We start from the raw sequence: 72,089 nt of genomic DNA, 5'->3' as shown, positions 1-72,089 counted from the left end.
GCATAGGAAGTATGCTTAGGAAGAAAGATTTAAGTAACCCAGGTTGGAGAACCTATAAGAGGCTGTGAGTTGGCACAGTGAACTGTACAGAGGGAGAAGAGTAAGATAATCAGCCATGGACAGAACCTTGTGGTACAACTGTCATTAATGGTTGGTGCCAGAGGTGAAGGCAGTAGGAGATCATGTCAGCCCTTATTTATCTGTCACCCCCTGCTGAACCCTGTTTAGAGCTGCGAGCGGAGGTGGAGATCATCGAGCAGATGAGCAGTAGCAGCGGCAGTAGCTCCTCGGACTCAGCCAGCTCCTCAGGCAGTGGAGATGACAGCTCGAGCAGCGAGGGGGAGCAGGAGCCTGCCCACCAGCACACATCACCTAACCGCAACTCAGCTACCAATGGCATCGACAGGTCACAGGGCAGCAACCAGCTGATGAGCACGCTCAGTGAGTACTGGGAGGCCAATCACCTTGTCTTGAGCATAGCTAACAGCAGAAATTATGGCACTGACTGCAACAGTACTCATCAAGTAAACGGATAACCTCACTGTATTGTCCAAAATAGGAAGACTCTTAAGAATGAATGCAGCTTTATGTGATGTAATACTTGCTTGGCATTACAAATGGCTTGGTAGTAAAATCCTGGTGATGGATGGGTGTCCTGTCCCACAGGCTTTAATGACCATGCTTTTGTTAGTTTTATTAGAAGGAATGCTTTCTATGCTTATACAATACAGTCTGCAAGTAATGAGCAAAATAAAGAAGGTACTTCTAAAGTGCCAATATTTTTACTTGTTTCACAACTTAATAACTGTATGTACACTATCAACAGATTTCTAATACAAGAAATACCTTGTTCACAAATAACAATGTTTTAAAGGAACTTGTTTACACCATGTATATCTCAAAAATTATTTTGGATTTACAAGTGAAATATAAGTTGATTACCCTTTTCCACATTGTTTTTTGTGTTGGGGAGTTATGCCATTTTGCTTTTTTTATTTATTTTGTTTTAAGAAAGACTAAATTTCTTTTTGCACTGGGCCACAACTTTCTTCTGAATCTTGGGTAACTGCTTTCAACCCATGGTACATGGAGGTTGTCCTTCCCATTGAGTTTTATTTTATGTTTAACTTGTTTCCTCAGGAAATGACCTTCAGCTGAGTGAATCAGGGAGTGACAGTGATGATGACTGAGTCCAGGACACTCCCTCACACATCCTTTTTTGGCAGTGATCATAAACAGAGATCAACCCTCCCTGATTTTACCATATTTTAAATATCGCTGGAAAGCTGCCCAACGTTGAGGTGTTTAGATTGTATTTTTTTAGCTGTATATTTTGTATTGTATCAGTTCAGTCCTTATCATATGAACATGTGCACAATTATAGAATTCACAGATTCTGTGTTTAGAGCCAGCTATTGGATCAGTCTGAGTTAATTAGCAGTATATTTTAATTAACAAGGTGAGTTTATCATATTCAGTTTCCCCTGTTCACCTACAATTCAGAATAAATGGCTAGGTTTCATGTAATATATTTCACAAAGTCTGTTATTTGATTGAGTTTAGTTGTATCAAAGCGCTTACATAGTTTACACCTTATGTGTGTATTTTTGAATTATATTTTACCCCAAAGGGTTTTATCACTTTTATCAAAGCAGTGCTGCCTGGCATGACGACTAAAACCATAGTGTGTGACAAAGAATATGTTTAACTGACAGTTATTTGATGTCCAACACAGTAGTGACCACGCTATTATACACTTTATCCTTATATTGGTCTGTGAACATCAAACAATGACAGCACCAACTTCCTGTCTGTTTTCTCTATAGTTCAAATTCATACCAACACAGTAGTCTAACAGGGGTTAAAGCCTAAAATTAAGAGCAGAAGCATTCTTTAAGTAATGGTTAACCCTTAGCTATGGCTTTTGAATATTTGCATACTGATTTTCCTTGTATGACATATAGCTTTCAATCGAATACGTGTATCCGTATCATTTGTTACTGTGTTTATATCAAGTCATCTTTCACCATTTCAATTCTACATGCTGTCTACAGTAGAAGTTTTATATAGTTCCAAATACTGGAGGAGCACCAAAGCAACTAATAAAGATCATACCATTTAAAATGTTGAATACATAGTTAATGATATATATATATATATATATATATATACAGACACCCAGACAGTATAGCAGACCTGGGTCTTGTCTGGTGTATTGTAACCAATGAAATACTCTCAAAAAGTCATATTGGCAGGCTCAGTTACACCAGAGAAGATCAATAGAGCACAGAAAAGTATTTATATTCAAAGCAAATACGTATTTGACCCAGGTCTGCAGTATAGTGCATAACATGCTGGCTTTAAAGTCTTGAATGGTAAGGCAGCACAGGGCATTACATGTTTCAGCAACAAACCTGTCTATAATATATTCCCCTTAATCTCGGATTGTATCATATCTGCTACCTCCAGGTCCCCAACCATAGTTTTGTAACAATATTTATTTTGGTGTTTTAATTGCTCATTTGGAATGTTTAAGTGTCTGGTTGTGTTTTCATGCATTCGATGTGCATTAAATGTTGCCAATCTGTTAAATTTTCAGTTTGTGATGGTTTATTTGATCTGTTTGCTTATTATACCTCAACCAAAGCAGATGTGGACCTAATTACTTTACCTCAGGGGCACCTTATTTGTTTGCTTGTGAAATGTTGTTGACTTCACTTTCCCGTGGAATGTATGGAAATATAGTTCTGTTGTTCCTACATTGCGCAGTGAAGGAGTGAACCTGAGAAGAAGGTTCAACTCTGCCCCCTGGCCAGTCAGCCATAATTCATCAACCATGTGATATTTGAAGCAGTTGCAGACAGGGGGAGGTCTGCTAACTGGTGGGCTGTTTGCGAACAGTTCATACTGAGGCCTTGCACACACTAATGTATGATGCACCACATCTTTTTGTTCATCTCTTGTTCGAAACGTGTTGTTTTGTTCTGTTCGAACAGTTGTTTTTTTTTTAATATACTGGCAGCTCATTTGCTGAGGTGGAGAAATACTATGAACCCACTGAGTCCTTTACAAGGACAACAGCAAAAAAAAAAGCTACCTGGAAATGTGTGTATATACAGTATGTGTGTGTGTATATACAGTATATATATATATATATGGGTGACAAAGTAAAGGACAAAGCAACATAAAGTGTCAAGGGTGTTGGGCCCCTCGAGCCATCAGAACAGCTTCAATGCACTTTGGCATGGACAAGTCTGTCTTAACGCATCGGCCCAAAATGACCCATAGGTGTTCATCTGGGTTGAGATCTGGTGACTGCGAAGGCCATAGCTTATGATTCACATCATTTTCATACTCAAACTATTCAGTGACCCCTTGTGCCATGTGGATAGGGGCATTGTCATCCTGGAAGTGACCAGTCCCATCAGGATAGAAATATTTCATCATAAGATAAAGATGATTGCTCAGAATAACTTTGTATTGATTTGCAGTGACCATGCTAGGAAAATGTCCCCCACAGTGTAACAGAGCCACTGGACCCCCTCACTGTAGGGGTCAAGCATTTAGACCTGTACCATTCTCTTGGTGTACACCACACATGCACTCGCCCACTTGTCGAGAATGTGGTGAAGGATGATTCATCTGACCATATCAGTTTTTTTCCACATCTCTAGACCAGTGCCTATGGTTTTTTGCACCACTGAACTCTCAAATGTGCATTCATCTTTGTAATGAAGGGTTTATGCACTGCAACCCTACTATAATTTCCCTCTCTATGTAGTTGTCAGTGGACTGTTGTCTGATCAAGTCCTGCATTGACACACTCAGTCACCTGAAGAAGAGTTACTGTTTTGTTTTTCCTCAAATATCACACTAATGCATGAGTATCACGTTCATTGAATGTGCCCTTTCGACCACAATTTCAACCCTATTTACTGATGTCTCCCATAGATCAGAATGCAGATGTGACTTCAGTCACTGTTTCTATTGAAACACTAGCCAGTTGAGCAATCTTTGTGACTGACATCCATGTCCGAATAATGAACCCTCTTTCAAAGTTACTTAGATCTTTCTTCTTGCCATCTTGATCCAGAATCAAGGTCAGCTGGGCCTGCTCAGCATTTGTATACATGCCACAAAGCATGATAAGATGTGAATTGCTTAATTGTATCATGCAGTGTGTATCAACTATATGAAAGCATCTGCATCCACAAATTTATTCAGGTTTTTCCTTGTATATACAGTGATAATGTTTGGGACAAAGCCATTTTTGTTTTCTTTATTTACCTGTGTACTCCATAATTCTCATTCTAATCGAACAATTCATATTTGGTTAAAGTGCAGATTCTCCTCTGTTTTTCAGGTTTTATCAAAGGGTCTTTTAGTACATTTTGGTTTCACCATGTAGAAATAATGGCACTTTTTATGGATGTAAACCCATAATGGGTTCGACATCTTTTTACTAGATGTTGGAGCATTGCTGCAGGCATTTGCTTTCATTCAGCCAGGATAGTATTAGTGATGTCAGGCACTGATTGGGTGATTAGTTGGCTTTCCAATTGATCCCAAATGTGTTGGATGAGGTTGAGGTCGGGGCTGTGTGCAAGCCAGTCAAGTCCTTCCACACCATTCTCAAAAGAAAAAAAACATTTCTATATGGACCTCATTGTGTGCCCAAGGGCATTGTCATGCTGAAATATTAAAGGGCTTTCCCCAAACTGTTGGGGATGCACAGGATCATCCAGAATGTCACTGAATGCTGTGGCATTGAAATTTGCCTTCACTGGAAGTTAGGGGCCTAGCCAAAACTATGAAAAACAGCCTCAGACCAAAGGGTGTCCAGATACTTTTGGTCATATAGTGTATATGGAGTAATATGCTCATTAGGACCATTTTCTCCCATTTTGTTTACTCAAATTTCTGAACAGTGTAGTGTGCGTGTATGCATGGACATATGTGTTCCCTAATAGGCTGCTTATATGGATTTTATTGTGTCAAATATGAGATTATAATTGAATATTAATATTGATGTGTGATCATAATGTAGGCTAATGTCTTGCCCACCATGCATGCGCTCACATTCACAGAGAATTGTGAATAGCCTGATGTAGACCAAATTTACAAAGATTAATCACACATTGCTGTCATTAAATGCTCACTCTCTAGCCTACCCTCTCAGTTTCTATCAGCCTATAACGGCTTACATTGGTCTCAAAACAAGCATCGGCTACATTGTTTGAATATAATGCATAAGCTACATGTCATAGCAGAGAATTTACAACATCAATAAACGTTAAAAAGTAAGCTGGGACAACTTGTCACCAGCTTGTGACAGTCGCACCCATTCATGGGCTGTGCTTTGGCTGGTTGTTTAGCCTTTCGTCATCACGTTAGATGACGTTACGTTCAAAATCAGTGTGCGTGTGTTGTTGCCCAGAGTAGGATACTCGGGCGAAAATAAGAGCTGAGGCAGACCGCTGCCCCGTACGCCGCGTGATAGCAACTCATTCCCAAATTCAACATGCTGACGGGGTGTTAGCTTTTATGATTGGTCGTTGGCTTTACATTTGAGATTACAGAGGGCACGAGAAACGTATCACTTTAAGTCGCTGTTCCGGATCTCTCTGTTCTCAGGTAGTCTACATAAAACAGCTGACAAAAGATGGAATTCAAACATCTAGTTGATATAGCCCAGGAATGGTCTTCCGGGAACCCGTTTGATCTTATAGCAACAGAGGAGACAAATGAGAGGCGGTTGGATTTCTATGCAGAACCGGGACTGTCATTTTATGTCGTGTGTCCAGACATGAATGGTGCTGACAATTTTGTAAGTATAACTAGGTATCTCTCTCTCTCTCTCTCTCTCTCTCTCTCTCTCTCTCTCTCTCTCTCTCTCTCTCGGTGTAATTCCTCTTGAACTAATAAAGCAGTGCACTTGTCATTATATAATCTGGTATAGACGAAGTTTGTTGCATTATGCTTGCTGCTAAACTTCAAATGTGAAGCTTTAGAGCACTGTTTACTGACTTTTGTCCTTGCGGAAATGTTTACTTTTCGGGCATTGCTCACGGGCCGAGTAACGCTAAAAGGAGTGAAATGTAGACCGTATGGCCTTGAGAGGGAGAATGAATAATATGTACAGCAAACGACCCTGGAAAGGGACATACGTGTACTACTGTATACTTTTACAATACCATCCTATATAATAATAATAATAATAATAGTAATAATAATAACAATAATTATTGTAATTATTATAAAACACAAATAATATCAATAACAATAATAATTATAATAATAATAATTTGTCAAAGTAATATGTAACTACATTTATTCAAGCACAAAGTCATGTATCAACATAGCATTACAAACAAACACAAACACTGAGAACTGGAGCAAACATGTCATGCACGTGATGATTACGGCAGTGTCTACTTTTGTTTGCAGTTAATCACTTAAGTTTATTGCTGCTGATGCCTGCAGGAACATTGCCTGCCTTTTCAGCAATCGTCTGCTTAGTTTTATGCGAATCGAGCCAAGAATACACATACAGAAACACGCTGGTAGGATTTTTTCAGTATGTGTATGTAATGGACAACAATTCAACAATGAACAGTGGCTTAAAAGCAGTAAGGAGACCAGGTCAAAACCTAGTATATGGCTGGACCGGTCGACCAATAGTGTAACTTCATGACTCGGCCGACCAATGGTGTAACTTCATCACTCAGTCACTCAATCACAGACATTCGCGTTTGTAGAGCTGGCCCCGCTGTTACGGTCCAGCCAAAAACAGTAGCTGTCTTGACCATATCACTGAGCACCACGACTGACAATCTCTTTGACGTATGAATGCAAACAGTTGACCAGTCATTTACAAAATTATGCATTTCATGATAGGCAAGGACAAATCTGATGAAGTTACCCAAGTAAACATTCACTGTCTGCTCTTCAAGTGGTGTTCTGTTTCTGTGTAAATTAATAGAAATTCAGTTTATATAATTATTATTAATAATAATAATAACTTTATTTATTGAGCTCTTATCATAAATGTATATAACACAAAGTGTGGTAAAGAGGTAAAACATTCAGTGTTAATATACTACAGAGGTTATTGAGTTGAGATTCTTTACAATTCAACAATGTAATTTAAACATTCACAGGCACATATTTTTGTGTAAAATATTGGCAACTCAACAACATTTTTATGGTTGCATTGTTCATTTGGACTACTGGTTACAGGAGGCAAAGGGTTATCAAGTGTAGAATGTAATTATGAGGGCTCGCAGCCTGAAGGATTAGTCAGGTTTGAGTCTATTTTACAAATGGGGATATGGATCATGGCCTCACAGTACATAAAGTTATAGAAAAGACATTTCAGCTTTAGCTGGACATCAGGTGATTCATCATTTCTCTTAGTAAATTATTCTTCTCCAGCCATGTTTTCATCTAGCAAACCAATACCACATACAATATTTCCATCAGACCTCAAGTGTTATGCACCACAGGGTCCTGTTGCATGGAGCAGACCAGTGTTGATATTAGCTCAAGGGGCATTGGATTAACCCAGGTCAGTTTATCAAACCCCCAGTCTCCCAAAAAGAAAACTAAATTTGAATTTTTGGCCAAAATCTTTCTAAAATGAGATCAGATTAATATTTCAACATACCTTTCCAATGTTATGATAATTTAATAATCATTTTCATGGTTGTGGATGAATATGGCTCTGTGAATTAAAACATAAATAATATTAGTCCTATACAAGAAGCCAATACTGATATCTCTAGAGCTCTGTCCCTCCAGTTTCTTTTCCATTTGTTTTGAGCTTATGCATTAAAGTCAGCAGCATTGCAAGTTGGAAATCATTCTGCTCATTACCACAGATTAGATAATGACTTATTTTGTTTCAATTAGGGGTACAACTTGTCAACACGGATTTGGTTCAGTTCATGGTATTGGTATCACAGTTTTGTTTCCATTAAGCTTCCAGCTGTGTTATGTATCTGCTATCTACAAAATAGTAAATTTGTCAACCCTATTCATGCCAATACTGCTGCTGGTGACTCTTTTATCTGGGAGTCAGTCTGTGAGAATACTGGCCAATCTGTAGGCCATCACTAATTGTTCAGTTAATTACCTGGGAGAAAAGAAAACCAGAACTGGATTTGGATTCCAGGGCTGGATTTGTGTATCTATGCTCTATTTTTTTATGATGTACCGTTAAAATGGTAACAAATGCGGCTACGACGGTAGCTGATTTAATCAAAGTGGCTGTTGCTACAATGGAGGCTGGCACCCCATTGACCAGAGATAATTCATTTAATGAGGTCTGTGTAATGAGGCACAGCAGCACTGCCACATGTCGACAATATGACCTTTACCACTGCAGGGTGTAGCTTAGACCCCAGTATCATTTTCTTACGGACAACCATGCCACACCCGCAGATCACTTCTGGACTACGATTGGAGAGTTGATTACATTTCATTTTGGCATGGAAATGCAGTTCAATAAATACAATGATGAGAATTGCTTTGAAATATGTCACGTTCCGTGCGGCATCCAGTGGTCGCACAGCGAATTGCAGTGGGTTTGTCAGTGTCATTTACAAGTGTGTATTACATTTAATTATGGCATAAAAAGTGCTCACTGAAGTTGAAAAGTAATGGCTGGCCACTGTGCAGTCCAGTAAATACAAGAACAATGATTGCAAACAATACAATACGTGTTTTGTTTTAGGACAGCCTGCTAATCGCATTTTGCAAAGAAAGCCGACCTGAAAATGCACAGTTCAAAAAACTACTGCTTAACATGTTGAATATCTTCATTGGATGTGGGGAAATTGATGCATTTTCTGGTGCACCATAAGAGCTTATCCAGCACTATGGTCAGCACAGGACAAAATGCAGATTGTGATATCCCAGCTGTGGCGGCAATTGTCAATTGAAATGATCCAGGTGTGAGATAGTGTTGTTTATGAAAAGTGGATGTAGGCTTGGGGTAACAGCAGAACTGGAGAGCAGCGGTTAGAATTCTGGATTCAATACCTGAAGGCTGCATAATCAAATCTTTGAGGGAACGCTGTCACTGGAAGTTCATCCAAGTTGAACTATGTCAGTATTCAGTTTAGGCAGTGGGCAGTGTATTAAATCTAATTTAATAAGCTTTGGTTTGGTTGTTCATGGTCTGATTTTGCTGTATGCTGATTGGTCCGTATCCTTCTCAGCATGTGTGGAGTGAGAGTGAGGACTGTTTGCCCTTCCTGCAACTGGCCCAGGACTACATCTTCTCCTGTGGGAAGAAAACCCTGTTGGAGATCCTGAACAAGGTGTTCAGATCCTTCAGGCCAGTGAGTACCACACATTCCGTCAATTTAGATCAGCAATTCAGTGGAGTTGTATTCATTTATTTATTTTTTCCACGGGGGTGGGGGGTGGGGGGGGTTGTTGTGAAAGTTATATTTAGTGTTGGATGTCCAGATCATGTTGATTGAAGCTTCTTTATTTATTTTATCTTTCTCCTAGCCCATACAAGAATTTCCGTGGCTTGTATGCCATATATATTGCCTAGGAAGAGACCATAGCTTCTGAGCCTTATCCATTACACTGATTCACCTTCTATTCTCAGCTCCTGGGTCTTCCTGACACTGATGATGACACCTTCACAGATCACCATGCAGACATGGAGGAGGAGCCTGAGGCTGAACACCAACAGATGGGTGTCAGCCAGCAGTAACACCCCCATCCCCCTGGCCCCCATTTCTCTGCAGGACAATCCTCCATATATGCCACTCCCCTATGCCTGCGTACACCCTCACACAGGACTGCCTGCTTGAACTGCGTCCACATAGAACTTGTAACTCAATTACTTTCTCCAGCCTTACAGCTCCTTAAATACACACCAACCTTGTGGATCATGGGACAGTCATTAGATTGACACCTTTTTCATTTGCCGGTTTTCAAACATTGTACCAGGAGTTATTAATTGTAAGGGGTTTTATATAATGCCAGGGTGCTACTTGTTCTGATTTCATTTTGTCTTAAATGGTCAATAAGTATGACACTGACAGAACTGGATTGGTGCTTTCCCTGCTTAAGTTGATCATTGATTGGTTTGCTGAGTTTCTGTAAACAGCTGAGTTCCAGACAAAAGAGAATGGGAGAGATAAAAATTTCATAAACCCAATATGGTTATAGAAAGAGATGGCAGGAGGGAGAGGCAGAAATGTCTGGGGGAGGGGGAGAGGGAGGGGGAGGGTTGGGGGTGGGGATAAGTGTCTCCTCATAACACCCTCATCCTGAGTATGTGGATATGTACACGAGTAAGATTTATGGTCAAATGGGGACCTTGACTGTGGCTGTACAATACTGTGCACTGCCACAGTAAAGTAAAGCAAATGGTCCAGTACATTATATGTTGCTTATATTTAGTGGGAAATTGATCAGAAATTTTAGTACTGAATATCCATGTGTCAGTGCTTTAAGTAACTGGAGAGAAATCTGCGTGTATGTACATTCAATTGACAGAATCGGGAAAGGTTTGATGTGAACTCAGTGTAGAGTGATGTACAAGTATTTGAACTGAGCCTCAGTCTGTGTAATGTACCTTAAATGTAGATGTTCTGAACCCTTTTGTATTCCTGGGGGAAAGGGGACATGTTTGATAATGTCACACAAACAGCATATATGATTCCCTCAGTGTACGCGCCTTCAATTAATGAGAAAACAGGTAAAAGAATGCAAAACAATGTCTAAATCTAGGGTTTACCAAGTACCACAGAGATTCTTCTGGACAGCTGAGCCATTTCTGACAACACTGTTTAGGCAAAGTGAAAACTATTGCATAAAAACAGGGAACAAACACTCCGCAAAGAGATGCACACATTCATAACTAAAAGGAAATGTCCACAAGGAAAGTAGAACTAAAAATGTACAGAAACATTAAAAATCTCTTTTTTGTGTTCCTGTTTTGTGTTACTTTCCTTTAATAAGGCTGAGGCCTTTGTTTGTAAATTCAGTGGAACAATGCAGTATGGAATAGCTGGCCTTCTGTCTCCCTTTTTGAAGTAGCTCTGAATGTTTTTATGATTTTCTCCCAATTCGATTTGCTCAAATTTGGAATTTCTTACATACTTTTCTGCTTAAACAAATTTTTAAACTAACGATTCACTTGGCCTCTTAATTTTGTACAAATAGTTTATTTTCAGTGACCAGGTGTCTACATTTCAGCATCTAGGACTGCTGATTTCAGCTGAAGGACTATCTACTAGCCTGTAATAAAGTGAACTCTCGTTTGCCACAGTACATTTACAGACATTGACAGCATTAGTTGCCGGAGAGCTGATATGATTAGAGTTATTTCAATTAATATGGAATATCTGTTCTTTGTAACATGTATATCTGTTTCTGACATAATGTGATACTAAGAGGGTAGATTGTCCCTCATTAGAGATTAAACATGTTTTATTAACACTAATTAAGACCTTGTGATACTTCATGAATTTTAATTATCACCATCCTCACCATTTGAGAATAAAATATAACGCAAATATTTGTTCAGTTTTAACCCAAGTAATTTGAATGAATTAGCAAAATAGCTTCCTGTCCGTGTGGTGCTTTGTACACGTGAGACTGTTAAGTATCAACTGAATTTGGCTAAACTTTTATCTTAAACAGATCTGACTGATGATTTGATTTAGTTTCCAGCATACTTGTATACTAATGCTCGAATAATGGGTCTGGTCTCTTGATTGTTAATAGTGCAGAAGTCCACCCAGGATGCTTAAGTGGGATGTAAAATAATTAGAGAATTAAAGTGTATGTTTTTATTTTGTTATTTTTTTGGTTTTTGGTTTTCTACTCCAAATTGTAAACTTGGATTTAAAAATACATATTGAAAGAATAACATTCATAACTCTTTTTGTGAAGGTTTTTGGAAGATTTTTTAACTTAAATATTTTCTACATACATCAACAATATTTATTTATTGTGACAATGTCAGTGGTGGAAAGTCCAGGGGTCAGAAAGTAAAAGTGTTTCTTCCACTCATGAACTCAGCTAGCTGAATTCACTAATTAGTTCTTCCTCGTGGCTGAGGAAGAACTAATTAATTCAGAAGGTGCATTTAATCCTCTGCTTACATTTCTCTTTTAGATCACAAAATAATTAATTGAATGAATTGACTGAAGATCATATGATTAGTTAATTACTTGAATCAGGTTGCGTCCTGCTGGGTTAAAATAAAAACCTGCATTCACATTGGCCCTTTTTGGTTAGGATTGGACACCGCTGGTATACTACATTCTTTTAGGCTAATCTTATAGTGGCCCACAGGGGGCAGTGTTGTAATATTTTCAAATGAGCCAGGAAACAAATGCTGTAGGGATAGAAAAGGAATGGGCCTTTGATCTATTTACGAGACTATTCATTGAAATAACCCATAGTAACCCATTTTACTGATAAATTACTTTAAATGATGAACTAAGAATTAAGTATGCATAGTTGCATGGTTTGAAGTAAAAACCAAGACATCATCTTCCATCGCCGCAGTCCCAGATTAAATTGCCAAATGGAATGGCCAAAATGTTCCACTAAATAATCACAATTTATATTCATATCCTTGAAGACAGGCAACTTTATTTTGTTGAGTGTGAATTGGTGTATGTGGTTTTGTGTGTGTGTGTGTGTGTGTGGGCCTGAGCAGTCTAAAAACATGATTCAACTAAATCTCAATTCTCATTCTTGGAGGATCAATTTTATAGCCCTAACACAATTAAATGGTGCAAGCATTTCCTGCCGGCAATCAAAGATTGAGGTGTGGTTCTAGGCATAAAAATATGTGTGCTTCATTAGCCTGTCCATGAACCTTCTGCAGATGCTAGCTTATATACATGCTTGTTGAATATTTTATCTAAAATGGCTTATAATACAGCTGGACACTTCACAAAATGATGAGACTGTGTTTGTGGGATGTCTGATGGTCTTGTCATTGAACATTTTTATATTCATCATATAAATTATAGGTTTTAATTTCATGATGATCTTAAATTCCATATGCAATGATTTGGGTTATGTTCTGCAAATATAAATTTATGATGCTTTTTCAAATGTTCTTCAACATGGTTTATTATTTTTTGGAATCATGAAATTAGGCTTGTTGAAGCGACATCTTAATGTAATGAATGCAAATTAAGGGAAGGTCAAAGGTGAGAGGGAATCACCCATTCGGCATGCTTTTAGTGCAAGTTAGAAATTCAGCTGAAGCTTCATACAGTGCACTTAGAGAATTAGAAATCATCAACTTAAATTACCACCAAAAAAAGAAAAATGTATTAACCGAGGAAGGGAAATTGAAATCAATCTGAATAAAAATAAAAGCATAGGCAAAATACATAATTATTTATGGAGTAATATTCTGAGATGTCTCTTTTTGAATTTATGGTTTAGGATATTGATTTTTATGTGATCCTGACCATGACGGTTAGACAGAGTGAGAAAAAAATGTATTATTACTTTATTGTGTATGGAATTTGAAGCTCTCAAATTTGAAGAAATAACAACCTAGGTATTGTACTATTCCCAGTGTGTTGTTAATGGATGAATCACTTCTTTCTCCTGTCATTTTTTTTGTTAATCCTCAATGTAAAAAATGAAGATAAAAGAATGAGATTTTTATTTAGTTTAAAGCACAAAGAAATAGCTTCCATTCACCCCTTAAAAGAAAAGTTAGTATTGTGGTATTGGTAAAAAAAAATGCAGTAGCCATTTCTACGTGTGGTTTTATTAAAAGAATGCTGTTGATGCTTAAAACACAGTCACACGTGTTGTCTTTAGTTAGTACAAGTATGACACGTCAGAAAGCTCTGTAATAAGATGAAATCACCCTCTTCTTTTACTCTGTCTCAGTATCACTGAGTTCCTTTGTTCCTCAATGAAACTATTTTGCCAGCCGTTTTCAGAATCCTATTTATATCATTCAAGGAATTTCCTTCACAATAGGCTGAGGGAATGTGTGGCCGGCTGACTGTGTGGAATGTAGCATTGAAACAGTTAGCCCATTGCTTAGCCCATGATGACCAAACTCAGAAGCCCTCATGCTGTCTCCTCAAAGAACTCTTGTCGGCTGTACTGACAAATATACTCCACAAACCTGCAAACTTACTTAGCCTGATATTGATGATTACTCTCCTGGATAATATGTACAAGGAGCTTCAGGCCAGTCATTGGTTCTCTGCTTTCTACAAATATGGCTTTATATGGACTGACAGTTAAATACCTGGCACATATCCAGCTAAGTAATTTACTTTGACTGCAATGATGCACCCTGTGGTCTGAATCAAATACTGATCATGAAGACTGTCTGTCAGCTCCAATGGTGGAGCACAATTAGCCGTAGCCTCGTCGTGGAAGGAAGTGTTTCAGTTTGCAGGGTATTTCCATTCTTGTAACTCAATAGCAGTTCTTCTAGCTGATCTGGTGCCAGCAATCTGCCTCCATCAGCAACCCTAGTTACACTGCCCTCTGCTGCTGCACCTGGACAGCTCATAGTATAGATAGTGGAAAATAAATCATCCAAATTGGGGGATTAAAGAAAAACATGAAATATTTTTTTTTTTTTATAAAGGGCATTGCAACCATTTTCAAAGGGTAATTCTCAAAGATTCTGAGTGTATTCATGTTGGAAGTTACTAGGAACTTAGGTTTGCCTATTTGCATGGCAATACCCTCTCAGACTGTAGAGGAGTGTTAATCGGGCTGATCAGACAACCTGGTGTTTTCAACCCAGCATTACTACCCCTCTTGATAGGGGGAAGTCTATGATTAATTACCCTGTCCCTGAACCCACTGGTTGGCAGTGTGTAAGCTTCCGCATCTGTAAGCAGTCGCTGTTCAGCCAGGAAATGAGCCATCCACTGATCAGTGGTGCATGTGGAAAGAGACATCCGCCTGTTCAGCCTTCCTCTCAGTACACCTGACAGTGTCATCAATAAAAATCCTCACCCCTACCATACTCAAAATGCAGAAATACTGTTCTAGTACTAGGTTGAGCCTCATGGCCCAGGATCAAATTCACAGTTTCTCCCATTTCAGCTAATGAGTCTCTGTGTTTGTAGCTAACAACTTCTGTGACAGTTGCCATTATTGTCCAGTTGCTCAGTTTGGTAGAGCAGCCTGAACTTGGCAGTGTCTGGCTTGAGCCATTCTTCCATTTTGTCACAATGGAATTAACAGTACTACTCGTAAGCCTTCCACTTTGTACACCTTACACAATGTCATACGATGGCCACTGAATTTAAAATACCTCACACAATTCTAAAAATAAATAAATAAAATAAAATGCTGCAATACTGTTCTAGTGCATGGATGAGCTTCTCCAGCTTTTTGCGTCCTAGTTCATCTTGAAGTTCCTCTGGTAGTTCCTTAATGGCAGCATGGCTGATCTGCTGGGGTGGGTTTCCCCATTCATTGGATTTTATGATTAATCTCTGTTTACGAGGCATTTAAGCAACGAACGTTCTCTCGTTGAGTGGATTTCCAAGACGCAGTTAGACGGACTGTTAAGAGGAATTTAAAGAGCTTCTTTGCAAAGCGAGTTCTCGATACAGCATGAGTAGTTGATAAACCGATCTCATAAGTTTGTATGTGACTCGTTTGTAGCCAATCAAAACTGAAAAATGAAGTGCTCGAAATGTGAGAATAGGCTACATTATCATTTACCATTACTATAACCATTTTGATTCCGAGTGTGTTTTTAAACGAAATACATCATTAAAGTATTAAAAGAAAAGATTCCACAAATAATAGGTAAATAATTGCCTACCCCTGGCTTCATTTGTGAAGTGGTATAATGGATTAAAGTTGACCCTGTTTGCAGCATTTGTTCTCACGATTTTTCTCTACCTTTGGTTCAGGCACAGGAGTTAGGTACCGAAGTGCAGCCATGACAATTTAGCCTATTCTCCACAATACAGGAGTGTATTATTTATACAATTACAGGTGCAGCAAATTGTTTTATTAATGAAACGTAATTTGATTATCATTAGTTTATTAATTTCAATTGCATTTAAATGGATTCAAAATAATAAAGTTATCAATGTGACAGTTGTGTTCAATTTAATTTAATACACTGTAATTCAAAATCATATTCAAATACAGTTTTCATTTTAAGGGTATGTATTTTATATATTTATGATATTTACACTGGGTATGCATGAAAAATAATAGACTATGAAGCTGCTGCACTTTTTCGGCAATTGTTGGCTGTGATTTTGAACATGCTTCGAAAGCGCATGCGTGTTGTGTGCGCTGCAGAAAGGTTCTTTGCTGCGAACGAGTGATCTGGACGGCTCCTAACTTTGTTACGAATGTGTTTGGGAAAGCCACGTTATTTTAAGAATGATCGTAAGTGGCATTTAAAGAGGTTCTTCGCGTTAAGAGGCATACGGGAAACCCACCGCAGATCTGCTGTTTCAATTGTGAGAGCTCAGTGGTATTTTTTCTGAATTTCTGCAATTGCACACAAGGGAATTAATAATCAAAGGTGGACCATCTTAATGTATTCAGTGTGTTATCTTCAGAAAATGAAAAAAAACCTGACCCAATTTGTGAATGCAAACGCGTATCAGTAATGTTTCTATTTTTAATATAATTCTAAAGACACCTTTTTTTAACGTACAGAGATTTACTTATATAGGGGTAGAAAAATCCTATTTAAATACATTTTAATTTGACTTGCAACACATTAAAAACAGAAATACTGAATGGGCATAAGGACATACATTTTGTGTGAAAGAAGGTCGTGAAACCGGATTACGTATGTCAATAAAGGCTGTTCAATATATAGTTACTGTCAAGTAAATATTTTCCACTTAGACAATTCTTTCGGTGTCCTTTAGTGTTGCCTTGATCACTGTCAACTGCTGTGTACAGGTTAACAGTGCATTCAGTCAGATGGCAATTATTGGCAATAAACAATGAGATATTGTTACATTCACAGTGTTTAAAATGCAGGGCACAGCTCTACTTTTTTGTGATATTTGTAAAACAAGTTCCCCTTCTAGGATGTACATATTATATTTATGTTAGGGGAAGGTTAATATATTGTTCAGTGTATGCCTGTCTGTTGTATAAACTGCCTGTGTGTGTGTGTGTGTGTGTGTGTGCATGCATTTGTGCCGGCCTGCGTCTGTACGTTCGTGTGGTAGCATTCTTTCTGTTGGCTGCAATACAAACATACTCTTACAAGAAATAAAGTAATTCTGTTTCTGGGTCACATGATATCAATAAAGAACAAAATTACAAGAGGAAATACACAACACAAAAGGCAAACAACAACAAAATTCAATTGGGTCAGCAAGTCAGGACTGCTGGGTGAAATTCCCAGGCCCAGGACAAAATTGTATCATTATATTATTCTTGAGCCGTGGACAATAATATTTACCACAAGTTCACAGAGCATTGGCCCCCCTCCCTCCTCCAGGGCCGGGGAAAACGTACCCGATTGTCCACCCTGACAGCAGCCCTGCAACAAGTACTTGCAAGTACAATTTCTGCAAAACACTAATATAAAGGGCTGTACTTGGGGTCAACTGTTCAAAGTAACAGGGAGTGCGGAAGAGAGTGCAGGCAGGGTGGGGTAGGTGGAGAAGAGTGTCAGGAATGATTTGCGACAGAAGGGTACCAGCAAGAGTGAAAGGGAAGGTTTACAAGAGGGTAGTGAGACCAGCTATGTTGTATGGTTTGGAGACGGTGGCACTGACGAAAAGACAGGAGGCGAAGCTGGAGGTGGCAGAGTTGAAGATGCTAAGATTTTTGTTGGAAGCAACAAGGATGGACAGGATTAGGAATGAATATATTAGAGCGACAGCTCAGGTTAGACGGTTTAGAGACAAAGTGAAAGAAACAAGATTGAGATGGTTTGGATATGTGCGGAGGAGAGATGCTGGGTATATTGGGAGAAGGATACTGAAGATGGAGCTGCCAGGCAAAAGGAAAAGAGAAAGGCCAAAGAAGAGGTTTATGGATATGGTGAGGGAGGACTTGCAGGAGGTTGGTGCGACAGAGGAAGATGCAGAGGACAGGAAGAGATGGAAACGGATGATCCGCTGTAGCGACCCCTAATGGGAACAGCCAAAAGAAGAAGAAGACTAATATAAAGGGCTGTGTCAATGGAAGATGCACCCGCACTCTGGATTTTGTCATCAAATGTTGAAGGAAGGAGCTGTGGGTTACAAGGTGCAATTATCTTTGCTCAGTTATGAAGGCAGGAATCAGCCCACATTCAAGACTTGAGGAGGAAAACATCTGTAAAAATATACTGCTTTGAAACTGTTAATTTAAACTGTTACGCCTACTTAAGGGAAACTTAGGTTGAACAAACCTGTTACAAACCCATATATCACTTTTATTTAGTTTGGAATGTGTTAGCAACAGATAAAGTATTATGGAAATATGAATAAGATATAGACTCTTTTTAGCTGTTCCATTAAAAATAAAGATTTGCTAAATTTGCTTACATCTCTATCTGTGAGTTTGTTTTGTAGCCCCTCTTTCACATTTTATTCCTAATGGCGTATCTTATAAACAGGATCACGCATGAAAATTCCCTGGTTGTGACAGAATGGTAAAATACTATAGCTGATTTATCAAATTGCATGGGATGAAGTCGGATCATTACAAAATAAATAGTTAAAAAGTGAAACTGCGAAAATGAGTGCTGAAAGTGAAAATATTTTCACTCATGGCTGGTGCTGACATAACATGTAGTAGGCTACCTTCAGTTCAGCTGTCTCGCGCACGGCTTGCGTTGCCCAACAAATCGACCTTGAAACGTGCGACACTGTACAGCAGTGGTTATCAAAGGAGGAGCGACTGCCTCAAGCAGCCTAATCTACAGTTTTTTTCTGAATTGACTGCATGCAGTAGCCTACCGATTCCCTCAAGAAAACGCAATAACTATGGTAGCGCAGACTGAGGTTGCCTTGATTGTGCTTATGTGTGACTGTCCTTAAGCACTGTTTTATTGTCGAATGTTGCTGGGATTATGCCCTGCTGGTGCTTACGTCACCTGACGCACAAAGAGGGAGGGCAGTCCCTCAGACTCCACACTCGGCGAGCAGACAGGATTGCAACACGTACGCTGTCTCACTCCTTTCTCGTCAATTTCTGCTCTGCTACTTTGTGTCATATTGCCCACTATCTTCATTTGTAACTGCTTTTCTGTCAAGAGTAGCGCAAGGAGGAAGCGTGAGGAGTGTGCTTGTTTACTTTTCCATTATAAAGAGGCATGGCGGAGAATACAGTACAAAGAAAACAACAGCGAAAGCAAATTAAGCCGAAACAAGCGGCGGATACCAGAAAAGCTAACAATTGGAGTACATCAGCAAGTATTGCTTGTGGAATATCGACTGGACATGTTCTGAGCACTTTAAAAAAGTTTTTTATTTAATTTAGTTTAATTTCTTTTTGTCACATGGAGTGCACTGGCAGTCTTCGCTACTAAACTTATTTTACATTGTTGTTAGTTCGCTTTTATGTTGTTAGTACTTTCATAACATGATGATTGGGATTTAAATAACTATAAGTAGTTTTTCTTTGCCATCTTATTGCAAGGACCTATTTTTGTAATTTTAAAAATCATTTTAATTGCCATAAAACCACCTCAATTGCCACACCGGTTATCAGTCTTAAATAAATAAAGGAAATCTGTGGACATATTGGCATAGGGCTGCAAACATGGGGGCAAAACAGAGCAGCCCAGCTGCTAATGGTCGAACCAGGGCTTACTCGGGCTCGGATCTGCCGTCGAGCACCTCCACTAGTAACGGCAATGGCAGAACTGCAGCAATGGCAATGAGATTCCACGCATATGGTGCCTCAGCTCATTGGGCCTCGGGAGCCACATCGACTGCGGCTCAGCATGTTGGCCCCAGGGCAAGATCGGTGGGGGGTAGTGGAGGTGGATCAGAAATCAGGCCTCAGTCGGGTATCAACATCCCCAATAATAGTGGGGCTTACAGCTCCCATGGGTCCGGCAGCAGTACCCCAGAAGAACCCGCTGGAGACATGGACAGGTCACGTGGAGGTCAGGGGGCTCCCCGGCTCTTGATTGGTTCACTCCCAGCACACCTTTCACCTCATCTCTTTGGAGGTAAGAAATGTCGATATAAAAAGAGAATTTAAATAATTTAAGATTAAGAGAGAAACTTATATATTTGCCAACACCAACTGTTTATAGCCATTTTATTATAGGCACATTTCATATTCATAAGTCGGTTGGAGTATCATCAAGGGACGGAGTGTGGCACAGTGGGTAAGGAACTGCGCTTGTAACCGAAAGGTCGCAGGTTCGATTCCCGGGTAAGGACACTGCCGTTGTACCCTTGAGCAAGGTACTTAACCTGCATTGCTTCAGTATATATCCAGCTGTATAAATGGATACAATGTAAAGTGCTATGTAAAAAGTTGTGTAAGTCGCTCTGGATAAGAGCGTCTGCTAAATGCCTGTAATGTAATGTAATGTAATGGTCTGACAACGACTAGTTTAAAAGATCAACAGATGCAGTAACAGGCTACTGATTCAATTACATAAATATATATTCTTCCTTCGGGACACTGCAGTAAACTGTAACATTCAGTAGTTGTAAAAGTCAGAACGCCAGGTATTAATCATAAGTGTATGTTCGTTGTAACGAGATTCTAAACTAGTAAATTTTATGAACCAATGCGAGAATGCATTATATTACCTGCAGTAGGCATATTCTTTCTCTCTGACAGACAATCACTTAGCAAAGAAAAAGATCACCGCGATACAGATAGGAATGACACAACATTCGAATTACAGATACAAGGTTGTGCCTTCTAGGGGGCAAGAGTGCGGTAGGGTGCCATATAAAACATATTTCTGGAATAGCATTACATATCAGGCTATGACGTAGACTAATAAAACTAGAGATTAAAGATGGACTTTAAATTAAGCCATCATATTAGTTCTCATCCTCGGGAACTACATTCCGTCAGTGCTGATAAAATAATCTATGCCGCAGACCGATTCAGTTAAACGATTCATCCGAGGTAAAGCGGTTTCGTTAGGTAGTGGTGATAAAATCTGCCTATTTATCCTAATTCTAAAATGTGACCAGCAAACCTAGATCTCCCCGATTATGCATCAGGAAGCGTTGTTTGTTTCCACTGGGTCGTCTTTCGTAGTGGGATTAGTTTTGTCTAGGTATTTACAAGATTACATTCTTTAAAAAGGAGAAGAAAACATTGTGCATTGCCTTAATTTTACATGCTTTTCCTTGCTTTCCTTGTACTTGTATCATCTATGACTGTACATTGCTTTGGAATATGGCTTTTGTGAAATAAAAAATAAAGGATTAAACAAAATTCTTGGAAATTCAATTTCACTAAAGTAACAGTTTCATAAGAAATAGAGCAATTACTTACGTGACTATTATGAATTATTTTCTTTTCTTTTAATTTGCCATATTTTCCACTTTTTACACGTCCTAAAACAACATGGACTGATTTTTATACTTATCTCAAGAAATCATAAATCACTAAATAAGGAGGCAAAGTTAAAATGTAATTATTCTGAAGCAATACTTTCAATGTTGCACTGTTTTCAGGGGTTTGCAAACAACTGTAAGGGGAACAGAGACTTTGAGTCATAGAGCCAAGGTTCTATAGCACCACTTCTCTAGCTGTTCCTGCTCCAGTATACTGTGTATTCTGTCCAGCCTTTGAACCCGATAGCCCTCCCACTGCCTGAAGCTGTACTTCAGTCTTGTTTTGTGCAGCTGCTGTGGCATTAATGACATTAAACCTGCCATTCAGCCAGAGAAAGTACAGGTTGCTGAACACAGAAACTTCAGTAGCGATCTCTGTCAATGAACACAGTGTGTTGTGTTTTTGAACTTTTGTCTGGCATGGCTATTAAAAGAGAAAATCCACCCAGCCCTTTTATGCTTTTATGGCAATGGGTTGTCTTCAGTGGATTGCCTTCATTGCCTTTAAATTAAGTTTTGTCTTCCACGTCTTCTGTTCATAGATGAACAAGCCATCCATGGCTTACTATTGCAGCTATATGTTTGTCAATGTCAAAAGTAAAAAATAAGAAAAAACAATTAAAAAACCATACATTTTCACTGGCACACAATTACAGATTTCTGATGCTTAATGAAAAAATTGAAATTAGGATTTACAGAGTCTATGATATCCCCCAGAGTGTTTGTCTATTTAACACTACTTACTGCTTGTCCTCATTTTGCAAAAAAAGTCACTCCTAACCTTGTTTTGGCATGATCAGTGACATGTTAATGATGCTGGGGAAACTTACTTCCCTGCTTGTACTTTTAAGTTGTAAGATTTCTGTGTTTCTGAAAAAGCTTGTGAAGTGTGCACTGTGTTAATGTCATGTTCGTTATGTTTGTCATGATGAGTGATTGTGCAGTCAAAGGCAAAGTATTATAAGTGAAAGTAGTGTTCGTCTTTCCACTGAATTTTTACAGTCTTTCTGTGTCTGAGGTTTTTAAAAACCTGACAGGAATAAGGATACTGGTTTGATAATTCACTTGACTGAAGCTCATGAAAGTGTAAATTATCTACTTCTCTAGTCTTTCTTTTTTTTTACACACATGGTTGACCAGGTATTTTTTCACATCTTGTCCCTCAGAAGGAACATTTCTGGCACTGATTTAACAGGGCACATTCAAATTTCAAGCCACCCCCCCCCCCCCCCCAGTTCACCTTAGGTCTTATGTGGGCAAAACAGCTGCTTGCATGTCACTAAACCCGCAACCTGGTGCTGGATGAGACATTGTCATCTTGGCTGGCTGAAACTCTTCCTCCCTGGGCAGCACTAGCCCCAGTTAAATGTTGCCCCACTGGGCTGCTGGCCACAGTTGGCACTGTTACAGACCAAATTCAGTGTCATACCTTGGGCTCATCCATGTGCTGTAATGGTGCTTATTAGGATGAGCCACCAGGCACCCACCGAAAAAATATTGCAGTTGCCTCATGCCACCATTGTATCACACCTGCTCTTCTAATGTGTCCCAGTAGGCCCGAGAGAAGAGAAGGCAGTGTTGTCTGCATTACAGTTAAACACAGGGCTGGGCAATTCTGGTCCTGGAGGGCTGGTGTGTGTGCAGGTTTTCGTTTCCACTAATTACACTGGCTAAATGAGTTGTTTGGCTACATACAGCAACATTAGTTCACTCATAGATTAGATCACAGTAAAATGTCTTATATAGGGACATGTAGGGAGGACTTCTGCTGTCATTCATACACTGATCAAGAAATGTAGCTACAATGTCAGATGGTGTAAATGGTTGGGCTAATTATGTAATTTAGGCCAGAAGTTGGCTTGAAAACCAGAAATGCATACGACCCTCGTTAACCACCTCTGGATTAACAGGACTGTAGTGAAAACAGTCGTCCCCACCCCCCCACCCCCAACTCCCATCTCCCATGACCCCCACACGTGCCTCACAATGAGATTGCCTGTGTAGGGTCTGAGGCAGTGTGCCACCACAATAGTCTTGTGTCACCCCTACCCCTCCATACTGCAGACAAAAAAGTAAATGTTTCCTGCTTTGGAGCCTGATGTCATTGACTCCCAATAAAGAAATCCTGTTATTGGTTCATTATTACAAGAGATCCTTTTTTTAAAGATGGGTGGGGGAAGGAGGAGATGTCAATCTACTATCCAGCATTGAAATATAGGTGAAATTGTGCCACAAGCCTCTCTCTGTCTCTGTCTCTGCTCTCTCTCTCTCTCTCTCTCTCTCTCTCACACACACACACGCACACACACATACATACTCTCACACAAACACACACACACACACACACACACACACCTACCTGTGTTTTAGTCATTGCCTCTACACCAGACTCTTTCTCCTTTTTGTTGCCTGAAACCATTCAGATATGGAATGAAGAAGACAAAAGGTCTGCAGCCAACACTGTATTGCAATTTGTCTGTCCTTAGGTCTAAAAAAATTCTTTCACAGATGGCCATTGTCTTTGGTGGTTTTGAAGTCTTGGCTGTAAATAATGTGATATTTCATTTGAAAGGCTGTGAGTAGTGCAAATTGTTTGACTGGCGGAAAGTCTACTGAGATTTTCTGTCTCAGAAGGTCCTTGATGGAATCCTCCAGGATTTTTGTAAGCAAAATTGTGCAAATTGTAAGCAGACTCCGAGATACCTAGCAGTTGTGGGCCTTTATGGTCTACTGTGGATTTTGTAAAATTACAGGCCAGAAGTTGCTTATTGCCTCAGTAGTAAGATCTCCTATGATTTAATGGTTAATTTAGATGCTTAGAGTACATTCACAAATCAGTAAGGCAAGAACTGATCCAGCTTTTTGCATCAGTTTCATATGTATACAGTGCAGTCCATACATATTTTGGACAGTGACACTATTTTTTTGTTCTGGCTCTATACTTCACTACATTGGATTTGAAATGAAACAATGAATATGTGTTTAAAATACAAAATGACAACTTTAATTGGAGGTTATTAGGATCTATATCCAGTATAGGAATTGTAGCCCTTTTTATACGTAGTCCCCCCATTTTACAGGACAAGAAGTAACTGGACAAATTAACGTAATCTTAAACTCGCCATGTTTAGTACTTGGTTGCAAATCCTGCACTGCAGCCATTTTCAGCCATTGAAACCATGAGCAGTTCCTTTCTTTCTCCACAAATCATTCTGTTCTTGAGGCATGCCAGTGGTTTGCATCTTGCTACGCTGGTGTAATCTTCTCATTATTTTAGTCCTTGACATGTCCGTGTCTACATCCTGCAGAGTGTTCATATTCTGTTCAACTGTTGACGAGGGGATTTTGTTCACAATTGAAAGTCTTTTTCAGTCATTCACTACAGTGGTCTTCTGTGGTCTACCAGGTTGTTTGCCATTCCTGAACTCGCCAGTGTGTTCTTGCATCTTAACAATGTACCAAGCAGTTTATTTTGACGCACCCAATGTTTTAGCTACTGTTGTGTGAAAAAGTATTTGCCACATATATATATATATATATATATTATTGGATATTTGTCACACTGAATGGTTTCAGATCTTCAGACAAAATGTAATATTAGACAATGGTAACCTGAGTAACATTTTTTTAAATTATTTCATTTATTTATTGAAAAAGTAATCAAACATCCATATCACCCATATTCCCCCTTAAACCTAACTGGTTGAACCACCTTTAGCAGAAAAAACTAAAACCAAACACTTCCCTTAATTTGATGTCAATCTTTCTCATTGCTGTGAATGAATTTTAGCCCACTCATCATTGCAGAACTGCTTTAATTCAGACAGATTGGTAGGTTTGCGAGAATTAACTGTTTATGAACTGATAATTTGGTCTGCTTTTTCCACCCCATGATGGTCTGCTTTATTGGCATTGACTTTTGAGCCCCCAAATTTTTGGGACTATGTATAAAAAAGGGCTGCATTTCATACATGGTTCACCCAATATGGATGGATATCAAACCTTGAAGCAGATGGGCTACAGCAGCAGAAGACCAAGCAGGGTTCTAGTCCTGTCAGCTCTAAGAACAGGAAGATGAGGCGACAGTGGGATAAGTGAAGATAGGAAAAACATCGCCTAGTCTGACAAATCTAAATTTCTGCTGTGAAATGCAGATAGTAGGGTCAGAATTTGGCATAAACCACATGAATCCATTCTGCTTTGTGTCAACGGTGCAGGCTGGTGGTAGTAGTGTAATGGTGTGGGGAATGTTTTCATGGCACACATTAGACCCCTTAATACCAACTGAACATCACTGAATGTCATTGCATACTAAAGCATTGTTGCTGATGATGTGCGTCAATTTATGGCTACAGTCTACTCTATTTCAAATGGGTACTTCCAGCAGGATAATGTTTAATGACACAAACGCACATCATCTCAAGCTTGTTCCACAAATATTTCAGTGACTTTACTTCCATGGCCTGCACAGTCCCCAGATTTCAATCCAGTTGAGTGCCTTTGAGAGCTAGAATTTAAGGTGGAATGGGAAGTTTGCAGCATGAATGTGTGACTGAAACATGCAGGAATGGCGCAATGTTACCTTGCTGAGTACATGCTGCAAAGAATTTGGGCTGTTCTGGAAGGAAAAGGGGTCCTACCCGGTGCTAGATAGGTGCATCTAATAAAGTGACCACTGATTGTATGAAACCACAAGTTATCGTAATGTACTAGTATATGTTCATATTATTTTTGCATTTGTTTTTACAATAATACAGTAATAATCATACACTGGTAGTGTCCTATTAATTTGTATTGTTTTGTGACTGTTGAGATGTTTCTGTTGTTTTTTAAAACAAAGATGACTGTGTGCAGTAACAGATGATCCTCATTCTTGTTTACATTATATTCTTGAGTTACAGCCAAGACTGAAAATGAAAGAAATGTCCATCGTTGTATTACCTTTTTATGATTCATTGAGCAACTGGGGCACCAAATCCAATCTATTTTCTCCTCATATTTTCATCATTAGTTTGCCCATTGTAACATTGGGGAGGGAGGACATTGCTTTTAATGAACACAGGAGAGACCTGTGCATGTACGGAAATTTTGAGGCTGCATTTGTGCTGCAGTGATTACTGGTCCATAACATTCAAAGCTACTGTAGAAGTCTGTTAATGCCTTTCTTTATGCTTTTAAAAAATCTAAAAGTTTAAAGTAAAAAAAGCATTGCAGTACTGATGGACAAGGCATGAAAAATGTCAGCTGTTGATTGGATGGAGTTGATTTCTGGGAACAGCATACTGTACATGACTGGTTCATGTTACTTTTGTGAATTTTTGTGCTGTACATGACAGAGCACAAAATTTCACAATTCACAAAAGTTACATGAGCCAACCCAAGAGGATTCCTCTCCCTTTGTGGGCCTTGGATTGCGCGAACTTTTATCTTTAAAATGGCAGGGTAGATGGAGCTTTGTGCGATTCCCTCACTTGGTTTATTTATAAATTGGTCCATGAATGTAAAATGTGCTACCGTGTTCCAGTGTAATTTTCTATAGAACTTTTATGTGTGAAAGTGTGAACCAGCTGACTCAAGCCATTCTGGCAAGGCTATCTTGACACAGGAGACTCCTGGAAAGTGCTACAGACACACATAGCCACATAGTTATGATGAAATGGGGGGGGGGGGGGCAGGTGTCTGAGGCATAGCCAGTGCGGATAGTGACGACTCCATGGTGACACAACACTTATATCTAATCTATAGAGACATATTTAGTCATGTCTTACAGAAGCCTAATTTCCCTGTTGATGTGGTGAAACCATGCCCTTTTCCACCCCCACACCATTAGCTATGGGTGAGATGTCTGGTTTTATTGTGGGAGACTAAAACAGCTCTCATTAGATGTGTCTTTTTTAATTAATGAAGGCTTGCAGGTGTTGTCCCCTCTAACATTTGTTACAATCTCCTACCCTCCATTGCTTGAACTAGAAAATGGATAGGTGTTGGAACAAGAATAGGTACCAGTGTATGGACAAGAGGTAGAGCAGGAACAGAAATAGGAACCAGAGGAGCAATAAGAGGTGAAACTGGGACCCTAACCAGGCCAGGTATAGGACCTGGAAGAGGAATAGGAATGAGAGCAAACACAGGATGTTGAATACAGACAGAAGCTAGAATAAGAGACAGCTACTGGAACCAAAAGCAAAATAGGAATATGGTCTCTAGAAGACACAGGTGGAGCTGAGCAGGAACAGAAGCTGGAGGTAAAGCAGGGACATGTCAATACTAGCTCACTGCAATAGTGTATCAGCAGCACGGTGGCCCTATCTGCTGCTTCAGCAGTTCAAGCTCTGCTCCGTAATGGATTTCCCCCCCTCCCCTTATACCCACACACCAAATCTGGCTGGCTTCCATCTCTTCTCAAAGGATTTTCTATTTAGTCACTCCTTGTCACCATGGACTATCTGCAGAACAAGGTCATTTGGTTCGTGAAGGAAGGAGGGAAAGCACAACAGGAAATGGGACTCCTTGATAATGGAGAATAAATGGATTTCTAGATCTATTTGTGTATGTTGGGATTTCCTGTTAGTGGAGATGGTACTGGTTCCAGAATATTGTGCATATGTGTGTGCACATGTATGTGCGTAAGTTTATGTATGTTTGGGTTGTTCTCTTATTTTGCATTTCTTTTAGATAAGTGCAGTAGCTGTTATGATATCTATGTAGTGACACAAAATGCAGTTGCCCAGGAGTAATTTTAGAGGTGGAACAGGAAGGTTGAAAGGTGTGGTAGGTAGGGTTTTCACCTGTTGCTCCTATAGCGGTTATTCAATATGGTTATTCATTCATCTTGTTGAGTAGTACGCATTGTCACAAGAACAATGACAAGCCAAACATTGACAGCTGTAGCTGTGTGCAAATTAGTCCTTTGTGTATATTTGACAGGTGGTCTAACAAACTCCCCTGACTTTGAGACAACTTTATTGTTTTGGAATAGATTTGCACACAAATGGCTTCCTTTTGACTAGATTTATTAGATGTGACAAATTACTAAAATCAGTTATTATTTATTGCACAAATTTCAAGACATGAATAATTTCATACAATCTGGCATATTCTCCAGTGCATCATAATTTAAAACTCCTGTTGGTGCACAAAGATTATAATTTTCTGGTGTGATTAAGAGCACTGACCTTTTCCAGATGAAACATTAAACTAAGGTCTCAAACTTGTACCTTCCATCACCCATGTTGATTTTGTAAAGGGTATGAGTTAAACCCTCATTGTTAAAGTGATTGTAAAGGGGCTGAAAACAGTTAAAATAACCATTATTATCACAGATGATATATCCACTGCTCATCCACCAAATATATATTCAAAGTGATGTCCATAACTATAATAACACACATTTCAATTCAGACATAAAATCCATCCAATCTCAGGATTGTGTGGGCGTGGTTGGGACCACTGAAAATGTATCACCCACAAGTAAACAAACACGCATGGCTAGTGTGGCTGCATATATCTATTACGAATGGCAGAGGGCTTCACGGCTGCAAGCACAATGAAATGGACAGTGACAAAACATTAATTCAGATCGCTAAAAATGGCTAGCTAGCATTATAGCTTCCAGACATAACAGATTTACCGAACATGGAGCTAGAAATTCTACTAACGCCATCAGCAGTAACCACCCTGTAATTTCACTTCAGTCAGTTAAACATGGCACTCATATCAGCCTGTCATCAAATGCTGACAAACTATGGTGTTGATGACCGTCCTCAGATCCGTGCTTCCCTAGCCTAAACTTCTGTGCCTGCCTGCCAGAACTAGGCTAGCTAGCCAGATAAAGCAGGTCAGGTTGTCCATAAAAATCTGATGAAAATATGTACAGACACAGCTACATCAAACATGTGGGCTACAATAGGATCCACTTAATTGGATGATGGATTATTGCATAATTAGAGTATATGCACAGAATTGCCAAATCCCAAACCAATTCCCATTCATTCCATTGTAAAGAGATTACATATTTGCAGAAACCATTATAAACAATAAGCCATATTTTTGATGGTTGCATCGAATTGTGTCCAATTACATTGCATAATGATTTATAAATATACGTTGCCCATTTTTAATGTTCGATTGAGCAACAACTAAACCTTTTCACCATGTCTGCATACTTTATACATTTAGTGGCAGCTACAGTATGATTTGGTGTTTGGAGGAGCAGACTATTTGTGCTAATTTGCAGGTGTGCCTATATATATACTGGGCTCCTCCATCTAATCGACTCCCCTTAGCTGGATAATCACATAAAATTCCCTGACAAATGGGTTTTGCAATAAAGCAGATCCTGCTGTATTACAACAGCATCAAATAAGTCAGCGAATATATTAGGCCCACCAGATTCAGTAAATCTGCAGTCCAGGCTATAGCTATAATTTGCTTTAGCCGTGCCGATGAGTTCGCAAAATTTGTTAAATTTTCTAAAAACCGAAGGAAAAAAGCATTTACGCCTTAACGAGTGCTTGTATATTACTGTGTAATGTTACAGTTGACTACGCAATGCTACAGTGAAGAAACCATTCTTGCTGTGCGTGTGATGCTCTCAGTCATTGTAAACTTCAAATGAAAGAAGCCATTCACCATTGAAAAAGCTTATACTGTCCTACTGTCTACTGGATAAAAGAGTTATCAGTCAAACCAGAATGGACTGAAAAGAATTACTATGTCTTAAAAAGCAAGTGGAGTTTTCACGTGGCTGGTGGATTATTAATAAAATAATTATACTACAATTCAACTAATTTCACTTCATGATTATCCATGGATATGTTATTTGTTAGGTGCCTGCACATAGGTTGCAGATTGTTAGTGTTTAATATGGAACATAAGTACAGAATACAAACACCCTGTTGCAGGTAAGCATCCCCTAATATAGTCACCACAGTCGCATATTAGCATACTGCTACCTAAAAGGCAACAGAGCAATCTGTGGAATTACACAGGCTCATGCTGTGTGACTCATCAGGTGAAGGGGCTGTTCTATTGTGTAGACGTGACACATGTAGATTCTCCCATATACAGGGAAAGAGTAGGCCAGTCAGCCTAGAATTCTGTGGTCAATCTTGTAGAGCTGTGGATCTTCCTGTGCCTTATAATGAAGAGAAAGTGCTTTCTGTATCATACATCACATGCACAATTCTATAACTGTCTTCATGCTGTATTTTGAGTATGTTTGAACTGACATTCTACTGTAATGATTGCATGCTTGTTTCATGAACACAGTATCAGATGACCCGTGTGAATAGCACCAGCTGTGGGACAGATTACCTTCTGAAATCAAGAATGAGAAAAATCAGAATCATAAGGCTTGCTTTGATGAATCTGTCTTTGGTTTATAGATGGTCAGGGAACTGTCGTTTTTTAATGGATGAGACACATTCCCTCTTTTTGTGAAGGTGCTCTTCTCCCTGTCGGGCTGCCTCTTTAATAGTTTTGCCAAGACGATTTTAATCCTTTTTATGCCAAGCACTTTTTGCATAGATTAACCAGAAAAAGTGGGAAGAATGTAGGATGTTCACCAAAAGACTTCTCCAACCTGCTGTGCAGGTGCTTTATGCCAGGAATGTGCTGAAGAGTATTAACAATCACTGTATGCCTGATGTTTGAATATGAGTCTGATCAGCTAGTGAAAGTCAGGTAAGAGTAAATTGTCAGATATGATTTAAATTTGCTTAGAGGACACCTTCATTCTGGCTCACTGTACATAGCTTGCATTTTTTCTTATTGTACATTTATGCCAGGGGTTCTCAAACATTGAGCCCCCAGCCTACATTTTCAGTGACCTTGCTACTCTGTATTAAAATGCACCGTAATAAAATATGGAATTTAATTGTTTTCAACTGTATCTACTGCCATGCATATAGTGAGATTAGTGTTTAATTGGACAGTAGTGTATTGCTGTATAAAGTGCAGAGGCATCATGCAGACAAAAATATGAGGGAGGCTCATGGAAAAAAATCTATAGAGCGAGAGATCTGGGGGTTCTCCCCCAGAAATTTTTGAAATAATGATGAAATTTCCTGAAATTTGACGTGAATACTGCGTAATTAAAATACCTCTTTGGGATTTATTTTAAAATTGATCAGTTTTGGTATCTCAGTACTTCCTTGCATTATGTTAAGCTAATGGATGTTTACATGGCTGTGCTAATTTGTAATATTCTGCTGCTTTTGCATTCTTACTCATTCACTGTTTGTAACGCATTCTACTCAGTGCTCTTCTGTTCAAATTTCTGCCTCTCTTCTTTTCTCTTCTTTTATTCCTCTCTTCCTCTCCACTATTCAGTTCCCTTGAAAATTATGATTTCCTGTAATTTGGCAAAATATTGTAGACTGAGAATTTGTCTAATCAGAAACATCCGTAAATGTCAGAATCAGGTCATTTCTGGTAATGGCATTTCATTCTGCAGCCAAGGTATTGAGACACCAAGTTACAGGTAATTGCAATTCTTATGCTAACAGTGACTCAAGTCAAGTAATATAAGACCTGAGGTCTACCAATACCCATAATTCTCTGTGGCTCTGTTTAATTTCATAGTTGGACGGCTGTGTGTTCTACATTCTGCATGATTCTGGGATGAAGCATTTTTCCATTATGAGTCTGTGGAATTTCCCCCCTACAGCCACAGCCCCTGCATTATTGGTGGGGCCTGCCTGTCCACTTGACGCAAACACTGCCTCTGTGATTACCGAGCGTAGACCCCTTCTGTCTGTTTACCTGGCCTGGGGCACTGTCCCAGCTGTAGTTAATGAGTTCTTGTCCTTCCCTGAACCCGACACTGGGACCTAACATGCCAAACTCTTCTTCTGTGCCAGACTATGAAGACCACATTCAAATGCATTGTCATACCTGCAGGCAATATTCATATCAACATGTGCAGTTCATGAAGTAAAGGAAATGGCATTGTAAATTTAACTTAATCCGTTTTGTTTGAAGTCCTACAAATCCTTAAGTCCCAGTGTGGTTTGCTCATTGGAATGTTTTTGACATGTGTAGTTTGACTTTCTTGAAGAATGATGCCTGTTTAATTGGGGCTGCTCAGTGTCTCTGACAAAACGCTTTGTCAGTGTTTTCATTTGCTGGCTTCATTCCCATGTCCCTATCCATGCTTGTCATCCGTGGTGCTTTAGAGCACTTCTTCATTTTAAGAGGCAAGTGGATGTCCCTCACACTTTTCTCCTTTCTGTTCCAAAGGAAAAGAACATGAAAATGATGTACTGTTTTCACAGTAAAGTCATGTATTCCTCTTTTTATGTGACTGAAATCACAAAACCTGAACGTAAGATCCAAACAGTTCTAACTTCAAATTGTTTTCAAATCTTTAGCTGCATAGGAGTTTATCTGTCAGTTTGCTTTGTAGATTTAGGTATTATGTTTGCCATGATGCATTGAAATATAGCCTTGTCTTCTTACTATTCCGTGTTATGAAGTATTTCAGTGGACCATGTTTTGTTGCCTTTGGTCTTACATAAGTTGACTTATTAAGTTGATTATAAGGAGCCCTGTTTAATGAGTTGATCAGAATGTGTATGTGTGCTTGCCAGTCTGAGCCTGCTCTTCCTTCCATCCTGCTTGTTTAACTGAATATGCCTTGAGTTAATCTGACATCCTGATTTTTACCTGTAGTCCATGTTCAGTTGTCAGGCATCAGGCTGTCACAGCTGTTTTTGAGGCACATGATGTCCGGCTCATACAGAATTATTATTTTTTTCGTTGCGGAAGTTTCTTCATTGTAATTGGTGGATGTCTCCCTTCTCATGTGTGCACATCCTGCACACAGCTCTTCCTGGGCATGCTGTGCTTCTCCCAGTGAGGTCTTTGTGTATGCTGGCCTGTGTTTCTGCTCACTGTCAGGCTTCATAAAGGCAATTGCCTGAACAGGCACATTAGACACAGAACAGAGGTCAACCTTGTTAGGGGCATTATTGACCACAAATTGAATTATGTCCTCCATAGAAGAGAATGATAACCCTGCAGTCCTGCAGATCAACTACCAGATCTTCAATGGGAAATAACAGGGTGTATGTTGGCTGAGCAAGAATGTTTGAATTGACAAAATCATTTTTTTATTTTCTCAATGTAGTACAGAAATCAACATTTTTCTGGGTTTGTATCAATGTTCCTTCGTATTATTTAACAATTTTAGAAAATACTGGGACTGATTTATGAAATATTATAAGTTGTGTGCTATTATAAATTGTGTGTTTTTTAACAAATGAGGCAAAATCTGCAAAATACTCAAAAAACTTGTAATTGGCTTGCTATAGTTGAGTGAATAGGCCCTATACATTCAAACACCTTACTTTTGAAACTGTGAAGCACTAAACTTGATGGTAATAGCAGCACTGTACAATGCACAAGGCCTGCCTGTGCTTGATCGACATCCACTCAGTTTCTGTCACCTCCCTTGGAGGAGTTCTACTTCACTGACTGTGTGCCTGGTAGTGGAATGAAAAGCAGTGGGTGGCAGAATGCACTTCTGTGGAAAGGGCTTTCTTGCCCAAATATTCTCAGGGTGTACAGGTGATAATAGGGTCTTAGGAATAGAAATGTGTCATAAAAAAATTGTGATACCTGCAGGTAATATTTATGTCAACATGTGCAGTTCATGAAGTAAAGGAAACAGCATTGTAAATTTAACTTATTTAGTTTTGTTTAAAGTCCTACAGATCTTTAAGTCCCAGTGTGGTCTGCTAGCTGGAATGTTTTTGACATGTATAAATGGAATTTCTTGAAGAAAGTGTTCTCTGTTTGGATAAAATGGCTCTCAAAAAAGATAAAATAATAATTTAAAAAATTAGTTTTTACTTGAATTCATTTTGTCTAATATTACATTTTGAAACCATTCAGTGTGACAAATACGCAGTAATAGAAGAAATCAGGAAATACTTTTTCACAGCAGTGTACAGTGATTTCCTGACCTCACAGGAACTCACATGGGGATGATATTGCTGCTCAGGAACAATCAAACAGTCTGTGTCCCTGCTTACAAGGAATCCCCAGAATTTTATGGGTACTCTTGGGGGTGTGTTCAATCACGAAGACCAATCACATTCCCGTTTACTATCAATCTGCTTAGCATTAACAAATGCGATTTCCCTCCAGTTGCCAGTAGAGTTTTTGGTCTCACTCTACCAAGAGAGAGACCTCAATTTCATCCAGGCTATTTAAGAGGGTGACCTGAACACATCAGAAAAACCCCCGTGGGATCACCTGGCTGGGTGTGGTCTCATTGGCACGCCCCTGCTGGCAGAGATTTCTCTCTATTTGCAGCTGGCACAGCCCTGTGTACAGAAAACTTGTGAAATTAAAGGAGACCAAGAACTCCCTGAACTTAAAAGTAATTCTAGTTCTGTCACAAATCTGTCCACAGAAGCTCTCTGTCTAGGTGGTGATGGGTGGTCCCTTTGTAGAGTCCTGATCTCATAAGCTGTGTTTGGCAATACTTAACGTTATTCACTGGGTCTCTTCGTGAGGTGCATTGACGGAGGTGTAGGGAGGAAGGAGGACTGAACACTGAGTCCACTCCTGTCATCATCACTTTCACTTGTCAACTTGTCAAGAAGGGGCTTGTTATTACACCTCCGGCCTGAAAAAGCAGATTTTATTTATGCTTGTCGTCCTGCTTGTCCTGGAGGGGCAGTGGCAGGGGATATGAATTATACATGTGTCCACGGGCCCTTCCCCAGATTAGATTTTTCATCAATAGGATGAACCTTCAGATGTCACATTGATTTAACCCCCCTCCTCACCCCCTCCTCCAAGCCAATCTGTACACCAGCAATCCTGCACCAGAGGCCTTGCTATATATGGTCCCTACTGTGAGACGGGAAGGTCAAAAGTCATATAGTGAGTGCATGTACAGAACTTGTTTGTGCTGTGTAAACAGTTAATTGAGTAAAAAATAAAATATGACATTATATCACAAAATTACTGTTGTCTTTCTTTTCCTACACTTAGCGGGTGTCGGCATCAAGGCCAATTTGTGTTGCTTGGTATATACAGTAGATGTAGTAGCATGTAAAACTGGATATTTCCCCTGGAAGCAGGATATTCCCTGTACTTTCAATGCTGCCCTGTCCTCAGTCTTGCATCATTTGCCATTTAAATGAGAAGTAAAATCCATTTTCCTTATGTAAAAAAAAATATATATTTAGTCTAGAAATTTCAGACATAAACAGTGCCTGGCTTTGTTTTTATATGTAACTAGCATTTTAATTATTCACCATGAGCTTGCTTTACATTTTACCGTTGTACAAATGTTTTGAGTTGAAACGGGGTAATCATGCAATCATCTAGTGCGACTCACTGGATAGCTAGATTGGTACATTAATGGTGGGATTGGTTTTACTGTACAAAAGTACATGTACTCTACTTCCTTATGTGATACAAGCAAAGTCCAATCACAATTACTTTGTAAATCTATGCCTTGTGCCCTGTGCTCCACTGTAATTGGCAGTGTAGTGTGTTGTGTGTTCTAGATCATTTTCTGTCATTGAGTATTGAGATATACTTTTGGTATCGTCACTTTTATGGACCATTGTTTGGTACCATAAGAGTGTGAAGTTTTTAATAGATTCAATTAAGTATATTGTTTTTGCCAAAAAATCTATATTTTTCTAATTAATATATTTACTTTATTCAGTTCAAAATTGTGTATATGACATGAACAAAGAGAATAGTACTGCGTGCGACAAAAATGAAAGACCTGCCAAAGGTCACTGATAATTCTGTTGTAATGTTTGTTAATTGAGCAAATGAAATGTGAATATTTTGATATCGTTAATTCTCATTGTGACAAAGCAGGTCACTACTTTGTCAGGCTGAATAATTTAAAGCCATCTGAGAGAAAGAGTATCTTTAAAAGGGCATTTATTCAAAAGAATTACAAGAGACTTGCATGTTTTCCATAGAAGAGACCTCAACCCTACAAAATGGCCCCCTTCCTGCTCATCACACACCTGCTTTAAAGACATGTTAATTATAATCACCAGCAGGTGTGCAACTAGCCTTAATCAGTCACACGTTTAGACCAGCAGCAGTTTAAGGTAGACTGAAGTAATGTGTTAATTGCTGAATTAATCATTGTTCTCCCAAATCAGCTGAAACAACTGTTTACAAAAGAGTTATTAATTAATCCTCTTCAGATACAGTTGGGCTTCAAAATCCATTATCAATTATCAAAAGCATTATACAAATAGCTAAAAATGCAGTGAATTGGTTATGAAAATGAAAAGACCTCACATTAAGTGTTTTGAACATAATGAAACCTGGAAATCTGTAGCAATCATTATTTTATCTGTCTGATAATCCATGCATTGTCTCACTCAGTATAAAATAAATGTAACTTTTGAGCTTGATTATAACAGATATTTCTAGATAACATTAAAACATTTTAAACAAATTTCTAGTGAAGAGGCCTTCATCTTCACACTCATGCTGTTACGTTCATATATACATATTAAAAAAGCTTTGGGTTTAGCAGCATGCACATTAGATGCTGGCAAAATTGAGCAATGTGCCCTGCCCTTCCTCAGTTGCTATATATTCATATAAAGAAAAGTACATGCTGAGCAGTAACGGTGACTAGAGAGAAAGAGGTACAAGGCAAAAGCTGCAGAAAAGCTGAATTGGCAGGGGTGTGCAGCCATAGGTGCCGGGGGGTGCCATTTATGAATCATCTCCCAATTTTATTTAGTTACTTATTTATTAGTTTTACCCAAAAAGAATAAGAATTTGATTTTTTAAACAGATGCTCATAAAATATTCATCTGTGACTTAACTTGACAAAATAAATGTTTTTAAAATGTATGTGCTAGCCGCTTTGGGGGGCATGCACTGCCATGTCAGCAGAACCTGTCAGGGGTTACTCTCTCCTTTTTGCTAGTGTGGGCACTAGTAACTGAATGGATTATCCTGTGAATGTCCTTCACTGTTAGGCAGGTCTTGCCGACATGTAGAGAAAACGCAATCGAAGCAGCTATCGTCGCTGGCCTTATGTAGTCGGGTTTCATTACAAACATGAAGACGGCCTATTAGCCAGCCGGGCCAGGCTAAAATAATAAAGGTTGGCTTTACGTCATCTGTTGGCCAATTACTGATCATGTGTGAGGTGGAAACCAGGTTTTACCTCTTCTGTACCCGTCTATATGTATGTTCTATTTATATTCTGTATGCAGATGTTACAACCATGACACATGCAGATAGACTTGCTGTTATGTTGCTTTGCAATGTCTGTGACAAGCAATACAAAACCTATGCTAATTTGAAACCAGAAGATAAATGATCAAAATAGGTGTATTTAAAACATGATGAAACTACAACTCCAAATCAAATCCCGCTCAGTTAATTAAAACCATTGTTGTGAATTAATGTGCATGGTCACATTAATTGGTCTTGTGCATGGTCACATTTTTACCATGCATTTTAATTTAAAATTGAAACATTTATTAGTGTAATTAAAATGTCTTTTCTTTGCTCTGTGCCAATCAGTGCTTGCCCAAGAATTTGCCACTTGCCTTTTTGGTCTCAAAATGGACCCCCCAGGCTGGAGAATAGACCAACTGAGCAATTATGCAGTCCATATGGATCGCAGGCTGTCATTGGCTACACAGGCCATATAGACCCATGTTTTCTTCCCCTCTCTTGGCAAGTTGTATGGTCCTTAGGAGGTTTGGAAGGAATGAGAACACTATCCTTTCAAATAGCTTACCAAATGACTAAATTAATGATGTTCGATGATAGATGTCCTCATAGCGAAAAATATGCATTTTGTATACAATTATTATGATAATTGTAATTATCACTGTATTTCCCAGCTTAATCATTGGTGCATCAAACGAAAGCCCAGAAACTGATGCATTTTTTTTCATTTTTATACAGGAAAATGATTTTCATGTCTGATTCATGAGAAAGGGTTGGGGATGTTGCATTTCCACATTTAAGAGTCCAACAACAGTGACTACTGTTGTATTGTCTATTTCAGATCTTCACTATCAGATTGGTGGGACCTTACTTGTCAAGTGAGGTCAGAACAATCTGATGACAATAACAGGCCATTCAGTTCATCAAGTCAGTTTTGTCCACAATATAGACAGTATCCAGTACTCTATCAAGCCTGTTCTTGAACACCCACAGGGCCACTGCTTTGCAGTAATAATGCATTTGCGTGGAAGTAAGTTTTTATGGGACAGTACATGGGATTCTACACAGTTGGTTGTAATTAAATGCAGGGGATAATGTGTTAGGTATTAGGAGATGAACCGACTGACCTTTTGACCTTTAGCTTCAGAGAAGGAACTGAAAGATATGTGTATCTGCAGCACAGGCTTTGGCTATGTATTTTTAACATGCAAACATTTAACAATGCAGCCTTTTCTTGTCTGACTATATTGAGATGAGGTTAGCTGGCCACCTGAACCCCCATTCCCCCACCCACACACAAAAAACATGGATGCACTATAACAAAAAATGAATAAAAAAATAAATCATTCATTATACAAAGTGCAGTCAAACTTTTGTCTGTGTAGACTTTGAGCTTTGCCTGAGGTGGAGAAGCGCAAGTTATGTGTGTGTGTGCGTGTGTGCGCGTGTGTGTATAAAGCGGTGTCAAAAGCTGTCCTAGGCTTCACATACACTTATTCATTTTGCCCTTTGTTACCATGACCTAAATCACTCATGCATGTGATGGACTGAGTGCTGTGTTTCAACCCAGTCACTACTTCAGCTCTTATCTGGCACAGCTCAGTCTGGTCTCTGGTGTAGAGTCCAGCATGGAGGAAAAGAATGGAACTGGTCACCCTCAGTGTGGGTAATGCAGAGCTCTTTGTGATATCATGAGAGGGTTTATATTTATGTGAGTCAGTAACTTGAAAGGATCTTTACCTGCATAATTTGGACTTCACTTTGAGGAGCTGTATAGTATACAAGTGCTCTTGTGTCTCTGGTCCTGCCCCAGGAAGCTGTTGCAACACACCGTGTTTATTATTAACCATAACTTCTGCAGCTTTCAGTTCCCCTATAACTTCAGCCTATAAACAAATTAAATCAGGATCTTTTTGTAGGGCAAATATTTTATGTATTCTACAATTCTACAGCTTCAGATAAGTGGGAACTTGAATTTTTATGTCTGTATTTGTTCAGCATGAGCAATATTGGTGAATAACAGGGTTTCAAGTTTCTAATATATTTCACTGAGGTTTGAGGAACTTATAAAAAAAATTCACTGTCCAAGATGCCAGTGTGCAATTTTCATGCTTTGTGTAACTTCTTTATTAGCGCTGTCAAAATGAAGCGCATAAACCAAGGTCATTCATTAAACTAAATCAAGATCATAAAGATTCAGCGAGGCCTTTGTCTTTCTCTCCTGCTTGGCTCCTGACAAAATAATGGCCTATGCCAACACTTCTCCAGATGGCCTAGATTTTCTAAGGGATCTAAATTCCTTGGCTGCCATGCCCTTCCTGTATAGATAATTGTTGAAACAGGGAGAGGTTATACAAAAATCTCTGTTGTCTTTGTGTTATTCTATGCATGTGCTCTTTATTATATTGGCTTTGTACTTATTGTGTGACCATGTTTTAATATTTATATCTCCTTGCTTAATACGTCTAACCACTGTATATCGGATTATTATAAAACAATGGATATTAATAAAAACTACCTGTCGGCCTATAGCACTAATCTTAGCAATTGTCTTCATAGCAATTGATCAATTAACAGGTTTAATTGGCATACACGATTTATGAGAATAACTTTGCAAAGATGCCATAAAATAGATGCCGAATTTTAATTTTCATCTTGTACATTTTGATAAAGGTCGATATACAGTTTGCTCTGCCTACCAATGAATTCGGCAATTTAACTGATTGACTGTTGATGCAGCTGTGTTCGGTATTCAGAGTACCGGACATCAAAGAGGGTGTTAAGTTAAAACTGCTGGTTTTGGAAAATTAAACGTGTCAATTAATCCTCACCTTGCTGACAATATCATTCTTCAAGATTTGTACTGATTAGTATAAACTGTTGTAGACATGTTACCTACAAATCTACTTCAGTCCTGACACAGCCTAATGAGATTGCGTCCTGTAGAAATCCTCCTTGTATAACTGTCCTTCCCGGCTAGGTCTAGCTCCTCCAACATCCCAGTTGAGTATTACTTTCTTTTTTTTTCCCCCTCGAACACAATTCCACAAATAAAGCGAAACTAAAATCCTAATAGCGCGTTCTCGTGTGAGCTCCCGGCCCGAACTGTGGAGAGCAGCACACCTTTAAGCACCCGGGCTGATTAGCTAATGCAACCCAGGTGCGTGTGCTCTCTCCACCAGCCGGCACAACTGAGACCAATCCTCTTCTCCGGTGGACTGAATGCTACAACAGTGTTTACATGCATTTACCCTCCACTATGGCCCTGTTCTTACCTTACCAGCGTAGATATATGGAACTCATTAGGTAACTGAATCAAGATAACTGGTGGAAACAAAAACCTACATTAACACTGGCTTCCATGGATGGAATCTCCCACCTCTGGCATATACACTGGCCTGTCAACACCACCCACTTTCCCCCCAGCCACATCTGTGAAATGTTTTGACTTTTTAATAAGTTGCCATTTATGAAATACAGGGATGAAAAATCTGACGGGTGATCTGGTTTTGCTCACAAGTGCTTCTGTTCTCTCGCTGTAGGTTTCAAGTGCCCTGTTTGTTCCAAGTTTGTGTCCTCAGATGAAATGGACCTGCACCTGGTCATGTGCTTAACCAAACCACGGGTGACCTACAATGGTAAGATCACCCTCTATTATTTATCAAGACCTTGGCCAGTCCCTTTCACATCTTGCAGCTGCAATGGCGGGTTTCTATGAGATGTATTAAAGTTGAATTTATGTCAAACAGATGTCAAACACTGCTCAATAGACTCATTTGTAATTTGCATTTACCTTGACTTGCTGAGTCTTGCGCACCGATAGAAGTCAGAGTGGCTTTGCTGAATTACTGCATGGTTGCATGTCTTCCCAAGCCATTCAACAGATACAGTTTGGACGCAACTATTGCCTCCCTTTTGATCAAGGGGTGGCAATGGAACTAAGCTATCAGAAGAATGTCAGATCACATTTGCATGAGGTGATTTCATGTAGAAACATGTTAAATTGGTAGAATCCTTCCAAGTGGTTGAGCGTTGTACAGCTTTCACCAAAGCTGCCAGAATTGAAGCTTGTGTCGTAAGTGTTGTTGTTAAGGGGTCTCTGAGCCGGTGTTGGTGACCCCACTAATCCCACTGGCCTCTGGTCCCTGTCACACCCTGCAGTGCCTGTGGCATTTCACTGCTCGGTAAGAGTATATGTGTGTGTCTGCCTGCTGCTGGCACATCCATGTGGAATGCCGCTGTGTGCACGAGTGACAGATGAGAGGCCTAATTTGGGTGCGCTCCTTCTGGCCCTGCCAGCACTCACTGGGGCTTCCCAGGGGAAAGTGAATGGCAGGGTAATCCTACCTGTCTGACATGTTGACACCGCCATCAGGGAACACTGTCTGCTGAGCAACTCTCTCAACCTGGGGGAATTTGTTGACTGTCATGTCAATCCCAAAGAGGTGTTTTTCAGGGCTTCGTAAGAAGGGCAGAGACATGGTGCTTCTGTAAAATACTTGAATCCCTCCCCAGTGGTTTACTAACAGTAACTAGGCATAGTTGTGTGTGAGAGATCACTCTCACACATAATAATAATAATAATAATAGTGCTACTACTACTACTACTACTACTACTAATAATAATAATAATAATAATAATAATACGATGAATTATGATTATTATGATTATTATTGTGATTATTATTATGATTATTATTATTATTATTATTATATTTTTAAGCAGATTTATTCAATTAATTCATTAATTCTGATTAATTAAATGAGACTTCTCATTGCTTAAGAAAATCTGTGTCAAATGTCGGATGGCACTAATGTGTTCACAATATGCCACAGAAAAGCTTAAGAAATCCATCATCATCACTGAAAGGACCCTTTTAGTGTGAAAGGAGTTCTGAGAGACTGCCCAGTTTTAGTACTGGGGCCACAGTTTCCCTTTTTCCCTCCTGCTACTGGAGGAAGTGATGACGCCATCAAGTGTTTCAAAAGAAGAGCGCAGCAAGACTCAAAGAGACTGGGCCGTGGAGCAAGCGATGGCTGCAGCACCTAACCTGCCTCTGTCTCTGCATCTCCACCTCTCCAAACCAAAAGTTTCTAGGCCCAATCTCTCTCTGTGTCAGTCAGCAATCAAGATGATGGCTGCTTTATTTGTCCGAAATCAGCATGTTTTGATTTAGGCCGAACGTATGTATCCATAGTACGCACAGGCTGCTTTTTTGGCGTGGCCGAGGAGGGCCGCTCAGCTTTATATCCTCTCTGTGCCTGTCCAGCATGTAAAGGCACTGGCACCATGACAGCCAAATGCTTTTATGTCCAGGCTGCTCCAGTCTTGCAGATCACTTAAAAACAGAAACCCAGACAGGACTGAATCAATACCCATTGGCTGCAAATTTCTCTTTCAGTTCCAGTTTAATTAACTCTAGCGCTCGATTTGCTGTGCAGAGACAAAGACCAGGATTCCTAGTGCAGATTTTTTATTTATTTACAGCTGTGTTACTATTCATGGGGGTGACATAGCTCAGGAGGTAAGAGCGGTTCTCTGGCAGTCAGAGGGCTGCCGGTTCGATCCCCCCCCGGGCGTGTCGAAGTGTCCCTGAGCAAGACACCTAACCCCTAATTGCTCTCAATAAGCTGATTGGTACCTTGCATGACAGGCTTTCACCGTTGGTGTGTGTGTGTGTGTGTGTGTGTGTGTGTGTGTGAATGGGTGAGTGAGAGATATCAATTGTAAAGCGCTTTGGATAAAAGCGCTATATAAATGCAGTCCATTCATGGTGGCACGTTTATCACAGTGCAGTCATAATTGCTGCCTGCCATGCTGTTAAATACAAAGCAATGTCTTGCTTTAAAAATAATATGTGGAAAATGAAAGAGAAATGGATTTGAATTGATCCCCAGTGCACCTGTAAATGAATGTGGGAAATAATTTACCCATGTTGCCCAATCAGATGCTGTTTGTATTGGAACCAGGATCCCGTGTGTGTTGTAACAATCTGACCCAGAGAGATACTGATAGCTTTAAAGGGCCTGGTTACAGTGCAGAACTAGAACCTGTGGCCCATGTACTTTGGAATATGGAAGATTAAATGCTGTCTGGCTCTTGTTCTAATCAAGATCATATTTCTGATTGGTAATACTGACCCCAGCCCAGATATTATAGGGCCGTGTTTTGCCATACCACATAATCATGTTCTCAGACTGAACTCACCCAGAATTTTACATTAACTGATGTGAACTGGATACAGACATGGGAGTAGCAAACAATACTTTTATCACTAAAAATGCTTCCCTTAACCAAGCAGAAGCAAGCTAGAATCTTTGCAACAAAAGCCATTAACAATCATTTAATAGCAGTATCTATACGTTCCCAGTCCTTACAGTTTTATGTGACAGGTGATATAATTAATAATCAACCATCACAGTAAGAGATGTAAGGAAGATGAGCATATAGTATGGCATACAGGCATCTTTGGCAGATGTGGAATATCCCGGTTCAGAAAGTAAAAGTCCTCCCAAGTATTTTGCTCCAATCACCTGGATGTGCTCATTTGCACAGTTTTCAGCCAGGAGGTAGAACTATTAGTCAAATCAGTTGGCTGGGTCCATGGGTAGAAGAAACACATAATAGAACTTACTTTCTGACCCCTGGACTTTTCACTTTTCACCTGATCATTGGGCATTTTATTTCTAAGTGTTGTTTAGGCTTAATAGATTTCATTTTCATGGATTTAAGGAGGACTATGAATACACATATTTTAAATGATTGGGTCTGATTCTGAATATCGAAAAGATTAATGTCTTTTCCATTTTAGAGTGGCAGGTTGTGTGTGGCTGTCAGAGGTGGTGATGGCTTTTCAACAACCCCTCCTTTCTCACTTTCTCACTGGCTTGTGTATGTCTTCAGCAGTTCTGTATCTATGGTGCATTGCTGCTGCTCGATTGTCAAACCTGTTATTGTAGACGCTACAATGCTGTTATTAGGAGCTTGGTTGAAATCCCCCCCCTCCCCCCCAACCTCCAGCAACCCATCCAACCCAGACTGACCTGGAATAAGATGTACAGCACCATGGTAACGAAAGTTGATTATGAAGAGGGCCTCCAAATAGCTTGGGCATTTTCTGCGGTGACAGGTCACCTGAGGTGACGTCTGATGAAATTGCTTTTTGGGAAAGCTGAGAGTGAGTCAGAATATAAAGGCATTCCTTCTTCCCCATGTCCTTCCGAGGTACAGTCACTATGGTTACTGGGCCACCTGCTGCATTAACCAAACCTTTCATCCATGAGTTTTGTGGGATAATAATCATGCCTTTGTCCCTCTGCTCTTGTATCCAAATCGGCCCCACAATGATACTGCACCTCTCTGACCCAATCCCCTTTCACTGCAGCCACCATCTGCACTGAGCCTAGTGACTTTCATAAGGGTGGCAATGTATCCCAAACTATACGCAGAACATTTCATTATAGTAAGAGTATGGTAGGTGTGACATTTTTCAGCACAGGAATATTGTGATGTTTATAATACTAAATTTTACAGAATGGCAGTCATGATGGTGGATGTTTCTCAGTTTCTGAGATGATAATAGTGGTTGTTATACTCAAAAGACCCCCCTGAAAGGTTAAGGTATTTAATCACTGAGCACCATGTGCCACTCATGGCCATCTTGATTGTAAATATCCACTCACATGCACTTCCAAGACCAGAGACAGGCCAAGAATATAGCTTCTCATTGAGCACTGCTTGCCAGTACTAAATGTGTAAAATATGAAAATATACGATATATTATTGACATATTTCTGTGATTTTATGTTTGACAATGTTTTCATTTGTGTATGTATACATTTCTTTGCGCCCATACATAAATGTCTGTGTGTAATGTGTGCGCATTTATGTGCATGTATTCATCTGCACGTGTGTTTTTACCTATGTGCACTGAGTTCCTCGCCTGCTTGCTTGCCCTGTATGGCAAGCCATTTTAGCTTTAATTCATTTCTAGAGGATATCACAAATACAATTCTAACTAGTTAGAATGCAAATTCTTGATATCAGAAATTTAATTGTAACTAGTTGTAAGTCTAGCATTTTCCCCATTCATTTCAATGGGACCTTTCATTTTTGATATCAAGAATTGAATTTTAACTAGTTAAAATAGGAATCTTGATATCAAGAATTGTATTTTAACTAGTTCACATTGGACATTCTAATTAAAACTAGTTAAAATTCTACTATTGATATCAAAAATTTCAATTTTAACTAGCTAAAATGGAATTCCTGATATCAAGAATTCCAATTTTAACTAGTTAAAATTATATTGTTGATATCAATAATTGATTTTCTGATATCAGAAATTGGCATTTTAACTAGGTCAAATTCCAACTCCCATTGAAATGAATGAGAAAAACGTTTTAAATCTGACTAGTTAAAATAGAATTTCCGATATCAAGAATTGGCATTTTAACTAGTTAAAATTTAATTTCCGATATCAATAATATGCATTTTAACTAGTTAAAATCGAATTTCTGATATCAGAAATACACATTATAACTAGTTGCAATTGAATTTGTGCTATCAACAATTTGCATTCTAACTAGTTAGAATTTGAATTTTCGATATCCTGTAGAAATGAATTAAAGCAAAAACGGCTTGCCATAGCCCTGCTCACCGTCCTCCACTCCTGTCATCTCAGCAAGGTCTCACACAGGATGTGATAAATCCTTGCTATAACCACTATGACCACTGGGGGCACTACATTCAGGCCAGGTATTCCCGGGGCTTCTCTATTAGGCTCCATTCCTGCTGCTGCTGTCACTGTTTGCTACTCTTTCCTCACTCTTGAGTCAACAGGGCCTGGTGCCTTATGGGTAAGCACCTTCTGTGTGGATGAACTGCAGTTCAAAGGCAGTTTCACAACAGTTACAAGAAGCAAACTCTCCTTATTGTAATGTAGCAGGTTGTGAAACGCTAATGCGTATGCAATGCTGACAGACATTTTTTTCACACAAAATTTTTCACTTATTTCCATGTAGAAAGAGAACACCGGATCATCTAGTTTAGACCATTAATAGGCCCATTTCTTGGTGGCAGATTATGTGTAATTTGTGTGCTTTGCATGTTTTTTTTGTTTTTGTTTGTTTTTTTCCTGAGTAGCCACATAGGTCTTTTATCTGAGACTGAAATCTGTGCTTTTCAGCCCAACAGATTACAGACCGCTTCTGAAGCGGGCAGTGAATGGTTGTCAGGGAAATCTCCAGGCTGGTAAAAAAAAAAAAAACTGTTTCCACAGTTCCCCTTCTTTTTGCTGGACATTTTTAATGGTGTTGAATTGGGAGCTGTAGATTAACAGAACCTACCACTGCAGGCAAGAAGAGCGTGTCAGTCCACAGGGCCAGAACACTTCCACAGAGCAGGCTGTTATTTCCCCTGTGATCTGCCATACCTGATAACTATGCAGGGGGAATTCTGGCAAAATCTGCTGAGGTTTTCACCGCCACGCTTTGCTGCTCACTCTTATTATCTTGCTCACACATTCCTTTAGCTCTCTCCTCCCCCCTCCTCTCACTCACATCTTGCTTTCTCTCATTTTATTCTCTCTCCTCTCAGTTCAATTCAGTTTATTGGTAATTAATTGGAATGACATTACACAGTGTTGGCTAATTATTTATTTATGGTAATAAATGACAACAGAAAACAACAGATGTTAAAAGGGTCTATTAGCCTGCAGTTTATTTGGGAAATGAAAAGAAGGTGGGTTTTTATTTCTGCTCCAGCACAATTTAATTTTCATTGTTACACAACTACAATTTCACATGAACACATTGAATTAGCAGACTGAATGTGACTGTGCTAACAGAAACCACCTGACAGTACTCTGGCCACTGCTTCAGATGGCTGTCAAAGTGGCCATCTCTGTAGTGACTGTGTGATACACCATACTCACTCATTGTTATGGTTTGTGTCTTTCATTCATGTGGCACATTGAGATTCTGGTCCCAAACAGAAACAATAATTTACATAGTAATCATAGTCGTAATAGGTAATGTTGCTGATTAATATACACAAGCCTGGATGTTTCTTTCCACCAATTTTGTGACTGTGTTCTTCACGTAATAAAATAACAGATTTTTTTTCTCCATGTCACCCCTAGATCCTGAACATGGGTGCAATTGATCATTTTGGCTGAGGACCTTGTTTGATGGTCTTGTCAATGCACGTGGTGTGAAATCCCCAGCAGACCTCTGTCCATTTAAAAGACATTAATCCTGTTCCATTCCATTTTATTTTGTGCAATATATCCAGTCTTTGGTTGGCAGGATGAGACTAAGTATTCCTGTAAAACCTAGGAGTCTGAAGAAGTTGGACTCCTTGTGTTTGGATAAGTGTTTTAATCTTGGTCTGACAGATTGATTAGTGTTCACAAGCCAGAGGGTTGGGATAATCAGCTTTTCCCACTCAACCTGCATTCCATTAGAATCCAAGGGAGATTTTTTACTCCCCAGTGAAGCAGGTATTTGTGACAGTTATGGTCAGCTTTGTGGTGTGGTGATTTAGGAAATATGATGGAATGTTTTATACATGAATGGTCTGGTGCTTGATTTAGCCTACGTCTGAGAGCAGGATACAAATTGGTGATCTATCAGTACCATGTCAAGAAGCAGTGTAAGTCCACTTAAATAGAAATATGAATAATACTTCATATAGCAGTGTAGAGAGAGAGACAAGGTTTCTGCTCTCATCCCTATTCCAAGCAGAAGAGATCATAACAGAGCAAGGCAGAGAGACGGAAAGAGCAGGGCAGAGGGGTCACAGGGAGATAACGCATGAGACAGATAGATAAAGAAGAATGATATTCAAACAATGCATTTCTCCTTTCTATGCCTATGCTAGATATCTGTGTTGAGGTAATGAGGTTGTAAACACCATAACCCAACATTCATGAATAAAACTACATTTTGAAAAGCTCTTCTGTAAATGATCAGCTATTGTGCTGTTCATCACAAATTAACTCTGATTGAATCCACTGAGAAAGGACTGTTTAAAGACCTCGCATCACTATGACATGCTGCTGCATGTTAACACTTGGCCTGTGTGGAAGGCATGGTGTTAACAATGGTATTGGTATTTCATTGGCAGAGCATTGCAGGATGCGTTCTCAGTCAACCTACCCTGTATAAATAGAGGTTAATAAATAAATTATATTGAACATATTTAACCAACTATTCATTGGTACTATAATATTGTCTGTCATCCAATAATCTGGGCAACTGACAAGCCATTCTGGCATGACAGCAGTTAAGTGTGGACAAATAGGAGAACAAGCTTGCAAATGCGAGGAGTAAAAATGGATTTGCATTTCATAGTCGTACATACATTATACATATGACTAACAATGGCATGAGGTTACATGAAAGCTCAAAATAAATAAATATTGCTGTGATTTTGCTGGAAATCACATTTTTCTTAAATACGTGGGAATTTGGTGGTCAGATTGGCATTGGTTTTTAATTTCATGACCATTGAAAAATGAACGTTTCTTAGATGTGATTTAACATTGATGTTGTGCCACATGAAGGCTGAAAATTTAAGTTTGTTTGACATTGTGATTTATGGTCATCAATGGTTACATTTTTTGACATGAAGGGTGAAAATGAAAGTTTTTAATCATAGAAATGAAAATGTTATGGCAATGTCGAGGATTCAACATTTTGACTGCCAATGCTTTTGCAAGACTCACATTTTGTAAAATGATAGCAAGAAAATGTTTTTCACACTGTGCAATCTAGTTCTTCACACTGTACAACTTGATATTGTCTATCACGTTACAGATTGTATGTCCTGAATTATGGATGTTTCTGGTTGTCTTCAGCGATAATTTATTTTTATTGTCTATTTATTATGTTGACAATTATTTAAGTACAAATGAAAAACAACTTAAACTGCTTAAATTAGGACTACATTAATTGCTATAAAATTGCACAGATGATACAATTAAGCACAGAAAAGATTAAGCTAATTCCAAACCTGTGCAAACAGTTTTAGAGAGGGTGAGTTACAATATAATTTCAGTGCATTTAATCTTTAAGACTTTTAAATATGACATTGGATATTGGTTAAGCTGCATTTTTGTGAACACTCCTACATGTGTGCATGAGAATTTCCTGTATATGAGCAGTAGCACTGCTAGGTCAAATGATAACATGTTAATATCGCTGATTGTTTTTTCATGATTAAAAAAAATCTGGAGATACTCCTAACCAGATGTGGAAAAATCTGAACGGGGTTTCATAGATAAAAGAAATACATGGCAGGACTTTTACTTGCTGATCCCTGTACTTTCCACCTCTCTGAATCCTAACAAATAAATGTGTTAAGTGTTACCACTCGGTTTTGAAGCAGGCCTACTCAACTACTGGTCCTGTGGGCCACAGTGACTGCATGTATTTGCTTCAACCATGCTCTACACCAGATGATTTCACTAATTACGTACTTTGCCTCCTATAGTTATTACAGAAATTAGGTGGTGTTATTGCCTTTAAATTCAGGCCTATTTTAATAGTCAGTGTTATAAGTAATATCACTGTGACACTCCAAACAGTTGCTTTAAATTTCAGCCCATTCAAAACAACAAATACTTCCTCTGTTCAGCTTAATGTTGCTTTGTTCTGCTGTGCAGTCACTTAGATGTGATGTTGAAATATTGTATGACATGGTGTAACCCACGTTGGTTACTTTAATGCTATTTATTCATTTATTTTTCCCCACAATTGAAATACAAAAAACTGTGGTCCACCGTCAATTGCCCATGAGATTCTGCTGGAAATTGAACATTTCACTTCCTTTTACAAAATATTGTAATATGGATCCAGTATGCCCTCTTCAGGCAAAATAATGTAATCAAGGGAAAAATATTGTATATAATGTCCTCTGGGCACCCAATGGCTTGCCTTCCAGTTGGTGGAACAGAAGATAATGTTGTGATTGTGCCTTAGTGTACATCTCATCTTTCAGTTAAAAATGTAGACTAACTAAAAAGTTGTAGATGGTTTTTAGGTAAACCGTGGGAAATTATTGCAGCAGATTTGCATTCCCTGCCATCTGGGCGAATGGTTCTCGCTCGTCCCTACCACGGAGCTTCTCCACACTAGCTCCCTCAGTGGCGGAACAAACTCCCTGTTCCTCTACAAACCACTCAGCCATTGCCCATCTTGCGCCATGGTCTGAAGATGCATCTCTTCAGATTGTACCTGGACTATCTCTACTCTGCAGTCCACTCCTAATATAGGATTGCTCATTTGAATCCTTCTGATTTGCTCCTGTAGCACTTTCATGTTAGACTTGTACCTCCATCAAGTACTTATATTGCACTTATATCGTTATCATATAGCTATCACTAGCTTTACTGAAATTCTGGTCAAATGTTTTACAGTAGTCATTAATATCACTTTTAGACTTACAGTTTTAGTTTTAGGATTTGTTTTTCTTATATTCTGTAAAAACTGTAGAGTTTTTAAGCCCAAAAATTATGTTCAAAGGATAACAAAATGTGTCCCTGATGTGAAATTAATAAAAACTTAAAAACTTTGATCTTTTCAAGCTAAGTAAAATGAAAAGGAGGATATGACTGAGGTTATTCATTTCATAAAGAGGATTAGCGAATTGAATTACAATAGATTTTTTAGGTTAAGTTCTGTCTGTAGAGTGGGGCATTGGTGGAAATTTGCAAATGGTAAATTCCGCTTAACTATAAGGAAGTATTTTTTTTTACAAAGAGTTGTCAATGTGTGGAGTAGCTTGCCAGGTTATGTAGTAGATCCAGGGATCCTGGTGAGTATTCAGGTCCAGGCTTGATGTAGTGCTTCATACTCTCTAGTTTGTGGGTAAATGGTGAAAACAGATGGGCCATGTGGCCTGTTGTCATATGTTTTTTTAATATTCTTATGTTCAAACTGAAGTTCCAAGGTTAGTAATGTAGGCACATACTTTTGAATGGTTCTCATAGCCTTTAACAAAATGGAGCACTCTTAGTCTGTTGAGTGGTTGGGTGTGGGGGTGGGATCCATAAACTGTGTAATCACATAATGAACCAAAACATGTCAATTTAACTGAGCTAACACATGCTCCACTTTCGACACAAACATGTCTCCTGTCTGATGCCCTGCACTGTATCCACAGAGGATGTACTGTCAAAGGATGCTGGGGAATGTGCAATATGCCTGGAGGACCTGGTGCAGGGAGACACCATTGCACGTCTGCCCTGCCTTTGCATCTACCACAAGGGGTAAGACTACAAATACATTTATGTCTTCATCTTTCTCAAAAGGTAAAACATTCAAATAGTGGAAGACATTTAGCATATTTATAATTATATATGTATTCACGCAGTGTTGAAGCAATTAATTAAACTAAAGCTCTCTTTAACCATTCACTGTGTTTGACCTCCCACACATCCCACTGCACCACAAGACCTGATACATGTTCAGTTTTTACTTTTAACTGGACTAAAAGTGCATATCTCTTGCAGTTGTATAGACGAGTGGTTTGAGGTGAACAGATCATGTCCAGAACATCCCTCGGACTGAGGAGCTTCTTTCATTTTTGCACAGGCAAGTTTGCAGCTGGATTTCTGTGAGGGGTGGCAGGTGCCTTATGTATGTCGTGTGTGCCTGGGTGGGAGTGCATGATATTAGAGTGTATTGGAGGTATGGGTCAAAATTAGGAACCAATGGCCAATTGCAGAACAATTGTGGACTGTGGGACATTTTCTGGTAATTAGTTTCCATGTACCTTTGTATTTTGGAGGGGGAGGGGGGGGGGGGGGCCAGTTCCTTGTAATTAAATTCTGCATATTTGTTGCACATCCCCCCCAGTTTGAATAAGAAATGCCGTTGATGTAATCTCTCTTTTAAAAAAGAAGAAGAAAAAAAGACAGGCTTCAAGAATATATAGCGAGTAAAAATGCAAACTAAAGTATTACTACGTTCAATTTAAACTATTTAGGATCATTTTCCATAAGCATAAAAGTTTAGATATCTAATATAGATATTTACCTTATGCAGAAATACTGTAAATTAATTAATGCATCCCCACTGCACGTTAGAATATCTTATATTAGTGGAGAAAATACATTGATAATAGCTGTGCAATATATGCTGCCATTGACACACAAGTATTACAAATATATAGATCGGACATATTTTTCTTGGGTGAAGATATACTCTCTCTGGCACCCCCAAGTGCCAGTTCTTTTACCAGGTGGGGTGCTGCTAGTTCCCTGCGTGTAGGATAGACCAGACTACTGTCACTGAATGTTCTTTCTTATTTTGTCTGGTGCCTCCCTGACATTATAGGTCTGAAGAGCTTTCTGTGGTCCAGAAGTGTCATTGATGAGATAAACTCTAAACTCTATTTAGTCAAATGGCAGTTTATTGGTAGTTATTCCTCATTTTTCTATTTTCCATTTCAGGTGTCTATCCTTCTTGTTGTGGAAGATGGTCTGCTCCACTAACAGAAAGGAATGTGAAATCCCTCTCCAGGCCATAAGCAAAGAGATGGTTCTGGTCACTGCTTGGTTGGAAGGAATCTATATCAAACTGAAGGACATGGATCTCATTTCATCTTTGGGGGGACAACAAGCAATAAATTTTCTTCTGAATTTTTTCTGAAGGGGGGTGGGGCACAATCAGTACCACCCAATGCAGCATGCTAATATTTCGGGGGACCATTTGGTGTTTACCCATAGATGTGTGGGACCCCCCTGGGATCCATGTCCATGATCAAACCCCATCCCCTATCCCCCAACCCCGACCCGTCTCCTCTCTCGCTTTCCCTTACCCCTCACCAAACCTCAGTTCTGAAAGCCTGCTGCCAAAAGCCCTTGGGTATGCCAAAACTCATTGAAGCAATCTTCAGGGAATTACCTTTGTATATTTGTCCATTCCTTTTGCATACAATCTCTCTCAAAATCAAGTGTCGGTGGTTTCCATTGCACTTAAGCCATATTGTCCAAGTAACCTTCAATACTCTCCCCAGTCCACATGCCCTGTTGTGCAAGATTTTGGCATGACCCCTGGCTTTCAAACATTCTTCCAGTTCTTCATGGACAAGCAGCCTTTATCACTGCTTCAGGACGAGACCCAACTCTGCTGCACAACTGTGCAATCAGGAAATGATGCTAATGGACTATCCCCACCCATGATTCGATCACATCCTGCCCCTTTCCTCTTAACACCTCCTAAAAACCCCTGACACTCCCATACAGTGTCCACACTTGCTACACTGTGCTCTGACAAAGGGATATGGACCCACTCTCTCTGTTGTCTTGCTATTGCACAACAGATCCAAACCCCAACTGTACACCGGGACTCTTGGGCAAGGAATGTGCCGCCACTTAAATCTCATTATTGCCAACTGTGTCTACCAGTGCCTTCACAGTCCAATAAAAAGGGCCTGTCCCAGCAGTCTGCTATACGACAGAGATTGGGTGACCAGCAAGCAGTCTGTGATTGTGATGTCACTGCTGAATATGCCTAAGAGCAGCATTCTAGAAAAATACACGCACCCCCCCAAACTATAGAGTGCCCATTGATCCACCAGTGTGAAAGCGAAGTGGAAACAGTGTTACTCCTTCGCGTACCCTTTTCACAACACTATTACAATTTTTCATGAAAGCATGGCAGTGCCCCAAAACAATATATCTGAGGCAAAAGCTGATGCTTTTTGTAAATGTGGACTGTGTCCTACATCCTTGGAGAGTGTAGCAGTATCAGTTTGGGATATGAACCTTGGTGGATCTTAAACAAAACCCAGGGAAAAGTACAGGGGATCTGTGTACATATTCTAGCCTTTGCAGGCCTCACCTCATCATGTATCTTATTATTCTTCTCATTATCATCATTATCATTAATGATGAGGCTAATTTTGCAAGATGACCTTCATATATCATATCACAAAACATTAATCATGTTGTGAAAGGTAGATCAGTGATATTCGATAATGATTTTCTTACAAATTTTGACCTTAGGTTTATAAAGTTCCCAGCATCTACTAGCTTCCCACAGTCCCTTCAACAGCAACCAAATCCATAAGTCCATAAATGTGAAATTTGCCATGGCCTGTTGAAAATGAGATTTCTGTGAAATGCTAATTAGGTTTGTATTTGAGGGGGAAAATTTGTTCATTTTATGATGGAAATATTATAGCTCTGTGGGACCAAGAGCTTTCTTTTTTGCTTGCTCTAATTTTGGTTCTTGTAACACGTTTCACCACATTTCAAGTGCCCTCCCTGTACCCAAATAATGAAGAGGCCTTGAAAAATGCCTTTAAATGTCATTAAAGGGTTTGACAGCTTTTGAAAACATGCTGCTAAATATTGTACTGAAGCACATGATATGTTATGATGAGGGCTTTTTCAATCAGTTTCTTCTAATCAGTTGCGAGAAGAAAGAAAAGAGAAAACCAAGAGGGTGGTTTTTGAAAAGGTGGTTTCCAGTATTGATACTGCACTACACAGAAGGGACTTGTGACCAGTCACAGGACATACAGACAAGCCCTGATAAACTGTGGTATTTTAACAAGTGCCAGTGTGGCTTTTCAATATGCTGCTATTGTCAACTTCCGAAAGCCATTTCAGATACAATATTATAAAAACAAATTAATGGAATGTTGTTTTGCCCTTACTCAGCATCCACTCCCATTTTTGACATTGTTGGTTTAGGTAAAGAAAAATACTTTTTGGTTTAGGTAAAGAAAAAAACCAACAGCTTTTCTCCTTGTCTAAATTACTTTGGCCCCTCTATACCTTGAGGTCAGGAAATATCTTAAGTTCCCTATGATACAACAGCATCTGCTTCATTAGAGGATCCAGCAGCTACTGCTCCCACAGCTGTGACTGAATGGGGTTGGATACTATCTGCACTGGACTAATAGTGGATCAGTGGAGGGCTATGGATACAAATTTGAGCCTTGCTTACCAGCTGCGTGCCAAGCCTGTTTCTTCTAGCCAGTCATACGTGCGCCTGGCAACCTGCCTGGCAACAACCATGATAACAACTTGAGATAAGTGTCCATGCACTGTGGGCTGGCACATTGCCACATTGTTGTTATGTAATTATAAACTCAACTGAGTGGTGAATCAACCAGAATTTTTGATCAGCCTGCCTTTATAAATGGTATTTTTCCCAATTTATAAAACCTGCCATACTGTCAGGCTGCCAAGCAAATCTATATCACCTCCTGACTGGTCTGTCCAGTCAGCTAGAGCCTTCTGAGCTACAGCTGAGCTAATCAGCTAAGCACATTTACTGGGTTTAATGAAGTGTTAAAATATATATTTATGCCAGCAAGAATGTACCTTTTCTCTTTCATGGTTTGCAATTTTGGTGTAAATGCATGTAAATATATTTGCTGCACCTGAGCCTGTATCAGTCTAATTTGAAAACTTTGAAAACACCTACTTTGACAACACACAACTAGATTTGCTTAGCAGTCATTAAGTCAGCGTGTTTTTTTTTTTTTGTTTTTTTTGATACTGGGAGCCCATGCTAATCAGGAATTCACAGGCGGGGCTATGTTTGACATGGCTTAGTACTTATTACAATGGAAGTGAGTTAAAAGAGCTGTGTACTTTGGAGAAGGACTTGCTACTTCAAAGTAACTGAGCGTGTGAAGCTATAGAGACAAGAGCAAGTGCATCTGTTTGAATGCTGCCCGGGGTACTTCTGTGACAAGCTGAGAGCACATACCTTGATCATGAACTTTTTAATAATTTTGCTGTGTGTTGTTACATTCCATTTATGTGCAAAACAAGTATGTACAGAAATGTGAAATTAACAGAGTAAAATCTTTTAAAGCACTGGTGAGTGTCTGTGCCTGAGTATCTTGTGAATTTGTGATAACAGGAAAATATTATTTTTGTTCCTCATCTCAAATAGAGGATCAACAATGTGTATAAGAATGTTTTTGAATGTATATTTCAAGACGTGTTCACACTGTAGACCAACTCTTCATGAATACAGTGCCATGTTTCTTCATTCTTTCTTCATTGTTCAAAATGGACATTCATGTTCTTAATCTCATATGTATCCATTTCATGCAGTTTCTCCTGTTTTTCTTGTTCCCTTCATTCACCATCAGGCTCAGGCTCAGTGTCATCTCCACGATAGTCACAACCCAGGTATTTCAGTCTAATGACACTGTAAACATGTTGCAGTAATGGTGCAATCAGATGGTTCAGCTTTACAAAAGAAGAACACAGCTGGTAACTGCATCTTTAAAGTGTAATTTAATCATCCTGCAAAAACACATTTTTACAGGTCAAGAATATGCATTTGATCACCTTAATGATCTTATTTGGAAAACAACTAAAAAGCCATAGTTTATTGCACACAAACCAGCCACCTTTCTTTTCCCATGTATAATACCAACATTAGAGATTTACATCAAATGTTCTGCTGTTCCTACCTAGCAATTAAACCCTTCTGTGTGGGAAACTTGGGAGAGCAGTATCAGAAAGCCAGATAATATCAGAATGGAGTTCATTCATCTATTATGTTCATTCCAAACTTCATATTTATCAATAGAGAAATAGTGATATGAGGGAACATATTTAAATCACAAACAGAGCATTTTATCTAATTTAGCTAATTCTATCGTTGTTTCTTTATTGTGTATCCCACTGTAGAGACATCAGTATCCTGTTTCAGGCATGACTGTTTATGAAAATTCCCACTATTGAATGGTGTCCAAGACAAGTTCTCTTTTTAAGGTTAAAATCCAATTAGATATCTAAGGATCAGGGCTGCCGAACCCTGTTCCTGAAGACCTACCTGTAGGTTCACACTCTAACAAAGCACACCACAATCATCAGCTAGAGATCTCGTAGAACTGCTAATTAGTAGAATCGGACAGAATCAGGTGTGCCAAATTAGAGTTGCAATGGAAACCTACAGGATGGTAGATCTCCAGGAACAGGGTTGGGCAGCCCTGATTTAATATTTAATTTTGATCAAATCTGGAGCCAGTGCATTATACCTGTTGTGGGCAAATTTTGGTGTAGGGTGTCACATTTGTATTTTCTTTTTTGTCTATTCCATCTTCATCTCTCATAGGGAATAATGGCCTTCCGATAAAGGTACTTCATACTTACGTACGTACTTCATGCAGGGAGAGATGTGCAGCCAGCCTGTATGAAACGCTGTAACCCATGCTCTACTTGTGGCTGCCTGCTCAAGGGTGAACATTAGTCCCTCCCTGTGTTCCTTTAGCTTAAGTACAATACATTCTTGCGACCAACAGTAGTTTAAGACAGACAATATTAAACGTATACTCTGTATGCAGCATTAAGCCAAATCCAAGTGTATCCATGCCCATCTTCAAAGAATACAATACAATATCTTACACATCAATGTAATACATATTTGAAAACAAAACCACAATTAATTGTGTATGTAACATAACAAAAAAATGGACATCCACATTTAAATTACTGAAGAACATTCATTTCACACAATGCATACAATGAACTAATACCAGCATTTTTGTAATGCAAAAGATAAAAAGATGGGCCAGAATAAGTATTTGTACCACTTGGCCATGTATAGGCACACGTGCACAACCTCTGGGGTAAGAGACTTTCCAGGAGCCTCGTATTCATTGGTCAAGAGAAACGCAGCCGAGTCTCCATTTCAAATAGTTTCTGTTCCTCCTCGGAGAGCTGGTTTCCCTTCATACTACAGAGGAAGTAAAACATTCAAACTAAACCAAACCAAATTCAGGGAAAGGATAGCATGCAAAACTTAATTTTAATTTCTTTGTTATAAATGAGGTTCAAATGTGCAAATCCATGGGCTCTGCAGTCACACCACCATGCCTTTGCTCCACAAAAGCTATTCCTTGAACAGTCCCAAAGTTAGTGTAATGTAGGGATTTGATCTACCTTTGAAATTAACATACATAAACTTGCTTTTCATAAAAAGAACAAAAAAGCAAGCTCCCTTCACTATTCTTATATGAACATATTCCTCTACCTGCAGTGATACTTACCAGATCTCTTTGAGGGAAGTGTTGTAAGGCAGCGCTTCAGCCAGCACTCTGGCTCCCTGCACTGTAAACCTGTTGTCAATTAGCCTGTGGAGAACAGTCAACACTCGTTACCTGGACACTAATCACTCATACAAGCTGGCAAAGGGGGAAAGGGTCATCAGTGACACCTCTGAAATTGAAAAGGCAAATACAGTAATGCTCCTGAAGTCACAGGTTCATGTCTGAGAAATGACATCATTAGAAAAAGGTATTTTCTTGCAGTTTATCCAGTGATAAATCACTGGTGCTCCCAACTTCAAAGCATTAGATGCCCAGACAAAACTTTTGGTGGCACAACCAATTATTTTTTTAAACAAAGAAATTAATTTTACACAAATACAAAAACATCCTAATTGCAATGCAATGCAATGTGACAAGTGCCAGGATTTAGTCTCCTGGGTCCTTCCCTCCTGCATCTAATTTAGTCAAGTTAACTAGATTAACATTAATTTTATTTTGTGAAGTTCTAAGATTTCCTCAGTTTAAATTACAATGTGACAATGAAATGACAATGTACGTTTTGTAAGCCAGCGATGTAGCTACTTCTCTTTTGGACTGGGACATCATAGTCAAGCTATTTCATGATGGCTAAATAAAAATGAAAAAGTTTTTTATGATTTATGGGTATCTGCTACATGTGTAACCTGCTACATGTGTAACCAACACTCAGAAGTGAAAACGGCTCGACCTGGATGCGTGTCCGACCAAGACGAAGCTAACTTGTTGTATGATGGACAGTTCTAGGATATAATGGGTTTGTAGTTCGAGTAGCCCTAAAGATACCATGAAACAGCCCGTCATGACAGCAGGCGTGAAGCCTTGTGCAATAGTGTAAGTGCGTCAGTCCTACCAGAGACATCTAAGTCCAGAGTTGATCTTGAGTGCTTCTGCAAGATCTGTGGCAGCATCATCTGTAAGCTCATTCTGAACCAACCTGACACAATACAGGAACACATGCACACACACACAGATTCTTGTTATTTCTTATTTTTCTCATCAGACAAGAACAGACATGAGAGTTTAATAGAAGGAAAAGGTACATGTGGAGTGAATTTGGTGCTATGCTTACCAGAAGATGTGAAGAGACACATTCTCTTTTAGCGCTGCTGCCAGCCTCCTCCCTCCCACTGAGGTGATGCCATTTGCAGAAAGGCTGTGAATGAGGGTTTATAGTTTATGCTTACTAAACAATTTGTCAAAAAATAAATATAAATATGTTTTGATTAATCACTAGTAACCTCAGAGAAACAGACCAAAACCAACACATTCCTTTGGACAGAAGGACCATAGTTACAGGTTAAACGTACTTTGTTATCAACTGTATTGCCGTTTCCTCCCAATGTAAGTCTTATGAAATTGCTGAGAAGTTTAACCCATCTCAGTATGCAATGATGTAACGAGACTGCTGTGTTCAGAAGCTGCTCATATAAAAATACTTCACTCACCTGAGATTGGTAAGCTTGGGGTGATTCTTCAAGGCTTCTGCAAATGCTCCTGCTCCTTCATCCCCAATGGTGTTTCCCCACATTCTGGCCACAAGAAAAAAAAAAGCACTGCGTAAACATCTTACAAATGCATACTCGTGCAATGTTAAACAAGCTCCGTCAGATAATGTCCAAATGGCAAAAATAATATTTTCTATACAAAAAAACACAGAAATAATTTTGTGTAAGGTTTGTGTGCTTCAACCTCACCCCACATCAAAGATGGATTTGCTCTTTTTAATTGCACTGGCCAGGTATTTCCCTCCCACGCTTGTGATCTTGTTGCAGCCAAGTCTAGACCAACAAACAGATTTAGTGTCCATAATCAATCAAATCATTTTCCAGTTCCTTCCAATCACAGCTTATAATGCAAACTCAACAGTGAATGCAAAAATGCGTTTTTACATGATGTCTGCAAGTAGGCTAATAAAATATCACTGTATTTTCTAAAAAGCCATCACTGGAATGCATAATTATTCATGCCAATCTGCATATTATAAAGACATTTCTAGTTACCTTTGACTCATTTGAAATGATAAATTCTGCATAGCCACTCCAGCATGTACAGACACTTTCAAGGAATAGTTCAAAACATTCCTCAAAAAAGGGTTCTACTGCACACTGTTTATGACTTGTGCATTTAGAGGGTAGTTGTTAAATTGATACATACTTAAGAGTCATTAGATGAGGACATTCCTCAATAATCTGTGCAATCAGTTTGGCTCCAACATCAGTGATGCAATTCTTATAAAGCCTGGAAAAATAGGATGAGAATGAGGATTCTGAATGCACTGGCATAGAGTTACCTCAACTGGAGGCGACAAGAGAGCAGCTTGCCCTGAAGATTACTGAATATACTGTAATATGTAAATATGTGGCTTTTAGAAAATGGATTTAAACATTATGTGTATATGTATATATATATATATATATATATATATATATATATATATATATATATGATTTTGAAAGCAGCAATACATTTAATGTTTTCCCATATATTGGGATGTCGTAATTATATATTTTTATTTAAATACATTTCCAGTATATTCCATTTCTGTAAGGGTTGCCAATAACACAGCTAAAAGCCATTCTGGGTACCACTAAAGTTATTTAATGCCATGTCACCACATTTTGTTAATGTTAAAATTTCACACTGTACACAGAAAACCTTTTGAGCCCTTGGTATTGTGGCTGGGGTTTGAACCCTACACAATTTTGGTGAGATACCACCTTTGCCCGATTGTTAGTCAGGAAAAACCCTGTATGAAGTTATTTTTTTGTGATATAGACCACTACAAATTACAGACATCTCACAGGTTACCCCAGTCAGAAGTATATTAAGAAGAGTGATGTACACTCACCCTAGAACCTTGACCACCTTGTGTTTTATAAGTTCTTCAGCCAATACCTCTATGCTGCAGTCTGTGATCTGATTGACACACAACCTAAGGAGACAAAGACTTATTTTGCCTGTTGATTGAGGAAACATCTCAGTGCTGTGCTCAGCTTAAAATGCATTGAAGTAAAACTCCTCCCATATAAATAGGAGCCTTCCTCCAAATGCCAATGTAAACAAGCTTATTTGTTACAGTACTAACATATAAAAAACAACACACGCACAAAGGACACTGACCATGTTTCCTCACCTGACTACAGTCATCTTACTAAAGGAGAGCCGAAGCTGCTTCACACCATAGTCACTGATATTGTTGTTGTCCATGTCTACACCCAGAAGTTTGTGGTGGTGGTGCAAGACAAAGTTGAGTGCGCTGCAGTCAGCAGAGGACATGTTGCAGTATGTCAACTTGATGTTGTCTGCGGAGATCCCTCTGGCTGTCACCCGGGCCACATCATCACTGCGAGTCTCAAAGATGCACCTCAGCATCCACAGGAAGTTGGGCATTACTTGGACCTTGCAGCCCTCCGTGTCTGTGGGGTGCCGGGGCAGGCCCTTCAGGTGAGACTTCACACATTTTGCCAAATACGACTTCAGGACCATCCTCTTCTTCTTCAGTGAGGACAGGGGCACAAGGTGCTCCAGCAGGCCGGCATTGGATTTTGAGAGTAGGCCGCAAAGAAATAGGTTTGCAAACTGTAGGTGCTCATTAGTCTGGAATGGGTCCTTGCCCTGGGGTTTGGAGCTTGCCAGGCAAGAGCCACACAATTGGAAATGGGGAGCTTTTTGGTATTCACACTCAGTGAAGAATTTCAGGATTTCGCCTGGGGCAATGCTCTCATCCAGAACCAGAGAGAATGCGGAAAGGAAAGACTGAAGAGTTATGTGCAAGAACTCAAAAGTGGCAGGGTTCCCACAGCTATCATAATGGCTGACTGGTCTCAGGAAGCCCAACTGCAAGTCATGTGCAGTGATGCCGCAAGAGGAAACTTCATCCTGGCTGAACACAAAGCCACCCTTCTCCATCCCGAGTTGGGCCAGCTTTGCAAAGCCTGCTAGGGTGAGAGCCCCACCTCTGAAGGTGTCAGCAGGGCACCTGGTGCTCCTCTTCAGCAGGCCGGGACCAGAGCAGTGGCCAAGGAAAACCTCACACAACAGGAGAAACACACTGGTGAGGGTCACAAAAGTGTCTGGAAGCTCAAAGTCATCATACATTGAGCGGAGATGCTTGAAGCTCTTGAAGATGATCCAACAGAACAGGGGGATGGAGCAGAGGCTGCAGAGGTGGGGGTTAGCATCCAACTGCACCATCACAAGTTCCTGGTAATCTCTCTCATGGAAGTGCAAGGCAGTGTACCGCCGCAGGTTTTCTGGTGAGAACCCTTTCAGGAACACTTTCTTCCGAATAACTCTACTCTGGAGCTCAGTGCCAGTCCGAGCAGTCAGGATTTTCCTGGACCCCTTGAGCAGCTTCCCACTAAGCAGGTTAGTAAGCAGCATCAGAGGGTGAGCCTTCTCCTCAGGTGAGACAACCTCAGGCAGGTTCTCCAATTCAAAGTCAGCATGAATCTCATCATAGCCATCAAAGGTGAAGAGCACCGTCTCAGGGTGGCGCAGTATATAACCAAAAACCTCATCATCCAAATCACCATCTGGGTAGCAGTTGTGCTTGAAAAGGAGGTCTCTCAGGGAGATTTCATACATCTCCTTGAAGGCACTGAACATCCGGCAACGGAATTTGAAGAAGAACTTAGCTTCAGCACTAGGAAGCTCCCTCCTGGACCACATATTCTGCAGCTGCTGGAGCAGAATGGACTTGCCCACGCCAGCATCACCTACTATGAAGATGGTCTCTGCGTGCTCATTGAAGACCCCCTGCAGACCGAGAAGTTCGTCCAAACTGTCCAGGTAGCCCAGGCTCTCGTTCTTCTCACTGAGCAGCTCCATTAGGGTGTCTGTGTAGAACTCCTCTAGGAGAGTCTCCTCTTTCTGGGCATATGAGGTGATAAAGCGAGTGTCTTGTGCCAGTTCATGACGTAATTTTTTGCAATACTTACTAACTGTCAAAGAAACACATATTTAAATTATATTACAAAAAATATTAAATGCATCCCCGCTCCTTAAAAAAAGGACTACATGAAGTATGACTGGAACTGTGGTCAGGACCTTTCAGATTTGAATCATAGATATAATACCCTTGACCAAGATTTTTAACTGTAGCTGGATCGTAAAAATGTCAAGCTGTGTAATCTGAAATGCAATAGACTATGTGTAAGCAAATATAGCTTAACAAAACCCCAAAATGTTACATGAAACATGCTCCTACTATTTTTCCTTACGTTTTTGATAGTATTTCTAAGCTAAAAAGTTTGAATACATGTTGGAAAACTATTTGAATATAAACTTTTACTTGAATTTAAAGTTTGCATTTGAATTAAAAAGTGTGAACTGTAAACTGGATTTATTTCAATCAAAATTTTATATCAGAAATAAGTTTCATTAAAGATCATAAACATAAAATTATGAAATACAGATTGACATTTTGCATTCAAAAATATACTTTCGGAAATGATCTCACCCAAAATAAAACTATAAAAAATAAACAGTGAAAGCCTGTGACAGATTTTTATTATGATTATAAAGATTTACTATGAGAAAATGCTTTTTTCAGTTTTAACGGAAAGAAACTGTGGTTTCTTTTTAACACACTTACTTGGGTCAGTATTCTTCACTGGTATTTCCTTGACAGAATCAGAAGGCTCATACTGGATCTCTTTAAACCAGGGACGCAGGTCAATGTATGCATCATAGGCCTCATGCAGAATATATACAAAATATTCAGAAGCCTCCTCCCCTTTGCTCTGGACCAGCTCCAGGATCTTACGAACCTGCAGGAAAGCATTCAAAATGTATTTTGTTTTTACTATGCAACAACATTCCTTTTGTACCCAAATGTTTTTGTCACTTTTCTACCATAAATGTGTAATCATAATTTGCCTTCTGCCAGGAGGAAATATTTTAGTGGCGAGCCACTTATAGCAAATCAGACTGTAAATGTTATTAGCATCAAATTAAAAAATGACCTTGTAATACTAATACTTCCAGTGTGATAATATTCTGCAGTATTACCAATACAATGTACGAAAATACTCAAGCAGGTACATTTCAGGTTCCCATCTGAGTAGGGAGGTGGGGTCTACCTGGCACACTGGGGAATGGGGGTGGTGTGTCAGCAGAGTGAGCAGGTAGTTTATGCACAGAACCTTTTTTGAGAAAATGTGGGTGTGGTAAATGGTATAGGCAGCAGTCAGATACCTGCTCAGTCTTGGTGGCTGAGCGCAGAACGATCTCTGTGTCCTCGGCACAGAAGAAGCCACTGAGCTGCAAGTTGTCCAGTATGCACTGCGTGTTCTTCACCTGTTCCACCAGCAGCTCTCTATGCACAGTCAGCAGCCTACAGGTTGACAGGGGGGGCCTTGGATGCCCCCCTGCAAAGCCGTCTTTCATCATGCCCTTCAGCTCGCTGACCTGCCACTACTGGACACGCTAGACTCAGCTCCAGCTAGAGCATTACATGTGATTCACGCAATAATCAGAGAATATGCATGGCAGTAGAACAGAACAGTGATTTGTAAAAATAATGATAATAAACAATGATAATAATTTAAAAAATTATAAACATTAATCCAGCAGCTGCTGGACCTTCTTCCAGAAAATGACCCCATGCATCTTTCACAGTATAGGCCTACATTAAAAAAGCCACTTCTCTACAGCATCTTAACAGGCCCGATTTGTAACAGGACAAAACCCTTAACACACATTCAGTTTCAATAGCTAAAAATAACCTTTCAAATAAAAAAGTACAAATGAGTTATTGGGCAAACAAAATAATTAAGAATCAGTTCCAAGACACTTTAGAAACTGTAATAAACTACACAGAATGACAACAATCAGCGACCAGTCATGGAGTTTAGACAGTGATAGGCTATATCCAGTCCAGGTGTAGGCTATTGTATAGGACTACCCTCTTTCCCAAGCAGCTGTAGGGAAGAAACACAGTTTAATAAAACAGCATTGAATTACACGATATTCGTTTAGCCTACACAAAATCAGAAATGACCAACTAAATGTTTCCTTATATTTGAGCCTTTAATGGTAGCCTTGGTCCCGTTCTTTAGCTTGCATTTCCTCTTTTACCCCTGTTCTGGGGCGCTTTTTATACAGCCACTGAGAGGGGAAAGTATTCGTTTTCCGCGAAAATGTTTCCGGAGTCCAGGTTCAAAACAGAAAATCCCAAGGCGACCCACATGGCAGTCGCAGAGTTAAAACTTCGTAGGTAACGGTTGCATGGTGGTTACCATTAGGCTACCAGTTACCAGTTCGTGCGAGTTCGGTTGGCCCATACCGTCCAGTGAGAGATTCTCCAAATTTACGCTGTAGACATCCCCACGCGTTTCCGCGAATCACCAATAATCCAAGCAATTGAAATATATAAAAATCAATAGGCTACGCTATAGGTTTGGCTATATCAAGAGACAGTATTTTCTTTACAAGGAGCTATACTGACAGCTTGTTACTCTGATCACTTACCATCAATCAAACTGTCGCTAGCTTTTCTAGAGGAACTGAAACTTAATGTCGATCTGAGTTTGTACAACTCGACCTTGGTTTGTGCAACACACCCAGCCGCTCCTTCAAAGCACATGTTCAGGACAATATTAGTCCTAGTTGGGTTCCAGGCGTTTATCCTATCATCCCAGCATCGCATTTTTGCGAATAGTAAAAATGTTGTTAGTCAAACAAGCGTACGTTCCTATTTCACGCATCTCCCATTGTCCAAGAACGAATTTCTACGATAATGGGATGGCAGTGCTCGTGACAGTCAGATTTCAGGAAGTAGCCTGTGCGCGACGTGGAGATTCTTCAGTAAAACGCAAAATAGAACCTTCTCGTAAAACTGGCAAATGAAGTGTAGTCCAACGAACTGTGGTCTAGTTTTGACGTTTGGTCATACTCGGAATCATAGAGTGTATATGTCATAGTCAAAAAGAAAAACAGAAAAAGAAAAAACATGCAACAATACGAACATGGTTGAAAATGGTACTGAGTGGAGGCAGGGGCCGTCCCGAATGATCTTGTTCTTGTGTTATCCGAACTCCGCTTGTAATGCAGACAGTGTCCCGGTTTCCGCTAGGGCCGTGGAACATAACGATTTTATCGGCGTGTTCGTGTTGTCCGAGTATCGCCTGCAATACACTGCCTCGGGGCCAGGATACCGCCCACTGAAGGCGACTCAGAACGACTTTGCATTCTATGGAGCTAGCGTTATAAAGTTGTCAGGAGCAGCGACCCCACATTGAGAAGAGCGACATCTGAAAGCGAATCGTAGCTATTTCTGAATAGCGGCCAAAACTAATACACGTATGAAGTAGTTCACATTAGGGCCGGGTCGCCTACGTAATCTTTTTGACAGAAATTACAGGCATCAAAATCGTAACGGTTTGGGAGATAAAGTGAATTAAAACTGCATGAACATGCCTATTTTATGTATTAAAACATTGCTTCATATATGCCAGGTTATGTTTCACATTTCGTATAATTTTTCATGGTTGTTATATAATTTAATAGTGCATATTTTTTTAAAAAACAAGCGCGAATCCGCAATAGCTGCGACCGCACACGCGCACGCATCCATGTGTGCATGCATCCACGCCAAGCGGCCAAAACCAGACTTCGTTTTTGAAGCTCATTTCCTGGTGTTGTAGTTCCTGGTTGCTCACTAGCGCCACTACGGATGGCTCCAGTATAGGTGTTTTCATATCCGGTTTCCATGTAAGTCTACGGTACAAATGCGATCAAAATACAAAGTCAATAATTTTTTCTCACAAGAACAAATAGTCATAATAGGTGTATTTTATTGGTCTTATGACTGTCCATGGGTCGATTTCATGATTTATTGCGTCATTTGGGCACAGTGCCAATATTTGTTCTGGACCATGAGGTACAGCTTGCGTCACTTCCGGATTACTGCGAAGGACTGAGCTACAGTAGGGGCAACAGTCTATGGTCACTGGGGTGGGCGGTGGCGCTTCTTGGCCTTGACATTGCGGCTCCGGCCACGGTCCACCTGTGCGAAGTCAGAAAATGCAGGCATCCCATTTCGTGGTGATTTCATTATGGCGTGTGCTATTTACAGCTGCACTAGACGACCATCTACATCTACGTAGTCTACACATCTCTGATTGATTGACCATCAGTGCAGTCGATGTTCCCCTGTAGTTCATATTGCTAATGCGTGAGCTAACCACGGATAGCTTACCTAGCTTTTTACCTAGCGTTTCTCAGCAAAACGAATATGCTTAGCTAGCATATCAGCTTGCCAGTGAGCTAGGTAGGCTATCCGTGGTTAGCTCACACATTAGCAATATGAACCACAGGGGAAGAACATTGACTACACTGATGGTCAATCAATCAGAGATGTGTAGGCTACTGGTGATTTGACTAGGCTAATTTTCGTATAACTGTCTGGTAGATCTGCTGTTAACCGAGCAAGTTATCGTCGTAGGTTTTCGCCACAGTCAGTTAAAGAGCCAGTAACTGCTACTAGCTACTCCATCGCCGTTTGTGGTGTTCACTTGCTGGGTGACGCTAGCTGACCGATCGTTCGCAAATCACTTTCTACCGAATAAAAATTAACACTGTCAGCGGTGATTAACAAATCTACCAAGTATTTTAATAACTGATCTGCAGGCGTGTAAATATGACAACGCACTTTGTACAGCAAGTTTTCCACCTGGTGCATGAAGACAAAAATGATGTAGCCTACATTGAATTTCAAATTATTATTATATTAGGCTATTATTTTTTTCTTGTAAATCATCAAAACCAATGGAGAAAAGCCAATATACGCAAGGAGCCCCCAGAACCGATTCTGAGAACCACTGTCTTAAATGCCTAGCTTGTCGGACTCTTAAATGCTAAAAACATGTTCCTTTCTAAATGCCAAGATGGTTAATTTCGTTAAATTCTGTGTGTGTGATTTCATCGTGTGTTGTATATTCAGCAAATGAACCTTGAGACTCTTAATTAGCTTCGTGAAACTGAAAAAGTGTTTATCCCAAAATCGGGATTATAGTAGCTTTGTCACATGCTTGAAGCATGGCCCAGGTAGACATTTACGGAATGTACACGACTGACAAGCCGCCAAACACGTCTGACAGATTGAATGTTTGCCGGTTAAGGTTAGCTAGCTAGTCAAATGGCTTGGTAGCCGAAGTTGCGAACTGTTTTAGCATAGGCTACTACTGGACTACCAAGTATAGCAAGCTGATTACGCTTTCTGCCAACTAATAATTTGGTTAAGTAGGCTAAAGGAAATAGTAAAAATGACTCGGCTACCGAAAAACTTAAGAGGAGGATTATTTTATGGTTGTCTAGTGCAGCTGTAAATAGCACACGCCATAATTAAATCACCACGAAATGGGATGCTTGCATTTTCAGACTTAGCACAGGCGGACCGTAGCCGGCGCCGCAATGTCAAAGCCAAGAGGCGCCACCGCCCACCCCAGTGACCATAGACTGTAGCCCCTACTATAGCTCAGTCCTTCGCAGTAATCCGGAAGTGACGCAAGCTGTACCTCATTGGTCCAGAACAAATATTGGCACTGTGCCCAAATGACGCAATAAATCATGAAATCGACCCATGGACAGTCATAAGACCAATAAAATACACCTATTATGACTATTTGTTCTTGTGAGAAAAAATAATTGACTTTGTATTTTGATCGCATTTGTACCGTAGACTTACATGGAAACCGGATATGAAAACACCTATACTGGAGCCATCCGTAGTGGCGCTAGTGAGCAACCAGGAACTACAACACCAGGAAATGAGCTTCAAAAACGAAGTCTGGTTTTGGCCGCTTGGTCATGACCAACGTCCATGCCAAATTTCAGCCTCCTGGGGCGAAAACTGTGGCCGACTGGGCGCTACGGGGTGGGACACTTTTTGTGGACCAACCGACCAACCGACAGACAGAGCTATAGAGCTAAAAAGGCTCCCTTTGTAACACGTAAATTATCTGATGAAAAAAATCCGCGTTACTCACACATACAAAGAACCGTCTATAAGTAATTTATTCGAGGCCTGCCATTAAAACTATTGATATCAAAATTGCTCCTATTTAGGCCTACACGAAACAGTAGGCTATTGGCTATCTTAACTCGCACAAATTAAACAAGCTGTATTCCAAAGCATCACCCAAAAATAGTTTCAAGTAACTTGGCTCTGTGTGTACAAGCATACAGTACCTTAACAGGGCTGGATAGTTTTCGATATTTATTCAATAGGCCTCAATTTGTGTAATTTTTTATCTGCATTGATGTACCCCCATCCCCCTCTAGTGTGGATGATGTTTCTTGGTATTGTCTTTATAAATGTGAATGTATGCTCCTAGGAAAATGTAGCGTTGCATATACGTATGTATGTAGCATACAGCATTTACTTTACAGTATTGCAGTATTTTTTAAAGTTGCAAATATACTTGTACTTTTTGTAAAATAACTTGACAACCAAGTATAAACAAATACTTTCTGGAGGAATATCCTTTCTGCTTGTAGTCACCAGCAGTTTCATATATTAGGCTATTTTAAATGTCTTGCATGGGCGTAGGACGCATTATACTTTTCAAAAAGGCTTGTTTTGTCTGTTGTTTACGTGCGTAGGAAAGGCCACGATAGGTCCGAGAGACCTATAAGTACCGCCCTGTAGAGTTTATTCAGTAAAGAATATAGACCTTGAGCAAATGAATGATTAATTAACACTGCAGTCCACCGATCCCTGCTTAGAGACGGTTGCTGTACTACTTCCTCCTCCGACGTCTAGCTCCGACATTATTTGCAACAGAATAACTGATAGCGAAAAAAAACTCGTTAGCTAGATAGCTTGCTACAAGTTACGAAGCTTCTGTAGGTGGTTAAAAGCTGCTGTTGGGTAACTTGCAAAACTGACACGCGTTGCTCTGAACCAGGGGTGTCCAACCCTGGTCCTGGGGAGCCGCAGGGTGTGCTGATTTTTGTTTTCACCTTAGATACAACAACCACTTAGACAAAAGAAACCAGGCGAGGTGAGTTAACTGTATAATCAACTGCTTTAATCGATCAATTAAGTGCCGAGTAAAAACAAAAGCCAGCAGACCCTGCGGCTCTCCAGGACCTGGGTTGGCCACCCCTGCTCTAAACGTTTGGAGCGGAAGGGGTTCATTTTATTACATTCCCCAAGCCGAAAACAAACTTGGAAAAGTGTCTGTTGTGGGCAAAACATCGTCATACATGTAGGTTGTCCTGGCCCCAATGTGCCATGCACTGGCAATACATTACAGTTAGTTTCTTGTCATATTTAAGGGTAAATGCTTCTCCCTAGTGGCTCTTTGGTGGCAGTTCACTTTAACTCTGTTAGTGGTAGGATTTAAGCCATTGTGCTTCCTGTTTCATTGCCTAGGCTAGTCCTTGTCCTTGCCTTCTCTCTGGCTAGTCTCTCATGTTCCCTTGCCCTGCTTTGTGCCTGTTTTTGCCCTGCTAAGTCTTGGTTTTTGCTTTAAATATTTCCTAATAGTTCAGTAAAGAACTTTTACAATTTATCCTGCTTCACCTTTTTTTTGGCTTTTTTCCTGCGTTTAAGGTCCACTGCCTTGTCACCTGAATGACACATTAAAAATGAAATAATAAAAACCCCAGAAAGTGAACTAATTTGAGTAACCTTCAAATAACTGATCATAGCCTACTAAATTAACAGTTAGATTATTTTTTTTCCCATCTTTGTCAACAGTGACCACATAACTACTCATAGATGAATTTATCTTCTGCCTCTTGCTCAATGTGCATTTTCCTAATTTGCATTTTATTTATCAAAATAAATATTTCATCCTCAATGCATGTCATGTCCAGCTAAGCTAAGTTGTGACTGACTGACAAATAAGAATAATTTATGCACTGTTCTCATAAACAAGTGGAAGCACAGTCCCACTAAAATGAGAAAAGAGAGTTAAATGCTATCAGGAAAATGTTATTTTACAAAATAAAAGCTGATGGGTCTGAATGAGTCCTCTTTGGTATACCAGCTGTGGCTACACATAAAGTACCTCAAACCTGTGATACTTGCAAAAGTCCCAAACAGTACCCAAAAACTAGTGAATTTTATACTAGGACCCACTCTGGGCTGGTTCTGGTTTTATTTACTGTTTTGGTAAAAAAAAAAAAAAAAAAAGACCAGTCTAAGCAATTGTATGATTAAGTATATATACAGTACATGGTTTTGGTCTTTAGGGCACTTTACAGTGGGAAAGGTTTTTCTGGGTATTGTCAGACTTATCATGGTGGAGAAAAGAAATACTTGTGTTCTGTTATTTTTGTAGCTTGTTTTATTACATTGAAAAGGTTTT

At 39.6% G+C, this 72,089-nt stretch overlaps 4 protein-coding genes and 1 long non-coding RNA gene across 6 annotated transcripts in view; 3 read left to right on the top strand and 2 right to left on the bottom strand.

Annotated features, from left to right (window-relative positions):
- Positions 1–2,592, top strand: part of eaf1 (ELL associated factor 1) — a 5,094-nt gene extending 2,502 nt beyond the window's left edge. The window contains exons 5-6 of the mRNA XM_064344168.1: positions 229–441; positions 1,141–2,592. Of these exons, the coding sequence (XP_064200238.1) occupies positions 229–441; positions 1,141–1,190 (263 nt within the window). The 3' untranslated portion in view covers positions 1,191–2,592. The remainder of the gene's footprint in view (positions 1–228; positions 442–1,140) is intronic.
- A 2,836-nt stretch (positions 2,593–5,428) lies between these two features.
- Positions 5,429–11,470, top strand: LOC135259584 (maturin-like). The gene is made up of 3 exons (XM_064344108.1): positions 5,429–5,827; positions 9,222–9,344; positions 9,623–11,470. Exons 1-3 carry the CDS (start codon positions 5,663–5,665, stop codon positions 9,728–9,730), a joined length of 396 nt encoding a protein of 131 aa, XP_064200178.1. The 5' UTR covers positions 5,429–5,662; the 3' UTR covers positions 9,731–11,470.
- A 7,727-nt stretch (positions 11,471–19,197) lies between these two features.
- On the bottom strand, positions 19,198–21,638 carry LOC135259587 (uncharacterized). The gene is made up of 2 exons (XR_010331335.1): positions 21,442–21,638; positions 19,198–20,135 (listed from the first exon to the last, which is right to left on the bottom strand). It is a non-coding gene; the product is annotated as an uncharacterized LOC135259587 (long non-coding RNA).
- On the top strand, positions 19,729–56,539 carry znrf2b (zinc and ring finger 2b). Its single transcript, XM_064344098.1, has 5 exons — positions 19,729–20,143; positions 41,237–41,332; positions 51,862–51,967; positions 52,211–52,292; positions 53,153–56,539. The coding sequence occupies exons 1-4, from the start codon at positions 19,729–19,731 to the stop codon at positions 52,266–52,268; spliced, it is 675 nt and encodes a 224-aa protein (XP_064200168.1). The 3' UTR covers positions 52,269–52,292; positions 53,153–56,539.
- A 406-nt stretch (positions 56,540–56,945) lies between these two features.
- Positions 56,946–67,034, bottom strand: nod1 (nucleotide-binding oligomerization domain containing 1). Of its 2 annotated transcripts, XM_064344081.1 has the most exons (11): positions 64,966–67,034; positions 64,364–64,538; positions 61,901–63,710; positions 61,616–61,699; positions 60,922–61,005; positions 60,462–60,545; positions 60,213–60,296; positions 59,837–59,920; positions 59,618–59,701; positions 58,729–58,812; positions 56,946–58,415 (listed from the first exon to the last, which is right to left on the bottom strand). In XM_064344081.1, the coding sequence occupies exons 1-11, from the start codon at positions 65,158–65,160 to the stop codon at positions 58,343–58,345; spliced, it is 2,841 nt and encodes a 946-aa protein (XP_064200151.1). In that variant the 5' UTR covers positions 65,161–67,034; the 3' UTR covers positions 56,946–58,342. The 2 variants fall into 2 exon arrangements, with proteins under 2 accessions (XP_064200151.1, XP_064200156.1); XM_064344086.1 differs by lacking the exon at positions 64,966–67,034 and having other exon boundaries at positions 61,901–63,639; positions 64,364–64,503.
- Between the last annotated feature and the right edge of the window lie 5,055 nt (positions 67,035–72,089).

This window comes from Anguilla rostrata, chromosome 1, assembly GCF_018555375.3.
Source record: "Anguilla rostrata isolate EN2019 chromosome 1, ASM1855537v3, whole genome shotgun sequence".
In the NCBI taxonomy this organism is placed as follows: Eukaryota; Metazoa; Chordata; class Actinopteri; order Anguilliformes; family Anguillidae; genus Anguilla; species Anguilla rostrata.
Note: the sequence above shows the minus strand (reverse complement) of the source record. Positions and strands in the feature narration are given on the sequence as shown.

What these genes read in the sequence shown, in the direction of transcription:
- LOC135259584 (XM_064344108.1), top strand. Translation starts at nt 5,663, where the DNA reads ATGGAATTCAAACATCTAGTTGATATAGCCCAGGAATGGTCTTCCGGG. An exon ending in TGAATGGTGCTGACAATTTT is followed by an intron (nt 5,828 to 9,221) that starts GTAAGTATAACT and finishes TATCCTTCTCAG; the next exon opens with CATGTGTGGAGTGAGAGTGA. An exon ending in TGTTCAGATCCTTCAGGCCA is followed by an intron (nt 9,345 to 9,622) that starts GTGAGTACCACA and finishes TTCTATTCTCAG; the next exon opens with CTCCTGGGTCTTCCTGACAC.
- znrf2b (XM_064344098.1), top strand. Translation starts at nt 19,729, where the DNA reads ATGGGGGCAAAACAGAGCAGCCCAGCTGCTAATGGTCGAACCAGGGCT. An exon ending in TTCACCTCATCTCTTTGGAG is followed by an intron (nt 20,144 to 41,236) that starts GTAAGAAATGTC and finishes CTCTCGCTGTAG; the next exon opens with GTTTCAAGTGCCCTGTTTGT. An exon ending in ACCACGGGTGACCTACAATG is followed by an intron (nt 41,333 to 51,861) that starts GTAAGATCACCC and finishes CTGTATCCACAG; the next exon opens with AGGATGTACTGTCAAAGGAT.
- nod1 (XM_064344081.1), bottom strand. Translation starts at nt 65,160, where the DNA reads ATGATGAAAGACGGCTTTGCAGGGGGGCATCCAAGGCCCCCCCTGTCA. An exon ending in AGTGAAGAATACTGACCCAA is followed by an intron (nt 63,711 to 64,363) that starts GTAAGTGTGTTA and finishes TTTCTTTGACAG; the next exon opens with TTAGTAAGTATTGCAAAAAA. An exon ending in ACTTCCCTCAAAGAGATCTG is followed by an intron (nt 58,416 to 58,728) that starts GTAAGTATCACT and finishes CTTCCTCTGTAG; the next exon opens with TATGAAGGGAAACCAGCTCT.